The sequence below is a fragment of the Erpetoichthys calabaricus genome, chromosome 3 (assembly GCF_900747795.2).
Source record: "Erpetoichthys calabaricus chromosome 3, fErpCal1.3, whole genome shotgun sequence".
In the NCBI taxonomy this organism is placed as follows: Eukaryota; Metazoa; Chordata; class Cladistia; order Polypteriformes; family Polypteridae; genus Erpetoichthys; species Erpetoichthys calabaricus.
Genome location: NC_041396.2, coordinates 19469546 through 19522311, shown reverse-complemented (window position 1 = coordinate 19522311; position 52766 = coordinate 19469546). Strand labels below are relative to the sequence as shown.

At 39.4% G+C, this 52766-nt stretch overlaps 1 protein-coding gene across 2 annotated transcripts; it reads left to right on the top strand.

The window, feature by feature from the left end:
• The first annotated feature begins 3087 nt into the window (after positions 1 to 3087).
• LOC114647785 (kelch-like protein 12) lies at positions 3088 to 44912 on the top strand. 2 transcript variants are annotated; one of them, XM_028796419.2, is made up of 12 exons: positions 3088 to 3264; positions 11901 to 12168; positions 21889 to 22042; positions 22682 to 22899; positions 28678 to 28827; positions 29243 to 29357; positions 32749 to 32855; positions 33873 to 34068; positions 34145 to 34306; positions 39761 to 39859; positions 43353 to 43539; positions 44361 to 44912. In XM_028796419.2, the coding sequence occupies exons 2-12, from the start codon at positions 11986 to 11988 to the stop codon at positions 44485 to 44487; spliced, it is 1698 nt and encodes a 565-aa protein (XP_028652252.1). In that variant the 5' UTR covers positions 3088 to 3264; positions 11901 to 11985; the 3' UTR covers positions 44488 to 44912. The 2 variants fall into 2 exon arrangements, with proteins under 2 accessions (XP_028652252.1, XP_028652254.1); XM_028796421.2 differs by having other exon boundaries at positions 3091 to 3264; positions 34148 to 34306.
• The last annotated feature ends 7854 nt before the right edge of the window (positions 44913 to 52766 follow it).

The following is a 52766-nucleotide window of genomic DNA, read 5'->3' as shown; positions in this document are numbered from 1 at the left end:
GACCTCTGTCATTGCCAACAAAGGGTATATAACAAAGTATTGAGATGAACTTCTGTTATTGACCAAATACTTTTTTTCCACCATAATTTGCAAATAAATTCTTCAAAAATCAGGCAATGTGATTTTATGGATTTTTTTTCTCATTTTGTCTGTCATAGTTGAGGTATACCTATGATGAAAATTACAGGCCTCTCTCATCTTTTTACGTGGGAGAACTTGCACAATTGGTGGCTGACTGAACACTTTTTTGCCCCACTGTAGGTAGGGTAAACCCCTCCTCACTATTTCTGCAACTTCCAATATATGTAGGAAGCCCAAACTTAAAATGCTCATCCTTTACACTGTACTTACAAATGTTAAGTATGTTTCATTTCGCGCCATGCCCCGTAATGAACTTTCGAAAATAATGTCTTCTTTTTGATGGTTCTCAGCATTATGCCGTAAGGAACTTTCCGAACTGACCTCTTCTTTTGGTGGTTTCATTCCTTATTTCCGTTAACAGAGGATTTATTTCATGGCAGAGATGCACCAGGGCTGCCCCCGGCCCTCCTTCCTTTTTCCACATGGCCGCTGTCCACGCACCTACCACGTGGTTGGCTCCCTCCCTATATACATGAACGGCATCCCGCGCTCGTGTGCCTCCTCACTCGCTTCCTTACTTTCCTCAGCTGTTTGTCGTGCTCACTACTCCACCGCTTCAAGCCTGTTATTGTTGGCCTTGCTTCACATCTTCCTACTGGTGACTCCTGCCTTTTTCGTCTACTCCACCGCTTTACCACAAAACTTACAACCGCCAAAACTTTGTAATGGCACCAGGCTTCAGATTAAATCTCTACACAAGAACCTCACTGAGGCAACTGTCTTCACTGGAACTGGCTCAGGGGAGACTGGATTTATTCCTCGCATACCCTCTGACATCCCATTCCAATTCAAACGCCTCCAGTTTCCAGTAAGAGTCTGCTTCGCCATGACAAGAAATAAGTCACAGGGCCAGACTCTAAAAAAGGTCACCATTGACTTCACACAAGATTGCTTCTCACACGGCCAACTGTACGTTGCTTGCTCAAGAGTAAGCTCAGCAGACAGCTCGGTCATTTTACAGCCCGAAGGCAGAACTGCAGACGTCGTTTACAAAGAGATCCTTACATCCTAAAAATGTGCATTTCTCATACACATTTACAATCATAAATTAATCTCTTTACAATCTTGATGAGCCACAGCATGAAGTTATGGGAAAGAGTAGTGGAAGCTAGGTTAAGAAGTGAGGTGATGATTAGTGAGCAGCAGTATGGTTTCATGCCAAGAAAGAGCACCACAGATGCAATTTTTGCTCTGAGGATGTTGATTGAGAAGTTTAGAGAAGGCCAGGAGTTGCATTGCGTCTTTGTGGACCTGGAGAAAGCATATGACAGGGTGCCACAAGAGGAGCTGTGGTATTGTATGAGGAAGTCGGGAGTGGCAGAGAAGTACGTAAGAGTTGTACAGGATATGTATGAGGGAAGTGTGACTGTGGTGAGGTCTGCGGTGGGAGTGACGGAGGTGGGATTACATCAGGGATCGGCTCTGAGCCCTTTCTTGTTTGCAATGGTGATGGACAGGTTGACAGACAAGATTAGACAAGAGTCCCCGTGGACTATGATGTTTGCGGAGGACATTGTGATCTGCAGCGATAGTAGGGAGCAGGTTGAGGAGACCCTGGAGAGGTGGAGATTGCGTTGGTTTGGACATGTGCAGAGGAGAGATGCTGGGTATATTGGGAGAAGGGTTAGGTTAGGTTAGGTTTCTTTATTTAGTCATGTTTACACAGGAAAACATGAAATTTGCCTTCTCAGTTGCATCTAATAACAAGTAACAGACAGAATGAAATAAAACAGACAAATAGAAATAAGAAAGGTTAAGGTAAGGCAGTTAGATAAAACATCTATACCAAAAAAAAAAAAAGGTAACAGGATATATATCAAAACCTTAAACATTATCTCCGATATTTCTTATTGAAAAGTCGTATGGCACTAGGAAGAAAGGAGTTTCTGGAGCGATTTGTGTGGGTTTTCAAAGCAACTATCCTTCCTGATTTACTGAAGTTTAGTTCTACATGTAATGGATGTCTGTCATCAGTTGAGATGATTTCCAGTTTCTTTATCTAAGGATATAGCTGCCAGGGAAGAGGAAAAGAGTAAGGCCTACAAGAAGGTTTATGGATGTGGTGAGAGAGGACATGCAGGTGATGGGTGTAACAGAACAAGATGAGGAGGACAGAAAGATATGGAAGAAGATGATCCGCTGTGGCAACCCCTAATAGGAGCAGCCGAAAGAAGAAGACAATCATCAAATTCACTGTCAATACTAAAATAAGCCTACAACAATTACATTGACAATCATGTTACGGTATTTTTAAAATGCTTCCTTTTCTTTTTCATAACTTCTTTAACGCACTACTTTTCCGCTGTGAAGCGTGGGTATTTTGCTAGTTTTTAATTAATCTGCAAAAATGTACACACTTTTTGATTTGACATTCTGGGGCATTGAGTGTTGCTTGTTGTAGGTGAAGAACAAATGTAAATGATTTTATCAACATAACAAAATGTGAGTAAAGTGAAGGCGTCCGAATGTAGTGGTGGCTCTGAGGCTAAGGATCTGCGCAGGTATAAGGAAGGTTGCCAGTTCGAATTCCCGTTAATGCCTAAAAGATGTCCTACTCTGCTGGGCCCTTAACCTGTAATTGCTCCAGGGGCGCTGTACAATGGCTGATCCTGCGCTCTGACCCCAAGGGGTATGCGAAAACTAACAAATTCCTAATACAAGAAATTGTATATGGCGAACAACAATAATCCACTGCATGTAAAATATATTTTTAAGGTATCTCACATACTCGGGGCTCCGTTTTTGATTTGTTTTTTTTTTTTTAATTTAAAGTTTGTTGACCTCGAACAGCCGGAATGCTTTAAGCACCACGGTAATATAATCAGTATGTTACGTTCCCTGTTTCCCCCTCCTTAAACATCCAATCTTGCAGAACAGACCTCGTTCTCCTCAAGTAATCCAGATCAGTGCGCTGTACGCGCGCACGCCTGTTATCGCCACGTGACTCCCGAGCACGCGCTCTCGCGCTGCCGGCAGAAAAGAAACAAACAAAAAAAAAGCTGCAAACGTCGAGGAAGAGTGCGACCCGGAGCGCATGAGGCGGCGGCGGTGGTGGCCCGCCGGGGCTTAGAACACCATGAGAACTGGAGCGACGCCGGCTCTCGGGGGATGAAGAGCTTTAAGGTGAACCGAAGAGAAAAATAGGTTAAAGAAAGTACTTCCCTTTACCGATAGAGAACGGAAGCCAAAGCGGCTTTCTCCGCCTTCTCCTCCCACTCTTGTTTTTTTTTCCTCTTCCCTCCATTTTCGGCGGAATCCGGTGAGGCCTCGGCCATCTCCGCCGGTGGGCTCCTGAGCTGCCAGAAGAGCGAAATGTCTTACCCGAGTGTTCACTGTTGAAGGGCGGTTGTGTACTATTTATAACTCTTGGTGCCCCCGGGTGGCTTGCGTTTCTTCAGGTTGGCTTAGAAGTTGTAAATAACGTTTATTTCATTTGCACCCTCGCAGTTCGGTCTTCACTCATGGCTATAGAAAAGAGAGGATTACCTTCCCAATTAGACCCACATGTCACTATATTATTATTATTTGTAGTAGTTTAGTACAATAATATCTGACTCTGTGGATAGCGTACTGTTGTCGTGGAATCCCACTTAGGACGGATAGAAGCGCAAGTACCGTATTGCAAGGAAAAGCGGTTTAGTTAAGATTTTGGTGACCAAACCGGGAGACTTGTGTATAAACTGCCCAGATTGTTATGGTTCGAAAACGGGACAGAACTCGGTCATCCAACGTACCCCACGTCGGAGCAAAGCCAGGCATTACTCAATTTCGGGATACAAAAACAAGACGTCTGAATTGACACCCTTACCAGGACTGTACTTAACCGGAGCCATTGAGTCCATTCATGGAATCTGTGTGGAGTCTCCAGGTCGGAGCAGGGCCGGAAATATTTAGGCAGTCGGCCAGAGTGGCAGGCATCATTTTTCCAAACATCGCAGACGCTGATCTAAAAACATTCGGTGCAACACCAGAGGAATCATCCCCCATATACCCATATTCATTTCCTCCTGGGGGACCCTCGGGGCCTGCACTACCATATAGGTGAACTAGGCCGTCATCTAAGATAGTAACTTTTTTGGTGTGGTGGCATTTTGTCAGCCATAGCAGACGTAGCTGTTGATATCTGTATATGATTAGCGCGAAAATCCCAGGGCAAGGGGTCCTGACTCCTTCAGCATGACATTCAAGTATGCCTCGCATGAATTTTCAAGGGGGAATGGTTCAATTCTCCCTTCACTCTTAGATCTACTATAATGTGTATTGCCTTCAAGACTTTGTGGTTTGGGTGTGACATTTTCACTTTTGCCCAAGGCAGCAAAAAAGCTAGAGCAGGCACTTTCAATGATTCTCAACCCATTATATGAACACCTGTGTACTTAAAACACAAACGGGTTCTTTTATTTAATATTAATATATTATTGCAGTTGAAACAAGAAGGGGACCAATCAATATTACAATGTAATATATATTTATCCTTCAGCATTTGAAACACCAGGGGATTCCAAGTACAGTGATACCGTGAGATTCGAGTTTAATTCGTTCCGTGACCGAGCTCGTAAGTCAAAATGCTTGTATCTCAAATCAGTTTTCCCCGTTGAAATTAATTGAAATGAGGTTAATTTGTGCCAGCCCCCAAAAAACCACCCCAATTTTTTGTTAAATGTTTTCAACATAAGAAAAATGTATTTATAATGAACAAATATTGTATACAAACAAAATAAAACCTAATACATAAAAGAGAATCTAAAGAAATAAACAGATGTTGGCAAAGCCGATTAGCATATTGTAATGTTTTTTTCTTTCACTTCACTTTTGTTTAACTTAATTTTCTTCTTCACTAGTTTTTTTCTTTTTGCCACGCTTTCGTCACTTTCATTCTCAAGGCGTTTCAGTAGAAACCTGTCCAAGGAGCTTTGTTTAGTCCTCCACTTTATGAGTTAGGCGAGTATCATTAAATAGCGTCGCTGCACGATCAGTTGTAACTTTCTCAGGGTGTTTCTTTTCTTTAAAGTTCGAAACTTTTTCCCACTTTGCCAACACTTAGATAACCTCCTCCACCATACCGATCTCCTGCAGAACCTCCGTGTGTTGCCGCGTCTGTAGTTCCATCAACTCCTCCGTCGTCAGTTCTTCGGAATGCTCTTTGATGGCTCGTATTTCAAATTTTGGCTCGTAACTCAAGGCAAAAAATCGACCTAGTGACGGCTCGTATCTCAAAAAACTCGTACCTTGGGGCACTCGTATCCCAAGGTACCACTGTACTACATATAATATTGCACTCAAACTTCCAAAGTTTGGGCATGACACTGACAGCTTCACCTAGGGCAGCAAAAAAAAGATAGGGCCAGTCCTGGGTCGGTGTTTGCATATTTTCCCAGTGGGTGCATAAATTTTCTATCAAATCCCAAATATGTCCATCCATTTTCAAACCCACATTTCTTGAAGATGTTCTGAAGGAAGCTGGATCCCATTCCAGCAAGCATCAATTATAAGGCAGGAACAATCCCTGCACAAGGTGTCCATCGCAGGGTAAAAACAAACACACACACAAGGGCCAGTTTAACATCTCCAGTCCACCTAACCTGCGTGTCTTTTGACTGTGGGTGGAAACCCTGACACAGGTAGAGCATGCAAACTCCATATCCGGATTGTCCTGGCTGTAAGCCACTTTCTTCATAGTGTGAGGTAGTAGCACTACCACTGTAACACTATGCTGCCCTCCCAAGAATTTTGATAAACTTTAAAATGCCACAGTGAGATTTGGGTCAGATCCTGGTATTATGGTGATATAATAATGGATGGATAAGAACATTGTATCAAACAGGAGCATCACCGAGACAGTATGTAATGTTATTTTATTTTCAGAGACATTGTGTTAAGCATTGCTATGTGCTAAAGCAACCAATTAAATATTGCCATAAAATTCAGTTATTTGTATTGCAGAGTGCACCTAATAGTCATATACCAAAGCTAATGCTGAATAATACTGTAAAATTTAAATATAAAATCAAGTATTGTAAGAGTAATATAAAAACAGTTTACTTTAATTTGAAGACCTGCTGGGTTAGGTTTCAGGGTTTTTAAAAGTAAACATATAACCTGAAACTAATGATTGGTACATGTGATATTATTTATCTTGATTTTCAGAAAGCATTTGATAAGGTCTCACAAATTATAAAAGAAGCAAGATTTCAGTGTGTGGTGTGTAGATGGATGTAGAATTAGCTAAAACACAGGAAGCAGAGGGCAATGGTGAGAGGAACCTTATCATCATTGGATGATATTAAGAATGGTGTCTGTCAGGGGTCAGTGATATTTGTAATATGTATAAATAATTTGGATAGGAATATAAATAACAAGCTGGTTAAGTTTCCAGATGAGACCAAGCTAGGTAGACAGGCAGATAATCTAGAATCCGTTGACTCTATAAATGAGGGCTTGGTCAGCATTCAGATTTGGACTGATGAAATTTAATTGAAATAAATTTAACGTATTACACGTGGGAAGTAAAACTAAGATTTGAACACACAATGGAAGGTCTGAAACTTGAAAGTGTAACTGTTAATAAGGATTTAGGAGTTCTAGTGGACCAGTCACTGTAAACTTCCAGTGTTCTGAAGCCAACTAAGAAGGTTAACAGAATGCTCGATTATATAGCACCTTGATGTGTGGACTATAAGTCAAGGGAGGTCACGCTTAAGGTTTATAATGCACTGGGGTAGCCTCACCTGGAGTACTGCATGTCGTTTTGGTCTTTGGGCTGTAAAAAAGACTAAGCAGTGCTGGGAAAATCCACTGAAGAGCAGCTAGGCTGATTTCAGGACTGCAGGGTATGAGGTATGTAAGGAAAGAGTTCAAACATTTCACTTAGTCAGTCAGAACTTAAGAGGTGACATGATTGTAGTGTTAATTGAAGATTGAGACCGTTACTTTAAAATGACTTCAACAAGAGCACAGTGACAAGGTCAATTTCACATAAATGTTAGGACGTTTGTCTTTACACAGAGAACTATTCTAGACATATGGAATATGTTACAAAGTAGTGTGGTGGACAGTAAGACGCTAGGGACATTCAAAACTTGACTTGATGCTTTTTTGGAGGACTTGGGTGGATAAGATTGGCAAGCTGAGTTGGGCTGAATGGCCCGTTCTCATCAAAAGGTTTTTGGTTTTTTTTTCGATGTTCTTGTGTTATTAACTTTCAACATTATTAGAGACCCAGTCCAGTGCCTTACGCGCTTTGCTGCCTTGATGGGCACCATATCCACCATTGTTAGCCGACCTGGATTAAGTGGGTTTGAGGGTGACTGTCTTAACTTGCAAACATAATTTTATCACATAATGTGTTATTTTCCTACTTTTGGAAAATCATTTCCTTTTTTCAGAATAGGAAGTCAAAATCCATCCTCATTAGTTTTACTGTGCTACATTATTATCAGATGCATCTAAATAATAGTGTTGTATATTAAAATAAACTTAATTTTATTATTATTTTTTTATTATTGGCTTTCTATATTACATATAATAACAGTTATAAAACAGTACTTTAACTTCTAGTACCAGTATAGCAAAGTTGACTTGGTGTATTAAAGTACCTTATTAAGGATGGTATCTATTTGTTTAGAATCTAATTTAATTATATGACTTGCCAAGTTATGTCTCTGGAGTTAGTGAAGGGCAGCATCAGTGGACATCTGCTAAATAAAAAAATTTGTAAAGGTTATTACCATATTGAAGAAACAGTAAGGAATATTAAAGGCAGTGATACACCTGATAAAGGCCGTACAGCTGAAATGTGTTTCTTAACATTTTTTTTAAATAAACAACCTTTACCAATAATATGCAAAATTCTTTGTTACAATAACCATTTGATGATTTTCTATGACCTTTCAAATTACGTGTAAAAGTAGTAAATACTAGAACATAATAATAATAATAATTCATTACATTTATATAGCGCTTTTCTCAGTACTCAAAGCGCTATCCACACGGGGGGGGGGAACCGGGAAGCGAACCCATAATCTTCCACAGTCTCCTTACTACAAAGCAGCAGCACTACGACTGTGCCACCTGTGAGGACATGTTAACATGTAAACCAAAAACAACATTCATTTATATAGCCCAAACATAGTAAAAAAAGCCACGTGCTATCATCACATGCTCCCAGCCTCTATATTATATTTTACACAGGAGAAATATACCTGATGCTTCATAATATTTAAATGTTAACATTCTCAAAGCTCCTTGGTCCAGTTCATGATTGCAGGGGTTGGCAGAGCCTATACCTATAACACAGTGCCAGTTCACTGCAGGGCCCTCTAACATACTGGGTCATTTAAAATTGCAAATTAACTCAACCTGCCCATCTTCAAGGAAGTGGGAGGAAAACCTACTCAGACACAAGGAAAGTGTACAAACTCTACACAGACAACAAATGGGTGCAGAATTTAGTCCCAGGTCACTGGATTCATGAACCAGAGGTGCTGCCAATTGTGCCACCCTTTAAAAGACTGAGTGTGATTTTTATTATACTATGGCCTTTCCTGTAATAAAAGAATGGCCTTATATTTTAAAGCAGTTATGACCTGATTTTTCAAAACTTAATACTTATATTTACCAACTACACTGGTATACAAAAAAATATTTTTTATTTGCTACTGGGAACTTCAGAGCAGCTCTCTATGAAGTTTTTTACACTGATTTCATATTTGAAATTGGAATTAAGCTAGCACATCAGATTTTTGAGATGCATATCATTGCCGTTTTGACACTTTTGAATATCAATATATCAATACAATATCTAGTTTGAACCCTGTCCCACCAAAATTGTTTGAATGTGTTTATTCTGAAAACAAACCGGAAGACAATACCAGAGACACACTAAAGTATATTTATGTCAATGTACCTCAATACAAAAGCGAGGTCAGTGTGCTCAAAATTGTCTGAGGCACTCGCATTTGCACTTGTACTGCACATCTGTCTCTCTTTGCATGAACCAAAAGTAGTTACCCATCATGCTCGGAGTAAATTTTTCCTGATGCCGGTTTTCCATCACCTTTGTATCCTGATGAAATCTTTACCCATGCTCATCTTTGACATCGCTTAGATTTGGTGGAAAAAAGTCGAGATGAGAATGTAAAAAATGCGTCTTCAGTGACATTATGGCTCCCGTAAGCTAATATATACTTTCAGCATATTCTCCACAAGCTAAGCATAATTCTCTGCTCTGTGACTGTCAAGAAAATTCTGGACAACCTGCATGAATAAGGGCGCTGATTCAATTGGCTTCAGTTTCCTTTTGAACTCATCGTCAAGCATCAGTTCACATATTTCAGGGCCAACAAAAACACCTTCCTTAATTTTGGCTTCACTTTTCTTGAGACCAAACTTATTTCTTAAATGCTGAAACACATCGCCTTTACTGTCCAGTCACCCTAGTTGTCCAAGACCTGGAACATCATAACTAAAAAATGGGACGTGCTGTACTATAACGGTTTTCAGATTTGGAGTCAGCAAGTGAAATTTGTTAAAGTACAGATGAAAGAATCCCAGTAGCAAAATGCTTGTTGACCAGTGCTACCTGTATAATAAAAGTGGATTTGTATTTTATGGGGACTTAACAAGATACAAACTGTGGAAAGCACAGTACTATCATACATGATAGTAGTATAGCATATAAATACTTTGGCTCAAGTGATATACTTCTGAGACTGACATTTCTAACTGTGTTCCAGTTTACAGGTTGGTCTTGAAACATTGAATTCTCTACAGTTGTTTGTATCCTCACTATGATGAGAAGCCTGTGGGTTCAGGTTGGATTGCTGTTACAGATCAAATACATTGTATGGAGGGTTTAAATAATTATAATGTGATTGATAAAGTAAACTATATAAAGTAATTATATTTGTTACTGATTTTTTTTTGGATGAGATGGGTTGGTGTAACTGCAGATTTACATGACACATTAATCCAATTTAGGGTTTTGTGCATGGTTTCCAGGACTTGTATATATCGTTGCAGCACTGGGCACAAGGCAAGAATAAAACCCTAGACAGATTGCCAGTCCATCTCAGGGACCCACTAATTCATAAACAATTTGTCAATTTAAGCTAAAGGATTCTGGTAATTACATAAGTAATTACATTTTTGAATCCATATTTTAAAGCAGTCATCACTTTTTGGTAAAGCTTTCCTTCTGAGATTGGCACTATGTATCTTTGATGCAGTTTAATAAAAACATTAGAGGGCTTTGCTCACCAACCTCCCCGGCCTGTGCTACGCGCCACTTTGCGTCTCTGCCGCTCACGTATGTGGATTTTGCTTTCACCAAACAACAAATCTTTTAATTCTCGCAGATATGCCTCTTTATTAGGAAGAAACACTACTTTACCATGATGGCAACATGAATTAAACGATCTAGAAGTCTCCGACTTAAATCTGAACAATATATTCAATCTCTTTTCACTGTTCCATTATTTCACCGAGTAATAATTTCCGTTTTTTTGCACTATTGCGATTTTTACTATCATTTTTTTGAGACTTTCAAATTTTTGTACTTTTATTATCTCTAACCTGCTCTGCATGTGTATCACGCCAATGTTTTTGAATTCTTTACGATGTTCTACTTTGTCATGTGCTCTTTGTCTTTTATTTCTGGCCCCGTGCGTGGTTAAATCTCTTGGCACAAAGTCTTGTCTCGCGGGATGTGAAAGTATCTCTCTGAAAAAGTCACGTCTCGTCCCAGGATTTCTTTATTATAATAGAGAGATATGGGCTACTATAACCAATACTTGCAGCAAATAGTGCATGAGAACAATTCAAACATGCAAAGTGTTAACACCATGTTTTTGGAAGTATAGTGGAATTCATTAGTTTGGAACACAGCACCGTTATTGACAAAACAGATTTACTCACTTTGCATTGTTTCTACAGTAAATACAAAAACAAACAAGAATATTCTTTCTTGTCAGCAGCATAACAACATAATCCTTTAGAATTGTTCATTAGTTGCATAAGTGAAATACTCCTTCCAGACTTTCATCAAAGTATGAATCCTAAAATGCCAATCACTCTGATCTCCTAAAATGCTTAATGATCATGGTGTCTATCTGTAAATGACATGTGTGATAAAAATTAAGTCAAGCTTTGAATCATTATACAACGAAGCCACAGAGTGAGCTGGAGTCCGCTGTAACACACTATGGTATTGCAGTGTTTTTTGGGCATTTATCAGGACCCCTTTTCAGATGCATGTTTCACTTCCAGATAACACACCCACACCTGTTTAGTTTAGAATTACCCACTAAGCCAGCACACTCTTTACTGGTGTGGAAGGAAAAACAGAGTACCTTGAGAAAAGCCCTAAGGAAGAATGTTCAGATTCCTCACACATAATAGCCAGGCACAAGAATCAAATTCTGGGCACTTCATGAATTCCTTCATTTTGGAAGAAAAATATGACTCAACTATTGACAGTTTATGAAAAAGTTAGACAGTGCCAGTAAGGAATACTGCAGCTATGGGAAGCACCTAGATCTATATCTAAAGTATGTGTAGTATGATGAGATTGTAAATTAACTTTTGCTTTTTTTCTGAGTGCTTAAGCTTATTAAAGTTTTATTACTATCCGAGATATCAGTTGTAAGTTAAAAAAAAAAACCAAAAAGGAGCCTGTATGTCAAAAGTGTTGAATTTATTCATTAATATCAGGGAATTTTTTTTTTCTAACCATTTAAAATTTTGTTGAATTTCATTTGCAGGTGTAATCTATTGAAAACCTACATTCTATGCTTGTGTTATTTACAAGTGGTCATCCATTTCTGAGGAACACTCCATCTTGTCACAATGGCTCCCAAGGACATTATGACCAACTCTCATGCCAAGTCCATCTTGAATGCAATGAACGCATTGAGAAAGAGTAACACTCTGTGTGACATTACACTGAAGGTGGAGAACACGGATTTCCCGGCCCACAGAATTGTGTTGGCAGCCTGCAGTGACTACTTCTGTGCCATGTTCACTAGTGAGGTAGGTTGATTTTATGCACTTTATTTATCTGATGCTGAAAGCATAACATCATTTTCAAAACTCTCAATCCAGTTCAGTTACAGGAGACCAGGGGGTAACTTGGCAGCATTCAGGCAAAAAACAGAAGCCAGTACTGGTAAGAGCACCAGACCATTGTAGCTTTCTGGTATATTTCATTCCATATTACTAGGAATAAGTGACACACTTTTTGTTACTTAGTGAGTCAGTAGTAGCTTATTAGAAAATCAGTAATGTTAATCAGTAGTAGATTAAAGAAGTAACATTTTGTTTTAGGAGAATACCACACATTTCGGGCATCTGCTATTGTCGCAGCTTCTGAGCTACCATACAAACCCATTCCACCACAGCGACAATAACAAAAACAGTGTATTCTGGCTTTTGTGATGTCGTGCATTTGACAACATCCAGCTACATACGTTTTGGTGCCAAGGTCAGAGTCAGTATAGATAGAATTTTGTATCTCTTGGTTACAATGATGTATTCCTTGGATACATGAAAAACAGACTGTAAATCCAAAGAGGAGAGTTTCCATTTTGTTCATTCTCAAAGACATCACAATGTGCAGATTTTTAGTTAATGTTGTTTGTAGTCATGTTGTCTACTTTTGGTCTGACATGTGCATGAGAACCTTGAAAACATCACCACTATGAAGAGAAATGCATATATAGCATTTATAAAGAAATACAGTGGGTACGGAAAGTATTCAGACCCCCTTCAATTTTTCACTCTTTGTTATATTGCAGCCATTTCCTAAAATCATTTAAATTATTTTTTTTCCTCATTAATGTACACACAGCACCCCATATTGACAGACAAAAAAAAAGAATTTTTGAAATTGTTGCAGATTTATTAAAAAAGAAAAACTGAAATATCACATGGTCCTAAGTAGTCAGACCCTTTGCTCAGTATTTAGTAGAAGCACCCTTTTGAGCTAATACAGCCATGAGTCTTCTTGGGGAAAGATGCAACAAGTTTTTCACACCTGGATTTGGGGATCCTCTGCCATTCCTCCTTGCAGATCCTCTCCAGTTCTGTCAGGTTGGATGGTAAACGTTGGTGGACAGCCATTTTTAGGTCTCTCCAGAGATGCTCAATTGGGTTTAAGTCAGGGCTCTGGCTGGGCCATTCAAGAACAGTCACAGAGTTGTTGTGAAGCCACTCCTTCATTATTTTAGCTGTGTGCTTAGGGTCATTGTCTTGTTGGAAGGTAAACCTTCGGCCCAGTCTGAGGTCCTTAGCACTCTGGAGAAGGTTTTTGTCCAGGATATCCCTGTACTTGGCCGCATTCATCTTTCCCTCGATTGCAACCAGTCGTAATGTCCCTGCAGCTGAAAAACACCCCCACAGCATGATGCTGCCACCGCCATGCTTCACTGTGGGGACTGTAACCCTAATGAGGAAAAAAATTAATTTAAATGGTTTTAGCAAATGGCTGCAATATGACAGAGTGAAAAATTGAAGGGGGTCTGAATACTTTCCGTACTCACTGTATAGCGGCACGGTGGCGCAGTGGGTAGCGCTGCTGCCTCGCAGTTGGGAGACCTGGGGACCTGGGTTCGCTTCCCGGGTCCTCCCTGCGTGGAGTTTGCATGTTCTTCCTGTGTCTGCGTGGGTTTCCTCCGGGCGCTCCGGTTTCCTCCCACAGTCCAAAGACGTGCAGGTTAGGTGGATTGGCAATTCTAAATTGGCCCTAGTGTGTGCTTGGTGTGTGGGTGTGTTTGTGTGTGTCCTGCGGTGGGTTGGCACCCTGCCCAGGATTGTTTCCTGCCTTGTGCCCTGTGTTGGCTGGGATTGGCTCCAGCAGACCCCCGTGACCCTGTGTTCGGGTTCAGCAGGTTGGAAAATGGATGGATGGATAAAGAAATTTATAAGAAATGATAGAAGTGATAGACACTTTGTATTAATATTTTGTTTTTAACCATTTACTGTGTAGCTTTGGTGTATGCTTGGGCTTGTCTTGCTGGAAAACAAATCTTCTCCCAAAGCACAGGTTTCTTTCAAACTGGATCAGGTTTCCCTCCACTATTTTCTCATATTTTGCTGCATTCATTTTCCCTTGTAAACCTGACAGAATAAACATGATGCTGCCACCACCATGTTTAATGGAGGGGATGATGTGTTGTAGATAATGTGCACTGTTTATATGGCATTTAATCTGATAGTCAAAAATCTTAATTCTGGTCTCAACAGACCATAGAATCTTCTTCTTCTGTCTGACATCATAGTCTCCCATGTGCTGTTAGGCAAACTGTAGCTGACATGGTGGCTCTGAAGTTAGAGATCTGCACTGGCAATCGGAAGGTTGCCGGTTCGAATCCCATAAATGCCAAAGGGGATTCTGCTCTGTTGGACCCTTGAGCAAGGCCCTTAACCTGCAATTGCTGAGCGCTTTGAGTAGTGAGAAAAGTGCTATATAAATGCAAAGAATTATTAATTATTATTATTATGTTGTGTTTTTTTTTTTTTTTTTTTGGAAACAGTAGCTACTCTTTAATGGACCTGTGACTGGTTGAGCTCCCAGGCAACAGTTGTTGTGTGCCCAGTTTCTTTAATCTCAGCCACCGTAGCTTGCAGCTCATTCATAGTTCTCATAGGTATCTTGGTGGCCTCCCTCAGTAGTTGTCTTCTTGCACGATCACTCAGGTTTTGTGGACGTCCTGCGTGAGGCAGATTTACAACTGTGCCATACTCTATTCATTTCTTAATTTTAGATTGAACTGAGAGAAGATTACAATATGCAAGCTTCCTGAGTTGCCTCGAAAGCTTGCATTTTGTAATCTTTTTAGTTAGCCAATATAAGGTGTCATTTTGCTTGGCTTTTCTCTACATTCATAATGGCTAACACGGCACAACACCCTAGTACTACAGATTGAACTGAGATATTCAGTGACTTGGAAATTTCCTTGCATCCATCCTCTGGCTTATGCTTATCAATCACCTTTACTTGGACTTGCTTGGAGTGTTCTTCTGTCTTCAGTGAGTAGGTTATGCCATGATATGGACTCGTCACGAGTTGAGTATTCCAGATAATAGCTGCATTTATGCTACAATTGGAATCCCTTGACAGGTGGTCTCCTTTTAACTAATATGTGTGACTTCTAAAACTAATTTGCTGTGTCAGTGATGACTTAGGTGTGCCATATTAAATGTAGTGAATGCTTATGCAGTTATTTTGTGTCTTATATTTGTAATTAAGACCAATTTGTAGAGACCTGTGTACACTTTGACATTACAGAGTTTTTATTCTGTTGATCAGTGTCAAAAAAGCCAATTTAAATCCACTGTGATTTAATGTTGCATAACAACAATACATGAAAACCTCCAAGGGGGTGAACTTTTTATAGGCAATGTTTATACATCTCCCAACCTGTCCATTTATTATTTATTCAACTTTATCTCTAAAGTTGTATTGTACTCGTAGGTTGTGCAGCGTAAAAGAGGTAATGGAGGATACCTAAAGGAAATGATGATTTTATTTAGATATTACCTAATTCTGTACACTTTAAGGCCAATTAATGTGAATTACAGAGTGCGACTCAGGTGGTTTACAGAAATTTCGCCTCTCACATTTCGCCTCCATGATATTTCTCCCCCATCCCAGTAACTTCTAATACCCACACCCAGATGTTTTGAGTGTTGGAAGTTTCTAGAAAAAATAAAGTGAATAATCGTTCTCAGCGTTCAAAACTGACTTTCCTAATTTAAACATTTTTGTAGCAAAATGATAAAGTTAGCAATAGTGCATCACTTAAATGAAACACTTTGTAAACATACAGTACTGTGCAAAAGTTTTAGGCAGGTGTGAAAAAATGCCGTAAACAAAGAATGCTTTCAGAAATATAAATAATGATTGTTTATTGTTATCAATTTACAAAATGCAAAGTGAGCGAACAAAAGAGAAATCTAAATCAAATCAATATTTGGTGTTACTACCTTTTGCCTTCAAACCAGCATGAATTCTTATAGGTACACTTGCACAAAGTCAGGGATTTTGTAGGATTCTAGTCAGGTGTATGATCAACCAATTCTACCAAACATGTGCTAATGATCATCAATGTCACACGTAGGTTAAAACACAGTCATTAACTGAAACAGAAACAGCTGTGTAGGAGGCTTAAAACTGGGTGAGGAACTGCCAAACTCTGCTACCAAGGTGAGGTTGTGGAAGACAGTTTCATGTCATGGCAAGATTGAGCACAGCAACAAGACACAAGGTAGTTCTACTGCATCAGCAAGGTCTCTCCCAGACAAAGATTTCAAAGCAGACTGGGGTTTCAAGATGTGCTGTTCAAACTCTTTTTAAGAAGCACAAAGAAACGGGCAACGTTGAGGATCGTAGACGCAGTGGTCGGCCAAGGAAACTTAGTGCAGCAGATGAAAGACACATCAAGCTTATTACCCTTCGAAATCGGAAGATGTCCAGCAGTGCCATCAGCTCAGAACTGGCAGAAATCAGTGGGACCCAGGTACACCCATCTACTGTCTGGAGAAGTCTGGCCAGAAGTGGTCTTCATGGAAGAGTTGCAGCCAAAAGGCCATACCTCTGACATGGAAACAAGGCCAAGCGAATCAAGTATGCACGAAAACATAGGAACTGGGGTGCAGAAAAATTGCAGCAGGTGCTCTGGACTGATGAATCAAAATTTGAAATATTTGGCTGTAGCAGAAGGCAGTTTGTTCGTCGAAGAGCTGGAGAGCGGTACAATAATGAGTGTCTGCAGGCAACAGTGAAGCATAGTGGAGGTTCCTTGAACGTTTGGGGCTACATTTCTGCAAATGGAGTTGGAGATTTGGTCAGGATTAATGGTGTTCTCAATGCTGAGAAATACAGGCAGATACTTATCCATCATGCAATACCATCAGGGAGGTGTATGATTGGCCCCAAATTTATTCTGCAGCAGGACAACGACCTCAAACATACAGCCAAAGTCATTAAGAACTATCTTCAGCGTAAAGAAGAACAAGAAGTCCTGGAAGTAATGGTATGGCCCCCACAGAGCCCTGATCTCAACATCGAGTGTGTCTGGGATTACATGAAGAGATAGAAGGATGTGAGGAAGCCTACATCCACAGAAGATCTGTGGTTAGTTCTCCAAGATGTGTGGAACAACCTACCAGCCGAGTTCCTTCAGAAACCGTGTGCAAGTGTACCTAGAAGAGTTGATGCTGTTTTGAAGGCAAAGGGTGGTCACACCAAATATTGATTTGATTTAGATTTCTCTTTTGTTCATTCACTGCATTTTGTTGATTGATGAAAATAAATGATTAAACTTTTGCACAGTACTGGATATGTATTTTTTTTTCTTTTCAGCCTAGCTGGTGTCCAGTAAAGCCTGCACAGTCACCCCAGGTTTGCTTTGTTTTTTGTACAGTTAAGGTTTATTGGAGAGACTCTAAATTGGACTTGTATGGATGAAGGCTGAAAACTGTTTTTTGTCATTTGCAAAGCGTTGCCAAGATAGGCTCTGATCCCATTTAGACCTATATTGGAATTAGAATCAGAAAATGAGGAGTAAATGAATAGTTCTTGCTTTCATGCTGTTAATACAAATAAAAATCAAATATCTTAAAGTAGTGTAAGGTTTGTATAAGCACTGTTAATTAGGAGCCCATGTACAAAGTGGTTCCACCATTTTAAAGTTAAACTCTGTAAGGATGCGTTAATCCTGAAATCACCGTTGGTCATGTAGACTTTTTCCTACTCTAAATTTTATTTTCTTATGTTATGTATTTCTTTTTTTTTTTCTTTTTTTTTCGTTCCACATTGTTTTGTAACAATTATGAAAATTCATTCCACAATAACCCAGGGCCCACTCTTTTATGTTACTATACCATTGTTTTACATTTTTCCAACTTCTTTCCATCAGACTTTACATATTCATGTTCATACTGTGAGGTACAAAAAAAAACTGATTGAGCTTGTTTTAAAGGTTTTCCTCATTCACTTGTTTCTAATTACTTTTTCCCACATGGAGGCTCCCAGATAGTCGTGCCATTATTATATAACTCAAGTGACCATCAGGCCTACAGATGACATCAAGCATGGTTGTGCATGTGGTTAATGTGATGTGATGTAATGTCATGTGTCCTATGGTTTTTCCTATAAAAAGTGGTGAGAGTATAGGAATTCCATCAGCTTTACTGGTTGATATTAGATACCGCCCTTGTAACCCTTTTTTCTGTCATTATTTTATAGCATTCTGCATTTTATTGTTGGAGTTGTAACATTCTCCAAAGGTAGTAAAGAACTAAAGGCTTGCTACACTATACCTGTAGCCTTCCCCAAATGGAATGAGGTCAAGGCCAGCAAGTAAACCCACCTCTGATAACAACCCACCCACCTCCCAACTAATCACACTACAAACACTCAATGAGCTGTAAAAATAGATAGTCATAACATCATACAAGTAATAAAATAACACTGAATGTAACAATTATGTAGCAGTTACACAAATCAGAATATGCTCATACAAATCCCCTATGCACTTCACAAACCATTTTCAGTGTTAAATAAATATCCTTGGTAGAATGTATAGTTCACTGCTATTGAATGACATCTCAACGTGGCAGTAAAAACGGTCATTTATTCTGTAATTCGGACAGTAGGGACTCTACAGTCCTTCAGAGGTTTTTCTTTCACCCTTGAGGCCCCTGTAAATCTCGTGTATAATGTAAGAGAAATCTTGCAGATGTTGCCTTTTGGTCATAAAGTGACAATATCCAGTACTAGGATGCTGTACCGTGTTAGGCCGGGTTTATACTTCACACAATGCGACGCATGCTGCAGTGGATGCTCCTGCTATGCAAGCGTTTTACTGTTTGTTTATACTTGCGCGCATACTTTACGTAAATCTGGAGGAATCTAGCAGGTGGCAGTGTGAGATATTATCACAGCGAGAACAGGTTCAGCTTCGCTGTGTTGTGAATTGCCTGGAACACCCATTAAATTCCGATGACACCTTAACGCAATATCTCTGAAAAGGATGTTTAATGATTAAATCCATCAGTCCAGGGATGTGTCCATTCCAGCAAGCATTGGGCACGAGGCAGAAACAATCCCTGGACGGGGACTCAGCTCATCGCAAGGTGAATATAAGCACACACATACACGGGAGTAAATTTAGCGGGACCAGATCTCCAAATCTGCATATCTTTGGAACGAAACTGGAGCACAGTGTGGAATCCAAGCAGAGAATACCAGCGACGTGACTCCCTGCAAGACAGCAGTGCTACCGCTCCGCCACCTTGTCACCCCCATGTGTGTAATCATTAACAGTATTCATTATTTAAACAAAATTAACGATTTATCTGTAAAATGTAACAAACATACTTTAAGGCATTTCATCATGAAAGTGATATCAAGTATAAATCTAAAGATTCTAAATTTGCAGAGAGTTGGAATATCATACATTTAATGTGTTCTGTGTGGTGATCTATTGCTGCTTGCCATAGCGATAAAGAAACTGGGATGATGTTTACAGTGGTCTGCTTTAATGATGAAGTAAACTATGAGGTTAAAGTGGACATTTCGAGATTAAAGCTGAAATTTCCATTTTAATCACAAAATACACGTTTTCACCATGTCCTTAATTTTTTACTCAGTGGCTCAAATACAGCACTGTACATTATGTTGCTATTGTGAAGTTGCAAAAAAAAAAAAAAAAAAAGACGGGACAAAAGATGGTATGTGGGACTTTTAAAATGTATTGTGTCATTACGATCGGGAATATGCAACGCTTGAATATAAAAGCACCACGAATGCATCTGTTTGTCGGCATTTTGCTTCACCACATCGAACCATTCATCAAACATCGAAACGCGCACATCAATCCTGTAGGATCCGCATAGAGGCTTTTCTGTCACATGTAGATAGTATACAGAGACTCTGACGTCACATTCTGACTTTTAGCATACTGCGCCCCCCGAGTTTTTGCTGGTACTGCAACTCGTGAACGCGAATTTCTGAGGACCAGCTCAGAGGATGCGTCAAATGAACGCTGGGAATGCGTGGCAGCCATGATGCGGGCGCGTACGCATTCTGAGCGTGAAGTATAAACAAGCCCTTAGCCATTATGGATGTAATGAGAAGTCCAAGCTAAATGACACCTTTTATTGGCGAACTAAAAAGATTACAATATTTCAAGCTTACGAGGCAACTCAGGCCCGTTCGTCAGGTGGCTGGAGTTGCCTCGAAAGCTTGCATATTGTTATCATTTTGCTTGACTTCTCACTACACTATTCCTCCTTACTTCTTGCAAACGAATGATGAAATATTCTTGGCGTTGTCCTCTGATCTAGTATATGCAGTGGCACTCTACAGGAAATGAGAATTCCTGAAAAGCCTGTCATGGTCATGTTGTGGGACAGAACTTTTTAAAGGCATAGGCTTCAGTTACCTGCTTATAGAAGACTATACAACCACAAACTAAAAGTGCTACTGCAATAACCAGACAGTACCCAATCAGGAATGCCAGGGTCGTGATGGTGCTGATACAGTGTTTTTTTTGAGCATACATTATATATTTTTATTTTGTAAACTCCTTTTTTTGCTTCTCCTGTAGTTTTCTTTTATTCTTATTTGTTTCTAATGTGGTTTTTTTGTGCTCAGTAGGAGCTATTGTCTTCTAGGAAGGCACCTGCATCCACTGTTGAGGAGTCAAATAAATGAAACAAGAGTGCCATATTACTTATTTCTGTTTAGTTCAAGGATTGATAGAGATTAGATATATGCTAATTTCTTATTGTGTATCTCCATCTGTTTTAGTTAAGAAGCCTCAGCTCCATATCGGGTGCTTAGAATGTTTTGTCCCTGCTGAGGCCTTACATGTCCTACCTACCTTTTTATTTAGTTTTTTTTATGCTGCTTAGTATGATTCTTTTTCCCTTTCACTGTGCCTGTTGCTTCTTTATTGTCTCCAGTTCTTTTACTTCAGTGTCCACTTATACAGTACATATTTTTTGTTTAATTTCTCAAAATGTTGGTTTTATTGTTGTTTATAAGTATACTAGCTGTGTAAGCCCAGGCTCCTAGAAACTATGGATTCTGGCACTTCAATCAATCAATCAGTCAATTGCATCAGTTGTTCATTAGCAGCCAAGCAAGGTTCTCTTTCCTCTGCGGTTTCATTTTGCCAATGTGCTCACCACCATTGTCTATCAGTGGCTAAGCGAGTTTCTCTGTCCTCGGAGTGTTTGTTTTGCTAATGTGCTCGCCTCGCTTGTGTATTAGTGGCTAAGCAAGTTTCTCTTTTGTCGGTGGTTTCACTTTTGCGACCGAGTCACTTTCTTTGAGCGTTATGCTTTCGCCTCACACTGGCTGGTCGGGCAGACAAACCCACACACTTCCACGCATAGACGTTTATATATAATATTAATTTATCCATTAATATCTGTCTATGTTGTTGCATTTGGATCAAGCCTTTCATGTTAAATACATTTTAATCTTTCTAAAGTAACTAAAATTAAACAAAATAAACAAATATGTTTTTAATCCTTAATAAAAAGTGATCTTACTTTATTGGACCAGACCTAAGATATCCACATATCTAAGCTGTTTGAACTATGCCTTCTTTATACTTGCAGGGTAAATTAAAAACAATGAAAAGTAAATGTAGAAACATTTTTGAGGTTATGGTTTTGTTCTCTGTACTTTTCCACAGTGCCTCATCGAACACTTTATTTTGTCTATTTTGTCCCTAGCTGTCTGAAAAGGGTAAGCCATTTGTAGACATCCAGGGCCTCACAGCCTCTACCATGGAAATCTTGCTTGACTTTGTTTATACCGAAACAGTTCATGTGACAGTGGAGAATGTCCAAGAACTGTTACCTGCTGCCTGTCTACTCCAGCTGAAAGGTAAGTTCAGACTTGAAAATGGATCACTCACTTCCACAAGGTTTGTTTTTGTGCAACCACAAAGATAAATAGATTATTAAAACTAATACATTTAAAGACAAATTTGTTGATTCTAAATCCTGAACCAACAGAGCAGACTCCTGATTGTATCTTCATGATGAACACGAGGAATGGTGCAGCTAGGGATCTAATAGAGATTTCAGATTTTCGTGAAACTACATAGTCCATTAAAGAAAGCCTCTGTTGGATGAAATTATGTGCAGATATTCAACATTTAGCTGTAAAAGTGAACAGGCTTAAAGAAAGAGGTTTTTTGTTAGAAGCTTATAGCCTGAGGCATTTAGATATTTGCCATAATAGGTTGTGCTATGCAATTCTCATTGTGCTGGAATGCAGTGTTCTGGAAATTTAAATGGTCTTTTACATACAAGCCCATTATAAGCCCTGGATGTTCCAGTCCTATCACTTATTATCTGTGATTGGAAGAAGTTATTTGTCATTGTCGCATTGCATGTAGGTTGGCATTTAAGCATTAGTCGCTGAAGTTGCAAAGCAATGGTACAAACCACTTGACTACTGTGCCCGCCATATTTGAGATATATTCTATAAATAAATTATAGCCCAAATGTTTTCTTTTAGGGGTAAAGCAAGCTTGCTGTGAATTCTTGGAGAGCCAGCTGGACCCATCAAACTGCCTGGGTATCCGTGACTTTGCCGAAACCCACAATTGTGTTGATCTAATGCAGGCAGCCGAGGTGTTCAGCCAGAAGAACTTTCCAGAGGTTGTGCAACATGAGGAGTTTATGTTGCTAAGCAAAGAGGAAGTGGAGAAGCTCATCAAATGCGATGAAATTCAGGTATTTGTAATAGTGTAGAGTACTGTTTTCCTTTTGGAGATAATGGACTAAGATATTTATTACTATTTGAATGGTAAGCTTTGTTTTTTTTTGGCATTATAATGTGAGTGTATGTCTAGTATTTCAGTGATGTTTTTGTAAAAGATGATTATTAGGATCATATATATTATATAGTAGTTTTTTTGTTTTTTTTTTTTAATAACAAAATCCACCCCTCTTAATAAATGAAATTAATTATTAAAAAAAAACGAAATAGGAAAACCAGTGTAGATAATTCAGTCCATTAAGCTAATTTGGTTAGATAAGTAATTATGTTGTTCAGTATGTCAACTAGATATTCATTAGAAATTTAAACCTAATATCACTCATGGATTTGTTTAATTCCTGAGTGTCTTTTATGATTTTCTTAGAGTGTGTACTGTATGAAGATATTTACAGATCAGCCATTTGTATTTAACCAGTTATTCACTATTAGTGCATCAAAAGCAAGCAGGAATAGAAAAATGAAATTCACACATTTTAGAAGACATTTGTTTTGCAACACACTATCAGTTTGTACACCCTTGTTAATGCTTATTTGTTTCTGCCATCTGTAACTTCATAAAGTACCAGTCAGTGGATTAGTGTAGTAGAAAGCAAGTATACCTTTCAGTGACGGCTGTGCCAGATTCTGTTCCTGGAAGGCCACCTCCACTGACAGTGTGTTTTCAGTGAAGCTTTAATAACAGTCTAATTTTCACCTTCTAATTCAGATCATTAACTAGGATTTTTGTGGATGAGTAGACAACAAAATTTCAATTTACCCACAATGTAGCCAGTCCCTTTAGATCAGTAATGAAGGCAAATATTCCAATATTTTTGTTTAAATAAATCCTGTATCTTGCAGTGTTTGATTTCCAGTATACAAGTTTGTGTCTTGCATGTTAGGGGTGAATATAGGCCCTGCATAGACATGGAAGAGCTGAACTGTTTCTGAATAGTTTAGAATTACCCATATTCCTGCATTCATTTAATTCAAAATTTTAATAATAGCCAAAAGTTATTTCATTAAACACTGGCTTCATTACATTCTCAGATGGTACCTATTTAATTCAGGATTGCAAAGCCCTAAGGATGATGCTGAAGCTGGCACAGAATATTACTATCACACAGCCCTGTTTTGTTCAGGATATATACTGTATAACATGCTGTCTCAGAAAGGCAAATTGTGAAGACATTAGGAGTCCTGCACAGTCACTTTTCTTTCTCCTTCTTTCAGGACCATTAGCACTCATACCTCTAGATTCGGGGAAAGCTTTCAACTTTACATCATAAGACTTTTCAACAGTCATGCTCACCAACAACTGCATGAATATACCTGTTCCTTATATACTGTATACTGTATGATGTTTTATTCATTGTCTTTCTGTATTTGATACGCCATCTTATCTGTTTTGCAGCATGTGGCTGAGTCTGAGCATATTGTGTAGCCCTATACACTTCAGAATTCATTCTTTTGCTTCTGTTAGCTGTCATATTGTCAATAAATGCTAATGATCCAATTCCATTGGCAGACATAGAAGACCATACCATAACAGTGCCTCCACCACGTTTAATAGATGATGCGGTATGCGGTTTTTCCCTTCTCCATGCTCCTTCTTTTTCCATCATTCTGGTACATGTTGATCTTCATTTCATAAGTTCAAAGAACTAGGCAAGCTTTTAGGTGTTTTCTGGCAGTCTAATCTGTCCTTCCTATTCTTGAGGCTTACCAGTGGTTTGCAGCTTGTGGTAAACCCTCTATATTTACCTTTGTGAAGTCTTCTCACGTCTTTACTGTAAACTTCAACAATGAGAGTGTTGTTGACTTGGTTAAATGTAGTGAAGTGTTTCAGCAAAGGGTTTCAGCAAGGAAAGAATTCAGTGATCATCTAGCACTGTTGTCTTCCATGGTCGTCAAGGCCTTTTGGTGTGGCCGAGCTCATTAGTGTATTCCGCACTTAAAATCCGCTCCAGAATTTTTGCCAGCTTAATTGTTAATGACATACTGAAGGAACTACCCACACCTGGCCGTGGAAGAAGTTGTGAACAAATTATCCAATTACTTTTCGCCATTTGATAATGAGGGAGCAACATATAAAAAGTGCTATAATTCCTAAACCTTTTACGCAATTTTGATGTAAATGCCCTCAAGTTAAAGCTGGCAGTCTGCACTTTTAGACTCATTCATATATACACTCCAATATTCATTAAGTAAAAAGCAAAAATAACACCTTTATCAATGTCCAAATACTTACAGACCTCTGTGTGTGTGTGTGTGTGTGTGTGTGTGTGTGTGTGTGTGTGTGTGTGTGTGTGTGTGTGTGTGTGTATCTGGGGTATGCAACTACGTTCCTGGAGGGTTTTTATTCTAACGCTTCTTAATTACTGACCAACTTTTGCAGATAATTAACTTCTTTTGCCTTAATTTTACATGGTATTCTATTTAAGATCTAGATCCCTCCATTGTTTCTTTTTTCCTTTCCAAACAATAATGGATACAAAATGGTACAGCACATGACTAGCTAACTAGTGTCCATTATACAATATTTGAAAATACAGGAAGGTGAAGGTCTCAGTAATGTTGAACTGCTCAAGTCCACAAAATATTTTGACAGTGGTCTTGAAAAAAAATATAATCAGCAGTTCTGGAAATGTCCTGTGTTGCATAACTGGAGCACCAATAAGCCATTGAATTAAATTAACAAGATTTAGCTTCTAATTAAGAAACTAGGAGTGGAATTGTTTGGAGTTCGAGGCCCCAAATTAGCTGGTTACCGGTTGGCTCACTTCTCATCTTGTCTTGGAAAACAAGGCAATTAAAATAAAGGGAAAAGAAGTTTATTAGCTGGTCACTGATTAAGAAAGTTGCAAGAAGGAAAAACTGCAGCCACAGTAGCCCACCAGGATCGGAGCATGTATAATGTATGTATATATACGCATTGCAATTTTCCTTAATTTACTTCTCTATTCTGCAGTTTAAAATTACGAACATATTCCATGGTGATTAAAGTGCACATTTCACACTTTTATATTTGCGTACATTTTGGTCTAACCATGTAGAAATTACAACACTTTTTCTACATGTCCAGGGCACCAAAATGTTTAGGACAAAACAATGTCAGGTCTATTAAAGCTGTCATATTTAGGACTAAAGTTTTGTGTCCCTAGCATGCAATGACTGCTTGAAGTCTGCGATTCATAGACATCACCAGGTGCTGAGGACCTTCTCTGGTGATGCTCTGCCAAGCCTCTAATGCAGCTATCTTCAGCTTCTGTTTGTTCTGGGGGCTTGTCCCTTCAATTTTTTTCTTCAGTGTATGGAAGGCCTGCCCAATTAGGTTTAAATTGGGTGACAGGCCTCGCAATTCAAGAATTTACCTTTTTTTATTTTTGACAAAACTTTTGTGTTGCCTTAGCAGGATATTTGGATCATTATCTTGTTGTGAGACGAAGCTCCGTCCAATGAGTTTGGAGGCATTTACTGGAACTTGAGCAAATAAGTCAGAAAAAATCAGAATTAATTGTGCCAAGACCTGTGGCAGCCATAATTGCCTAATCCATAACGCCTCATCACCATGTTTAACAGATGAGGTGGTCTGCTTTGGTTCTTGGGCAGCTCCTTTTGGACTCCACACTTTGCTCTTGCCATCACTCTGATGCAGGTTCATCTTTGCTCATCTGTCCACCAGACCTTTCTTTTTTTAAGTCCTTTTTCATAAACTGTTATCTGGCCATCCTGTTTTGGTGGCTCACTAGTGCAGTGAGGCCTCTGTATTTCTGCTCATGAAGTCTTATGCAGATTGTCACCTCTGACACATCCACATCTACCCCCTGAAGACTGGGCTTTTTCTTTACCATAGCAAGGATTCTTGTGTCATCAGCAGTGGAGGTCTTCCTTGGCCTACTGGTCCCTTTACAATTACTGAGCTTACTAGTGCATTCTTTCTTCTTCATAAATAATAAATTTTATTTATTTGTAGGCACCTTTCTAAACACTTAAGGACACTGAACAATAGATAAAACACAGATTATAAACAAAGCTAAAATATTTTGGTCATTCTTGGGTATTACCCATGTCTAATGGTTTTGTTCTTGTTTTTCAGCCTCATAATGGCTTGTCTGACTTTCATTGACACAGCTCTTGTCCTCATGTTAAACAATGGCAACTACAGACTCGAAAGGGTAAAAGCTGCTGAGTTATCTTATGAAGCAATTAGACACATCTGAGTAATCACTGACACCTGTGACTCCCAGTTGTCCCAAACATTATCAAACCCTGAAATGGGAGGTGGGGGCGGCGTTTATAAAAAAAAGTGTTTTAATTTTTGCATTCCATTACCAAAATGTGTGCAGATTCCCTTAAATGAAAGTCTGTAATGTGCACTTTAAGCAGATCTGAATTGTTTGATTTATAATTTTAAACCACGGAGCAGTGGGGTAAATCAAAGGAAATATGTATTTTTGTCCCAAACATTATGTGTGTGTCTGTATTTGTGTATTTTATTTATATATAATACTGCTCGCTTCACTCACCAACCCCCATGCGGGCTCTACGCGCTAGTCACTTCGTATATGGGTAAGCGGATGTACAATTTAAACAGATTGGTATTTTCATGGGAATTGTTACATATGCATAATAGAACTAACTATTTTACATTACAGCAAGTTATTAACCATAGTAAAAATAGTAAAACGTAATAAATTGAAAGTAAATTATGTTTCATGTTGCGTTAGAGGTATTTGTTGCATTATACGTTTTCGTTTTGTTTGGCTTTGAAATTAACACACAAATACTTTTTAAACTTACACTTTTACTGTAAAACTTCAGTAAAAACAATATTTGGAACTAACTTTTCATCAATATTGCATTGAAGTTTGATTCCGTGTTTGGAGTTGCATTGTGACAACATAATGTATAACTCCCTGTGAGTGCGTATCGTTTCTTTCTCTCTAATAAATAAACCAACTTTTTCAAATGTTTGGCCCTGTGATTTGTTAATTGTCATAGCAAAAGCTATTCTATAACGGGAAACTGTAAATGTTTTAATATGAATGGCATATCAAGATCTCCTTTGGTGTCTAATGTTATCACCCAAAGATGTACTACGTTACCTCTGTTGGTCGCCTGTTAAAATTTTACATGTCAGAATTGTTCGAAAATTTTGAATACAACTAATCTTATCCTATTGCATAGCCATCACTCAGACATAAATTACGCAGTAACATTACGATACATCCTTCTTTCTACAGTAATTCGGCCGGTGGAAGACTGTACGGTGTTAATGGTTGTAGATATTCTAAGGTATATTGTAAGTTGATGTTTTCATCTTCCGCCCAATCACCACCAGCTGTTTCAGCATAGTCTATCGATACGCATTTAACCAATTTGCCGTGTAGCCAATCGACAATTTTCGCATTAATTTGTTTGACTTCGTTTTTCGGTGCTAGGATTGCCCGTGAACTCATTTCTTCTGTTGATAACCCTTCAGGATGAAATTCTTCATTAAGATTTTGACATAAGAAATCTTCTTTTATTGGGAACTAAAAGTGAGGAAAACATAAAAATGTATAACAGCTGAGAGCGCAGGAACTGTGTCTGACAAAATCATTCACACGAATGAGAGGTGAGAGGAACATGAATGTGGGCCGTTAAATGGAAATGGTTGAGAGGAGGGCAGTCTCTTGGAAACAGTCTTGTTTCAAATTTTTCTTTTATGATATATAATATATATAAAATGTCCATCGGTTTGTTTTTAGGTTGACTCAGAAGAGCCAGTTTTTGAAGCTGTTATAAATTGGGTGAAACACTTCAAGAAAGAAAGGGAATCTTTTCTCCCTGCAATGCTGCAGTATGTTCGTATGCCCCTCTTGACACCCCGATACATCACAGATGTGATTGACACAGAGGTATGTTGCCGAGTCCTTAGCACAATCAGTAATCCTATGTTGTTACCTTTATGTGAACAGTATGTTTGAGCACCTGCTATACCCATGGGTAATTCTAGCTCTAAAGGTTACTCACTGTGAAAAAAGAAAATCCAATAAATGTACACTCAAATCATTGATGTAATGAGTAATGCATGCAGTGGAACATTTAGTGCATATCAAAGACAGATTGCATAATGCTAAGGTTAATTTGTTCTGGAAGTGAGTAATGAATGGGATATGAAAATATTGTTCATGTATGTAACCACACCTTGCAAAAAATTCCTCTGGTGTGTTAGGCTTGATTTGTTTTTGGTTTTTTTTCCCTCTCAGTGTTAAATGTCACTTGCATGTCACTTGCATGTTACTAGTATTGTGCTTTATTATTTCTTTGCAGCCTTTAATCAGATGTAGTCTGCAATGTAGGGATCTGGTGGATGAGGCCAAGAAATTTCACTTGCGTCCTGAACTTAGGAGTCAAATGCAGGGACCAAGAACCAGGCCCCGTCTTGGTAGGTACATACACATGGAGGTAAGGTTTAACTACAAAAAAGAAAAAAATAGTTATTTTGAATCAAATACGAAAATCATATGGACATTTTCCTGTATCAGCCACAATTTAGCTGTTCTGATTTTATCTTAAAAAATGTATTTGCTGTGCATTTTAGATGTAACTAAATTCTTATGAAATAAAATGAGTCAATTACATTTTTGTACAACGATGTAATTACTTTGAATATTACCGAAATGAATGTTTATTAAACACAGCAGACGAAACCAATCAGATGTCCTGTAATTATTATGTTCATTGGCAGAAACAATTCAAGCCCCGTATCAATGCATACAATTCAGGAGATAAGAGATAACCAGACTAGCACCTCCAGTTTAAAAATAAAAAATTACAATGCACATTCAGTCCCTATGTTGACTCATTTTGATAAATAATTTTACAACTTGTGGTTTGCACCCTATGAGTGGTGCACATGCCTTTTTAGTTACATTCACGTAATATGTGAAAAGTATCTAGTGTCATCATGTTGGGCTGTTTGTCTGCATGAAACAATTAGGCTCCCAGTGAATGAATTTTGTTGAAATGTAGTACATACAGTCTGTATTCCTCGAAGTTAGTTTTGAAAACATTTTCATTCATTTGTATGTTAAAGAAATATTAACTATAACTAGTCCTAAGTCCTCCACAGTCAACATCTAATAATAGAACGAAAAAAGTAATTTCGTTTACTTCTGCAACAATATGTGGTGATTTTTTTTTAATTATCACAGTCTAGTAATCTGTGTTCATGTTCATTTTTTGTTTATGTAAAGCCTTTATTTAGGATTATCGTTTAATGTATTAATTAGGAGTTTAGGTTCATACAGCATCTTTGTAATATCTGTCCATCCATTTTCCAACCCGCTGAATCTGAACACAGGGTCACGGGGGTCTGCTGGAGCCAATCCCAGCCAGCACAGGGCACAAGGCAGGAACCAATCCTGGGCAGGGTGTCAACCCACCGCAGGACACACACAAACACACCCACACACCAAGCACACACTAGGGCCAATTTAGAATCGCCAATCCACCTAACCTGCATGTCTTTGGACTGTGGGAGGAAACCGGAGCACCCAGCGGAAACCCATGCAGACACAGGGAGAACATGCAAACTCCACGCAGGGAGGACCCGGGAAGCGAACCCAGGTCCCCAGATCTCCAAACTGCGAGGCAGCAGCGCTACCCACTGCGCCACCGTGCCGCCCTTGTAATATCTAAAATAGTGATATCCAGGAAGCATTCAGACTTTCATGCATCACTGTAGTTCTGCGAAGTTGTCATTTTTATGAGTAGTTTTATTATAGGTGAATTCAGATTATTGGCATTATATCAGAGAATCTGCTGATACGCATTTAATATATTACACATATAAAACATTTTAAGTCACCCAGATCCTTCTGAGAATTTAGGCACCTTGTATCGGTAGAGGGATGACTATCATCCAAATTAGAAATTTGTTATTAGAAGACTGTTTAAACATTCAGTGCAACACAATTCAGTCATAGTATTGTGTGCTAGAACAAAACTGTCGGGTTTTATTTTTGTCACAGGTTCTAGGGACTTGCTTTTAAATGTGCAAGAGGTGTCAACCAATGAGCAGTCGGCCAAAATTAAAATGCATAAAATATCCAGAAACGGAGAAGAGAACAATCCGATCTACAATGAGCGCCATGAAACTTTGGAACCAGTGCAAATGCCTTTTAAATGTTATCATTTTTGTACCATGACAGAGTGAAGGGGAAAAAAAATTCCATGTTGATTGGCAGTCAGGTTGTGTTGACCTTGTGATTTCATGGGTCAATAGAAAATCTGAAACTGCTGAAAATACTTGAGGGACTTGTGTAATCCTTCATCCCCTGCAATTCCTAAATATGTAATACGATTCCCTCCAGACTGTGAGAATCTGCAGCTCCAGCCATTAAGATTGAAATGCCCTTTGACTCAAAGTTGTGTAGTTTGATTCTGGGTGGGGATTTAAACTGTAAAATACAAAGCTGAAGGTTTAGCCCCTAGCACTGACTTGCAGTGTGACCCTAAGCAATTTGCTTACTTATTCTGTACATGTGTAAACAGTTTGTTTTACAGTATATGCTAAGTCACTGCTGTTTGAGCTGACTATGAAAAGCACCCTGTAAAAGAACATATGGGCTTGCAATCTATTATTTGTGAAGAAAAATCCTGAGATCATGGTTGCTGTAACAGGAATGAAATTACTAGTAAGACATTTTAAATTCCTTGCTGCAAATTACATTTAACAGTTTAACTCTGGAACTTTTAATGTTTTATGCAGTAAAAATTAAATTTATTTTTAACGTGTACAAAATGTTAACAGTATTTCATGTATATAGTACAGTAATCCCTCCTCCATCGCGGGGGTTGCGTTCCAGAGCCACCCGCGAAATAAGAAAATCCGCAAAGTAGAAACCATATGTTTATATGGTTATTTTTATATTGTCATGCTTGGGTCACAGATTTGCGCAGAAACACAGGAGGTTGTAGAGAGACAGGAACGTTATTCAAACACTGCAAACAAACATTTGTCTCTTTTTCAAAAGTTTAAACTGTGCTCCATGACAAGACAGAGATGACAGTTCTGTCTCACAATTAAAAGAATGCAAACATATCTTCCTCTTCAAAGGAGTGCGTGTCAGGAGCACAGAATGTCACATAGATAGAGAAAACAATCTCTAGCAAACAAATCAATAGGGCTGTTTGGCTTTTAAGTATGCGAAGCACCGAGGCACAAAGCTGTTGAAGGCGGCAGCTCACACCCCCTCCGTCAGGAGCAGGGAGAGAGAGAGAGAGACAGAGTTTGTTTTTCAGTCAAAAATCAATACATGCCCTTCGAGCTTTTAAGTATGCGAAGCACCGTGCAGCATGTCGTTTCAGGAAGCAGCTGCACAAAAGATAGCAACGTGAAGATAATCTTTCAGCATTTTTAGACGAGCGTCCGTATCGTCTAGGTGTGCGAACAGATGTTTTCCTAATGAGTTATGTTTTAATTTATTTAACAATCTGCCATTCCTACTGAGTTGTGGGGCTGTGGCAAAACAGACAGGGAATAATCAGTGTATAAAAATATATTCATTCTAAAAATGCATCAAAGTTATTTATTTTGTCAAATGATCTTTATAATTTGCATTTCGTCTGTTCTTCAAATTACAATCTTCTTGATCAAGGCAAATATCGTTGCTTAAAATGTATTTTTTCTGCATCTGTTTGAATTAAGTTGTTTTACAAATTTGTTTTTTTTTTTTTAATTTTGAAGAGTTTGAGAATGAGGTAGAAAATGCCTATTTAAAAGAAACAGTGAAAAGGAAGTTTTTGTTAAAGTCGTGTGTGTATATTTTCAGGTGCTAATGAGGTCCTTCTAGTGATTGGTGGATTTGGCAGCCAACAGTCCCCTATTGATGTTGTAGAAAAATATGATCCCAAGACCCAGGAATGGAGCTTCCTTCCAGTAAGTATTGATTTCAGTAAATCCCCCAATTTCAGGATGCACTATAAACCATAAGTTTGATGCAAATGTAGGAGCCTATGTAACATTTTGCTTTGCTTAATTCTGGCAGATCTATCTTCATATGACCAGAAGAATTTCATGGACAATCCACCTTTCTTGTCTAACAAACCAATTTAATTTATCATAATAAAGTACAGTTCAGTTTATGGAGGTGGAATTGTGCCACACAGCACTATAGTCTTAGATTCATATTCTGAGCTCAGGTAATGGCTGCTTGGCATTTGCTATCCCCATTGTCTGATTTTCTTCCAGATTCTCTACTTTTCCTCCCAGGACCTGAGGACATTTACAGTATGTCCAGTTAACTGGAAACTCTGCATTGACCTATGGTGTGTGTGTATGAATGTGCTCTTGTGCCTTATACTGCCAGGATAGACACTGTCTTGTAATTACCCTAAACTGGCATAAGCAGGCTTGAAAATGGATGGATGGTGAACTTCCACTTCAAAGGCCAGCACACAATACACTAATTTTAAGTATACGTTTATTGTCATGTCAGAGTACAGCAAAATTCCTGTTATATAATATATCATATAACACAATATGTATGTGGTATGTATGTTTTTTTCTATACCTATAAGTACACTGTACACTCTGTAGACTGCTATATGTAAAAAAAAAAAAAAAAATCCCACAGGCACAGCTAAAAGCATCATTTCTTGCACCATGGTCAAAGTCCTTTCAACCACACCTCATTTTGATGCTCGATTGGACAGCAGTTAAACCACCTGATCACATCTGCATCTTACATACAGTGTACTTAATCACAACTATGTTATTATCTGTTTAAAGGAGAAGCTGATTTGTGATAATTAGTGGCTGGACCTAATAAAGTGGCCAAAAAACCTTTATCCTCCATCTTGGCCTTCTCTTTCTCCAGGATAAAGTTGCTTTCCTAGGCTCAGATTGCAAAGTCTCCTCTAAGTGCAGGGATTTTCTTGTTTTAAACGTTTACAGAGTATCACACGGAAAAGAAGGTATGTGGCTACAGTTTCTTTGAATGACCGAGTCTATGTCATTGGTGGCTATGATGGACGATCCCGCCTCAGTTCAGTAGAGTGCCTTGATTATGCTGCAGATGAAGATGGTGTGTGGTACTCTGTGGCTCCCATGAATGTGCGCAGGGGTTTGGCAGGAGCCACAACACTGGGAGGTATGCATTTTTTCCCCTTTATACCTTTCATTATTTCTTTTTTGCATTTTTGTTTCATTTTTAAATATTTTCCCAGCAGACATGATCTATGTGGCTGGAGGCTTTGATGGAAGCCGACGACACACTAGCATGGAAAGATACGATCCAAACATTGACCAGTGGAGCATGCTGGGAGATATGCAGACTGCTAGAGAGGGAGCAGGCCTTGTGGTGGCAAATGGTCTTATCTACTGCCTTGGTCAGTAATGGTGAATGAATTTTTACTTCTCTGAAATAAGATTGGCCATTATAGTTTTGTTTGCTTTTAAGCACAACACTTTAATAGTACTTTAATGTGCCTTGTTTCTGTGCTAGGGAAGTTCAACAGGTCATCTGCTGGACGTATTATAGGAGTGTAAGGTATGACGTGAGGAAAGATTGAAGGTGTAGAATTTCATTTCTTTTTTTTACCTCTCATAACAGCACCCTTTTGCTAGCTGTTAGAGCTTAACACATACAAGCTTTTCAATTCTGATAGATTTCTGTAGTCTGTTTTTGGAGTAGCTAAAAGTTCTTTAACTGGGAGAAGAGGTACTTGCTATACAGTGGATGACAAAGCCCTGCACATCCTTAATGAAATTTCAACCTTTATATTGAAGCCAAGCACTTTTTTTTAATGTTTGCGTCCCATGGCCCACATCCCCAACTTTGACCCCCACACGCAAACAAACCCAACAGTTAAACTTCCATCCATTATCCAACTCACTATATCCTAACGCAGGGTCACGGGGGGGTCTGCTGGAGCCAATCCCAGCCATCACAGGGCGCAAGGCAGGAACAAATCCTGGGCAGGGCGCAAGCCCACCGTAGCAGTTAAACTTTCTTAAGGTAATATATGTTATACAGTGAGGCAGAAAACAAATTCAGAATAATATTTACAAAGCTCCTTACTGCAGCATACTTTCCCAACATACCCCACCCCTAACCTATGTAATAATATGCAGCACTATTAAGCTAATAGAAAATTATAGCGGATAATATGAATAGCAAAGAGAGTCCCAGTGGAAGTTTGAACTGTCCCAAGTGAAATAATTGAAGGCACAAAAGAGTAGAGGAGGACAACGACTAAATAATACAAAAACCTGTAAATGTCTTGAATTCCGTGCCTCCATTTTCTTCATCAAGGCTTCCTTGTCTTTTAATGAAAATGATACATTTTAAGACCTGGATGAAGCTGTGACAAAGATGGAAAGTGACCGGAACACAAAATTGAAGAATCTTTTGTCAAACCACTGCCGCTGAAAACTTGCCTTTCTAAGTTGAAAAAAAACCAGACTACACCAAATGTCTCTCCTCTACTAATGTCCCGATTTGTCAGTAACCCAGTCCAAGAAACTCTTTATAGAAGTAGATCTTTAAAACACAAACTGCCAACAAAGAGTGAAGGTAAACAAGGAAAGCTGTACGGACGTGTAGTTGTTACAGCGTAACGGCTAAAATCAAGAGAAATCATGTAAAATCTTTTTTCGTCTTTAAGAAGTAAATGGATCTTTTCTGGTAGAAAAAGTAAAAAAAAAAAAAAAATTTAAAAAAAAGTTCAATATTTGGTTTCACAAAAGTAGTCTTTTATTCATATAATTTTCACAATGCCTGCATCTCGCTGTTATAGTAAACATAAAAAAAAATCTGTTAAGTAAAGGTGCGAAAACAATCTAAACATAGGAGGATTTTTAACTTAACTATAAATCAATGAAGACATTTAAGATCAGACATTATAAGGTTGTACTTCTTCGTACTTGTATTTTTAATTAATTTCAGCTTGGATATATAATGGTTTATACAGCCTTTGAAAGAAACATTGCAGAAGTAATTTAGCTTCAAATAAATGCATAAATAAAATTCTTTGCATGTCTAGTTTCTGTATTCATTATTTCTTTCTTTAATTGGGGTGGCATGCTGGCGCAGTGCTTATCATTGCTGGGTTTAGATCCCATGCCCAGTCGTGGGTGTATTTTGCACATTCTCCCCCATGTCTCCACAGGCTTTCTTCCTACATCCTGTAGCTGTGCATTTTAATATGAGTGGTGGTTCTAAATTGGATTGGCGTGGGTCTGAATGAGTGGTCCCTATGATCCAATGCTGGTGTCAGACTCAATATTGTTAGGATAGGCTCCCACCCCATTGTGACCATGATTCGAATAAGTTTGAGAATGTTGTATTAGTTAGGCTTTGGATGGGTAAATCATATGAGTTGTGTCAAATGACATCATATAAAACCCCAATTCCAAAAAATTTGGGACGCTCTGAGGATAAAGACCTGCGCCGGTATCCCGAAGGTTGCTGGTTCGAATCCCCGTCACTGCCAAAAGAGATCCTACTCTGCTGGGCCCTTGAGCTAGGCCCTTAACCTGTAATTGCTCCAGGGGCGCTGTACAATGGCTGACCCTGCGCTCTGACCCCAAGGCATATGCGAAAACTAACAAATTCCTAATACAAGAAATTGTATAAGGTGAAATAAAGAACAAAAAAAAATGTAAATAAAAACAGAATGCAATTATTTGCCAATCTCATAAACCCATATTTTATTCACAATAGTACATAAAAAACATATCAGATGTTGAAAGTGAGAAATGTTACTATTTCATGAAAAATATAAGTTAATTTTGAATTTAATGGCAACAACAAAAGGCTGGAAAACTAAGTGGTGATTAAAAAAAGGGTCAGTTGGAGGAACATTTTGCAACCAGTTAGGTTAATTGGCAACAGGCTAGTAATATGATTTGTTATAAAAACAGTATCTTAAAGAGGCAGGGTCTCTCAGATGTAAAGATGAGCAGAGGTTCACCAGTATGCAAAATATTGTGTCTACAAATTGTGGAACAACTTCAGAATAATGTTCCTCAACATAAAATTGCAAAGACTTTGAATATCTCACCATCTACAGTACATAATATCATCAAAAGATTCAGAGAATCTTGAGAAATCTCTGTGTGCAAGGGACAAGGCCGAAAATCAATATTGGATCCCCGTGATCCTCGGGCCCTGCTGTATGGGCTCAGGAACACTTCTAGAAATTATCTGTGAACAGAGTCCACCACGGCATCCACAAATACAGGTTAAAGCTCTTATCAAGCAAAGAAGAAGCCATATGTGAACATGATCCAGAAACAACACCTTCCTCTCTGGGCCAAAGCTCATTTAAAATTGACTGAGGCAAAGTGGTTCTATTCTGTGGTCAGACAAATTGAAATTTGAAATTATTTTTGGAAAACATGGACATTGTGTCTTCCGGAATAAACAGAAGAGGAATCATCCGGCTTGTTATTAGCACTCAATTGAAAAGCCTGCGTCTCAGAAGGTATGGGGGTGCATTAGTGCCTATGGAATTGGCAGTTTTCACATATGGGAAGGCACCTTCGATGCTGAAAGATATATACAGGTCTTAGAGCAACATATGCTATCATCCAGTCAACATTATATATCAGGAAGACAATGCTAAATGTGAATTTCCCCTTGGGATTAATAAAGAAAGTATCTATTATATAGTGCCTTTCACATCTATCTATCTATTTATCTAAATCGCATGCTGCATGTATTACAACGGTATGGCATTGTAGTAGAGGAGTCTGGGTGCTGAACTGGCCTGCTTGGAATGCACTCCTTTCACCAACTAAAAACATCATGAAACGAAAAATGCAACAAAGAAGACCCAGGACTGCTGAGCAGCTATAATCATATATCAGACAAGAATGGGACAACATTCTTCTCCAGAAGTCCAGCAACAGGTTCCCTCAGTTCCCATACATTTACAGACTGTTGTTAAAAGAAGTGGGGATGTTCCTCAATGGTAAACATGGCCCTGTCCTAACTTTTTTGAGACATGTTGCCGCCATCAAATTAAAATAGTACATTTTGTCAGTTTAAACATTTGATATGTTTTCGGTGTTCTATTGTGAATAGAAAATGGGTTAATGAGATTTACAAATCAATGCATTATATTTTTATTTACATTTTACACAACGTCCCAACTTTTTTGGAATTGGGGTTGTACAAGTTCAGCAAAACAAAAATTAATAAACATAGTATTCATTTTTTCCATGAGTAAGGACAAGTAGTTTTCAGTTATCCAAAATTTTAAATCATTGAATCAGTTTGTTAAAGGCACATTTGAAGACACTTCAGTATATGTTACTAATGACTCTGGCTATCATCCATATACAAGGTGCAGAATAGTAAGTTCTAAGACTAGCCACTGAGTGGTACTGGTGCGGTTGCAAGCCACTGGCATAGGCTAGTTCCATGTCTTTGCTATATTGTAAGTGTTTGGTTGCACATGTGCACTGAAGTTGGAAGAAAAATGTTCATAGCACATCGTGTCCAATTCTGAACAATGGGACAATGTCATATTTCCCAACTTGTTAGTAAATAAGTCATTGGAGCACTACAAATGTTACAGCAAGCACTTAACATGGAGAGTGCTTGTATGGGAATTTCATAGCAACTTCCATGAGAAAGGCTGAGTTGCACAACTCAACAATTTATTGTAGCTCCCTGTGGTTCTCTTTAATCATCTATATCATTACCACTTTGAATATCATCTTCAAGAGATTTTCTCGATGATACCGCAGAAGTGCAGCACTGTGGCTAAATGCTTTGTGACCATGCGCCTGCTGTAATACCTGCAGTCATTCAATTACTGATTTGCCACGACACTAGCAAAATTACATTGACTTGTTGCTCAAAAGTGGATATTTTATGCTTGGCTCATGTGCTAAGCACATCTTTCTTTTAAACTCAGAATTTGTTTAGCAAACAAACACTGGGCACAATAGGCAGGATGTTTTACATGTGCCAATGTCTTGCAAACACAGCAGCATTGCATGGTAGCCAGTCTTAGAATTTGTTGAACATATCCTGCATTATGCCAGTCTTAGAATTTGTTGAACATATCCTGCATTATGTTTTCTTACTATATCTTCTGATTAGATCATATAGATAGGAAGCAGTAGCAAACCCAATAGTTAGCCATGAAGTGTGCCATATCTAACTATAGATAAGAATGGAGTAATGAAATCACCAAAACTAAACCATAATAAAATGAACAGGGAAACACTATCCAATTTATAGTGAAGCACAAATATCCGTAGGCCTTGTGCAGTTTCAGTATTCCCAAAAATAAACCCAAATGATCCAATATTGGGATGACAGGGAAGTCACAGTCTGTTCTGTCGTCATTGGGCACAAGTCAGGGTCTAGCACTGCACCAATTGTTTGAACCTAGGCTCAATCTGTTACTTTGTATTTTAACATTTCATAACCTAGAGCTGATACCATAGCAGATGATTCATTTCATAGTATGAAATCAGTGAAAGGAATTAGCAAATTAAGGGGCCGAATATAATATGATGAGTGAATCAAAAAGGGAAATTCTAAGTATCAGGAAAAGAAACTAAGTGGCCTACACCCACCATCCTGAGCTGAAAATGATAGAGTTCAGCAATGATGCTTTGAGACTGAAAAAGGGAGCCTTCAGGTAGATTTGTAAACTTGGTAGATGGGTTGGGTTGGATTTTCATCGAAGGAAGTACATCGTTTGCTTTAGCAAGCATCATGCTCAGTGCTGTGACATACTTTTTATGTCTTACCTTTTTTTTTTTTTTTTTTTTGGAATAACATTTTAATTTTTCCCGTTTTTATGTTTTCTTTCTTGCAGGAGGCTATGACGGTCTTAACATACTAAGCTCTGTAGAACGCTATGATCCTCAGACTGGACACTGGACAAATATCACTCCAATGGCCACAAAGCGCTCAGGTCAGTTTGGCGACACACAAACTTGTATTAGTACAGACCAACTATCTGTCTACATAACCCAGTTTTATGTTTCTGTACTTTGAAAAACAAAAGTACGTTTTACTAGAACTTTTTTACTTTGGTTTTGTATAGCACACCAGTGTGATTTTATGAGGATGGATTTTTGTTTACTTATAGACTGGTGAGGCTATGCACATAGTGGCTCTGAGGTTAAAAATCTGTGCTGGTATCCAGAAGGTTGCTGGTTCAAAACCCTGTTACTGCCAAAAGAGATCCTACTCTGCTGGGCCTTGGGGCGCTGTACAATAGCTAACCCTACGCTCTGACCCCCAGGGGTATGCGAAAACTAACAAATGTGTAATACAAGAAATTGTATAAGGTGAAATAAAGAACAAATAGTTAACATTCCCACCCCTTCACCTACACTGTGGTTTCCTTCTACATGCATTCTACATTCAGACCCTAGTGCAATGTGTCCTTGGGGTGTCTGCTAGTTTTCCATGAGCCTCTTCAGAGCACGTTGGCTGGAAATTCTTCCAAAGATCCTATCATTTGAAAAGCACAACTGCAATTTCTCTTTAGAATGCACCAAATGTTTCTTGTCAGTATGTTATTGCACTTAAGCCTGTAAGAGATCAGTATAGATTTTTGCTTATTATAGAGTGAAATGTAATTGTGATCAGTTGTTCAATTCCGTAATATATTCTCGAGCTAATCACTTAAATAGTAATGGTGAATATTTACTCAGGTAAATACAAACTTGCTAGTTTACAAATGTGATGTGAGCCTAAATAAAATAATTCTGCTAAGAAAATGGCAGTTTGGATTCCACTGACGTAGCCGCAAAGCTGCACTCCTTGGCTGCCAATAATTCTCACTCACCTTATCCACATGAGATGAGATGAGACCAGCCTTGGAATTAAAATACATTCATGATACCTTCCTGTCTCAGAACTACTTATAGCCACTCTGGGCAGGTGAAAGAAAGCAAATAAAAATATAGTAGCTGCTAAATGCAGCAGAGTGTTAGCCAGGAAGACACCAATTCAGGTCCAACCATTGATTCACCATGTGACCCTCAGTGTGTCTCATAACCTACCAGTGTTCTGTTTTGTAAATCACTTTGAGTAAAAGTGCAAAGCCCACCTATGAATCCACGCTAATTAATGCTAATATTAATTAATGCTAATATTTGAATATTGAGAACTTGAAAATGATAATTCAGTGAGCAGCAGGTGGCGCCAGTGCTTATTTGCATTTTGCTTTTCATTTTTTCAACTTCATTGCTGTTCAGGCAGAAAATTAAATTGCAGCATCCTTGTACATAAATGTTGAAAAATAAGTGGCAAACGAGAGATTGCATTTTCATTTTATAATTTTAATCTTCATTTCTTTTTTTGCCAAAAATATCACCCCATAGTTCAAAAGCTTGCCACGTGAAGTTACAATAATCATTCCAGGGCTTTTTGCAGTTAGTCAACCAGACAATATTATTATTATGAATAATAATATATATAACCTCTTTCCCATGCTAAAGGTGCTTCACAGAGTCTTAGAACAGCAGGTATATGTAACATTGGATACAAATATTTCCTAAACACTAAAACAGATAGGTAAAGGATACACAAAGCATTAGTAGAATAAAAGACAATAAACCAGAATAAAATACTAAAAGAAAAGCCTAGCAAATAACATAATTTGTGATATAACACACACAAATTAAACTGAGCATTTGGGCGGAGAAGAAGACTGAAAGAATGAGCAGATTACCAGGTTAAGTTAGATGCCTTCCTGAACAGATGAGTTTGAAGTTGTTTTTTTAAAAGAATGAATTGAGTCGGCTGATCTTGTTAATTTCAGGATGTCATTCCAAAGTCTGTGTGCTGTACAGCTGAAGGCCCCTGCTGTCACCCATAGAGTGCAGGTTAGTGTGGGGCACAGCAAGATGGCCAGAATCATCAGAGGACCTTAGTGGGAGTAACGGAGAAGGTCACTGTTGTAGTCCAGTGAGAGGCCATTTAAAGCTTTGTAGGTTATTGACAGAATTTTATATTCAATCTTGTAAGACACAGGGAGACAGAGGAGGCGAAGCAGGGATGGGTGTGGTGTGTTCACGGTTGCTGGCTCGTGTAAGGAGTCTTGCATCAGAGTTTTGAATCAGCTGGAGCTGTGCTATAAGATCTGAAGGAGCACCTGCCAGTAGGGAGTTACAATAATCGATGCAGGATGTGATAAAAGCATGGACAAGTTTCTCAGCATTATAAAAGGAGAGGAATGAGCGAACACAGGATATGTTATGGAGGTAAAAGTAAGAAAGTTTCTTAATGTGGTTTTTGTGGGCGGAATAAGAAAGGGAGGAATCAAAAATGACAACAAGATTCCTTTCATCATTAGGTCTGATGAAATCACCATCAAGAGTGATACAGAACCCAACTTTAATTAGTTCAGAAAATGAAGGTTGCCAGTGCTAGCTAGATGGGTGTTTTCCCAAATCTAAGTCAAAATCTAATCAGTAGTTAAGCATCACTGATTTAGAAAAAGGGAGACAGCAGAAAAGCAATACAAAGGGGAATGAAACATTCAGTAACTCCAAGGTTTGGTTTAAAGTCACACTAGCAAGTAATGCTTTAATGGAAATTAATTCTTAACTTAGAAATTTTGTTCTTCACATAATCTATCTAGGTATTAGCAATCAAAGCTCATACTCATCCAAGTAATCATTACAGTTATTACAATCAGGAAGCACTCAGCATATCGGTGTTTTTTTTTTCCTCTTACTATAGGAAAGGTCTACAGGACGGTAGTGAGACCAGCTAGCTATGTTCTATGGGCTGGAGACAGTGGCACTGACCAGAAAGCAGGAGACAGAACTGGAGGTGGCAGAGTTAAAGATGCTAAGATTTGCATTGGGTGTGACGAGGATGGACAGGATTAGAAATGAGGACATTAGAGGGTCAGCTCAGGTGGGACAGTTGGGAGACAAAGTCAGAGAGGCGAGATTGCGTTGGTTTGGTCATGTGCAGAGGAGAGATGCTGGGTATATTGGGAGAAGGATGCTAAGGATAGAGCTGCCAGGTAAGAGGAAGGCCTAAGAGAAGGTTTATGGATATGGTGAGAGAAGACATGCAGTTGATAGGTGTGACAGAACAAGATGATCCACTGTGGTAACCCCTAACAGGAGCAGCCAAAAGAAGAAAACGACTAGTCAACCATACATTTTAATCCACTTCTTGCAAGTTTATTCTTTTCCAATTTCTTTTGTACCTGTCTTTCTTGCAGTGCTTCCTCATTTGTGTTTGTTGATCTTCAGTGCCTTGTTTATATGTGATTGACCTTCATGATATTGTTCTGGGTGTGTGGACGGTTCCTGGGATAGCTCTTACCAGGCAGACTGGGAGGGTTTAGTCTTCACCAACTTAGCTGCTAGGATGTAGTTATCTTTCTCTTATTTCTGTATTATTTATCTGATTAATGTGTCTTGTGAACCAAACAGGGGCTGGCGTGGCCTTACTGAATGACCATATCTATGTGGTGGGGGGCTTTGATGGAACAGCCCATCTTTCCTCAGTGGAAGCCTACAATATCCGCACTGATTCCTGGACTACTGTTACCAGCATGACTACACCAAGGTGCTATGTGGGCGCCACAGTCCTGCGTGGGAGGCTGTATGCGATAGCTGGGTATGTTCTTTGTTCACATATGTTAAAGGTCGGAGAGAATAAAACAATTAAGTGCACGCATGGAGTTCATCAAATTCTTGTGGAGAAAAATGTTATGTCTGCCTGTCGTAAGCTCCACGACCTGCCTGGATTGTTGATGTAAGGCAGTTTGGGTGCATGAATTCATGCTGTTGGCACCATATTCTTACCCTACCATCTGATTTAATCAGACCAGGCTACATTTTTCAGCCATCCACTTTTGGTGAGCCTGTACCCTCTTCAGCCTCAGTTTTCTGTTTTTGGCTAACAGGAGTGGAATCTAACATGGTCCTCTGTTGCTGCATAAGGGTTTGACATGTTGTGTATTCTGAGATGCTTTTCTGCTCACCAGCGTTGTAACTTAGTAGTTATCTGAGTTAGTGTAAGATTTTTATCTGCTCTAACCAGTTTGGTCATTCTCTTCTAACATCATCAACAAAATGTTGCTTTCCACAAAATGGCCACTCGCTGGATGTTTTTTTGCTATTCGCAGATTTCTGAGTAAATTTTAGAGACTGTTGTACATGAAAATTCCCAAGTTCTCAGCAGTCACTGAAATCCTCAAACCAGCCATGGTAGAAATCACACAGATGTCATGTTATTGACATTCTGTTGTTTGATGTGAACATTTAGGCGTGACTGTCGCCTGATTGGCTGATTAGATACTTGTATGCATATACAGGTGTTCCTAATAATTTGCTCCATGAGTGTATATAATTGTAGTGGTAGAAAACTTGAGCATGTCAGATCTGCTACTGCACAATCTCTGCTCTCCCATCTCTGAGCATTGTTCTTCTCTACAGGTATGACGGTAATTCACTTCTCAGCAGTATAGAGTGCTATGACCCCATCATTGACAGCTGGGAGGTGGTGACATCCATGGGTACCCAGCGCTGTGATGCTGGAGTCTGTGTACTTCGGGAAAAGTAAAGGCAACATGGGCCAGGAAGGACAAAAGGGAAAAAGCAGGCGGAATCTGATGGTGGAGCTTGACGGGAGTTGATTGTAAGGGGCAGAGGAGCGACTTCATCACCCACACCTCCTCTCCCCGTTTCGGCAAAATAGCATTGTGACCCCTAAGCTTGTAACACTCCAGACCTGGTGGCCCTACAGGTGTAACCAGGTGTCAGTGGTGCATGAGTATAACCACTGGATTCTCATCCAGGAAGACCCTGCTTCAGAAGTGCAATATCATGTTTTTGTTTTTTTGTTTTTGGTCTTGTTCACCAGCACATAAACTTGAAAAGATCTTGTCAGAAAAAAAAAAAAAAAAACACTCCCATGGTTAATATTTTGTAGAATCAAAAGACTAAAATGGATGCCTTGGTGCAAGAAGAATAAATCGTTGACTTTAACATTTCTTAGGAGTCCTCCTATTTCATCAAGAGTGGCTTACCGCTGAGCCATTAATGTTGTGGGGCGTGTGCGAGTTAACCTGTGAATAAAATCAGGTTTTTAATTCAGTCCCGTTATTTGATTGTACAGTTTGTTTTAAATAAAAAAAAAAAAATCCCAAGTAAAGGAGAGTAGTTTTATATTCCACCTCAGCGCACTGTATAATTAGTACCCAGTGGAGCTGGTGAAGCGACATGGCCTCATTAACCTTTTTCTGATTAGGTGGCATTGCTCTAGAGATGTGATATGTGCAGCTTGCATGTTCTCCTATGTCTGCTTTGGGTGTTACTCCAATTTTCGTCTGACATTACGAAGACATTCAAGTTAGGTTAATCGTTGACTGGCCCAACTTGAATGACTGTGGGAGTGCACATGCACCCTTTGGGGGGAAAAAAAGGGGTTGCTTTACCTTGAGCTTCATGGTAGCCCAAAAACACCCACATACGCCCCAGCAGAGGACAAAACACATGAAAGGGACATTTAGCTTCGTTTGTAATGTTTAGCATCTTGAAGCAAAACAGTTCTGAAGGCACCACATTGACATCCTGAAACTGAACTCTGTGCTATGGCAGGTGTGTGGATAGTTCTCCTCTCTGGGGCACAGGTTTGTCTCTCCATGTTGGGTCCGGGTGGCTTATTTCGGAAAAATGTCTAAGGGCTTGGTGGTTTGACAATTTCCAAAAGACAGCACTCAGATGTTAAATCATGAGGACAACAACAGTAGGTGGTGGCAACAGGGTGTGGTAAGTGCCCCTTTTCATCATTGTATTCAAATATTTACATTTGACCAGTAGAAAATGCAATTCAATACAGGCAGCCCCCGGGTTAAGAACGACATCCATTTTTTTGTCTGTCCTTTAGTTGAATTTGTATGTAAGTTGGAACACGTTCATACAGTTCATACTAAATGTCACCTAGTCAAATGTTTTGCCTCAGTTTAGCATTTATTTTACCTTACTGTACCACAGATGTGATGTTTGCTCGGAGGGTGTTGATGGAGAAGTATAGAGAAGGCCAGAAGGAGTTGCATTGTGTCTTTGTGGACCTGGAGAAAGCATATGACAGGGTGCCTCAAGAGGAGCTGTGGTATTGTATGAGGAAGTCGGGAGTGGCAGAGAAGTACGTAAGAGTTGTACAGGATATGTACGAGGAAAGTGTGACCATGGTGAGGTCGGAGGTGGGATTACATCAGGGATCGGCTCTCAGCCCTTTCTTATTTGCAATAGTGATGGACAGGTTGACAGTCGAGATTAGACAGGAGTCCCTGTGGACTATGATGTTTGCTGATGACATCGTGATCTGTAGTGATAGTAGGGAACAGGTTGAGGAGACCCTGGAGAGGTGGACATCTGCTCTAGAGAGGAGAGGAATGAAGGTCAGTAGGACCATCAAGACAGAATACATGTGTGTAAATGAGAGGGAGGTCCGTGGAATGGTGAAAGTGGATGAGTTTAAATACTTGGGATCAACAGTACAGAGTGATGGGGATTGTGGAAGAGAAGTGAAGAAGAGAGTGCAGGAAGGGTGGAATGGGTGGAGAAGAGTGTCAGGAGTGATTTGTGACAGACTGGTATCAGCAAGAGTGAAAGCGAAGGTCTACAGGATGGAAGTGAGACCAGCTATGTTATATGGGTTAAGGATGGTGGCACTGACCAGAAAGCAGGAGACAGAGCTGGAGGTGGCAGAGATAAAGATGCTAAGATTTGCACTGGGAGTGACGAGGATGGACAGGATTAGAAATGAGGACATTAGAGGGTCAGCTCAAGTTGGACGGTTGGGAGACAAAGCCAGAGAGGCGAGATTGCGTTGGTTTGGACATGTGCAGAGGGGAGATGCTGGGAAAAGGATGCTAAGGATAGAACTTCCAGGGAAGAGGAAAAGAGGAAGGCCTAAGAGAAGGTTTATGGATGTGGTGAGAGAGGACATGCGGTTGATGGGTGTGACAGAACAAGATGTAGAGCACAGAAAGATATGGAAGAAGATGATCCAGCTGTGGTGACCCCTAACAGGAGCAGCCAAAAGAAGAAGACTGTACATATAAAACAGTTAAGGAACACTTCCAAATAACAAAAAACTTGTAACATATAGAACTGTACATAATACTGTAGTAATAATAAAAGTAATTGTTCATACTGTACTGTAAAAAAATTAAACTACTTAAAACAGTGATTAAAGGTTAATACTCACTTGTGGGTTAACATTATGATAACTACTACTGTAATTGTTTTCTTTTTCTTTGATGCATTGCCAGCACCTGCATTGAATTTACGCTTTGGTGGCATCGTTCAAGGGTAATGAATTGGAAAAAACAGGACTGTGATTGGACTTAATGAGTTGCAATGTCATCGGTGCATTCAAAATCGATTATTCTAAACTGCTTGAATAATTATGTGATACTTTATGCTAGAAACGAAAGAGCGCTAAACTAACCACAACACCAGTCCAAGGGTATTTTACCTGCCTTTCTTGATATTGAACAGAAATGTTCACCATTCTATCCCAACAATGTCCAGTGTTTTCAGCATCTCTCGTCAGATCTCATCCACTCCAGCAGCCTCATCACCATGGAGTTCTTGGACCATCATAGTTAATTTTGGCGACAGTGATGGGATCCAGCCCACCAGATGTGGACTGATAGGAGGACATGTCCTCCAGGCCGAGGAGCCCCTCAAAGTGCTCCTTCCGTCTGCTGGAAATTTTCTCAAAAGAGCTCAGCACCTGTCCATCCTTGATAGTGGAGTCTGGTTAAGCTTATGCCTTCCCGTTTGAGATGTCAATAAGCGATTTGATAGTCTTTCTATATGGCCTTTCACTTTGTCATTATGGGTTATGGAGTGTAGACTGATGGGCAAAAATGGCAAATTTATCCATCTAAAAATAATCGACAACACCGTAAAGTGTACAAGAATGTGAAGAAATCTGAAATACGTCCTGAATCCACAAAAGCAGGTCATATTTGACCAGGAGCTAACGTGTGGGTTAAGTAATGGAAAAACTAAATTTTTTATGTTAGAAATGCTTTGGGTTTGTGCTACCGTGCATATTATCTATCTACCTACAGTGCCCTCCATAATGTTTGGGACAAAGACACATTTTTCCTTTAGTTTCCCCCTCTGCTTCACAGTTTAAAATTACAAATCAAACAGTTCAGACATTGTGATTGAAGTGTACATTGCAGATTTTTGTTTAAGGAAATTTCAATACATTTTGGCCGCACAACACTTTTTCTGCATGGTTCCCCCCCATTTCGGGGCACCATAATGTTTGCGACAATTGGCGTCATAGGTGGCTTTCATTGCTTCATAAGATACCTCAGTTTGCTTCTACCCTTTGCAGTCTGTAGTTGCCATTGTTGAACATGAGGACAAGAGCGGTGCCGATGAAAGCCAAAGAAGCCATTTGGAGGCTGTAAAACATAAAGAAGCTGTGTGTCTTCTGAGAAGAACCCATCAGAAGCACGCCCATCTCATCATCATTTATCATCATGCATTTATGGTTGAGTTAATAAATTGAAGCCACTCTTACCAAACAGCAAGAGATTATGAATAAAACGATTCTCTGGTCTGATCAGACAAAATTTGAATTCTTTTGGCAGAACTCCACAGATTGTGGCTAGTGAAGACCAGGCACTGTGCACCACCTGCCTAATACCCCAATAGCATGGTGCCAGCATCATGCTATGAGGGTGCAGGGACAGTGAGACTGGTCAGAAGTGAGCAAAGGAGGAATGCTGCCAAATACAGAGACAACCTTCAAGAAAACCTGCTCCAGGGGAATGCCACCTTAGAGTGGGGCAGTGACCCAAAACATAACAACCAAGTATTAGGGACAAGTGTCATTGAGTGGCCCAGCCAAAGCCCAGGCTTAAACCTCACAGAACATGTGAGAAGAAACCTGAAGATGACAATTTGTAGATGCTTCCTATCCAGACTAATGGAGATTAAGAAAGATCTGCCAGGAAGACTGGGATAAACTGCCCGAATCCAGGTGTGCAAAGTTTGTAGAAACTTGCCAAGAACACTCAAAACTGGAAATGCTGCCAAGGGGGCTTCAGCAAGTATTGAATTAAGGGTCTGAAAATTCAAGTTTTTGATTATAAATTAATTTGCAAATCTTTTTGAAAACGTGTTTTCACTTGGACATTATAAGTTATTGAGTGTAGTTGAACCAGCAAAAATGGGAAATGTATTCATTTAAAATTAAATCTACAACACAAAGTGTGAAGGGGTCTGAATGCCTTCTGATTGTAGTTTACGTCTTTACTGGGCAGGACTCAATAAAGTTAATCCACATGTATCATACATTCCAATACAGGGTTTATAAATGATACAGTACATTCAGTCTATTATATAGTGCCTGTCACATCTGTCTATATCTATATATCTATGGGAACAACAGGAAAAAGAATACACGAGTAATAGTTTCAGAAAAAGATAAAAAGAAAAGATTAGTATAAACTCAATAATACACAAAATAGACGTTAAATTGTTCACCGCTTCTGTTAGAACCAAATATTCAAATTGTATTGAATTTTGCGATTGCGAAATGAAACGTTCGCTCTTCCTGCACGCTTTCTCTAAATGCTTTCGCAGGTTCAAACTACAAATGGGAGCTCGTTGGTTTGCTTTTATTAACATTAACATACAATAGTAATACAATGTATCAATTAACATAGTAAACAAACGTTATTAAAATAATGAAAATGTATATACAAGGGTCACAACAGACACACCGTTAAGTAAAAGTGGAATTCAGAGATAAACAGTTAAGAAAAGAGGTAAGAATATGTCATTTTGTCTTTGGGTTTTTAATTCGTTTATCTAATGGTGTTTGTAACATTTTAATGTCCTTTCTAACATTCTGAACTTTAGACTTAAGTATCTGATATTTACTAAATAAGCATAAAAATCCCTCAACTGACACCGAGTGACCCTGAGCAAGACCCTTGACCTGTCTGTGCTCTAACTGGGAAGTCAAAAGTAATGTAACCAGTCATAAATGTTGTAAAGTCACCTTGGATAAGGGCGTTAACCAAATAAGAAAAATGTAAATGTCTTCTTCTTTCGGCTGCTCCCGTTAGGGGTTACCACAGTGGATCATTTTCTTCCATCTCTTCCTGTCCTTCTCATCTTGTTCTGTCACACCCATCACCTGCATGTCCTCTCTCACCACATCCATAAACCTTCGCTTAGGCCTTCCTCTTTTCCTCTTCCCTGGCAGCTCTATCCTTAGCGTCCTTCTCCCAACATACCCAGCATCTCTCCTCTGCACATGTCCAAACCAACGCAATCTCGCCTGTCTGACTTTGTCTCCCAACTGTCCAACTTGAGCTGACCCTCTAATGTCCTCATTTCTAATCCTATCCATCCTCATCACACCCAGCGGAAATTTTAGCATCTTTAACTCTGCCACCTCCAGCTCTGTCTCCTGCTTTCTGGTCAGTGCCACCATCTCCAACCCATAGAACATAGCTGGTCTCACTACCGTCCTGTAGACCTTCCCTTTCACTCTTGCTGATACCCGTCTGTCACAAATAACTCCTGACACTCTTCTCCACCTCTCCAGGGTCTCCTCAACCTGCTCCCTACTCTTGCTACAGATCACAATGTCATCAGTAAACATCATAGTCCACGGGGACTCCTGTCTAATCTCGTCTGTCAACCTGTCCATCACCATTGCAAATAAGAAAGGGCTCAGAGCCGATCCCTGATGTAATCCCACCTCTGTCACTCCTACCACAGACCTCACCACAGTCGCACTTCCCTCGTACATATCCTGTACAACTCTTACGTACTTTTGTGGCGCTCCTGACTTCCTCATACAATACCACAACTCCTCTCGAAGCACCCTGTCATATGCTTTTTCCAAGTCCACAAAGATGCAATGCAACTCCTTCTGGCCTTCTCTAAACTTCTCCATCAACATCCTTAGTTCAAACATTGCATTTGTGGTGCTCTATCTTGGCATGAAACTATACTGCTGCTCACTAATCATCACCTCCTCTCTTAACTTAGCTTCCACTACTCTTTCCCATAACTTCATGCTGTGGCTCATCAATTTTATTCCCCTGTAGTTACTGCAGTCCTGCACATCCCCCTTATTCTTAAATATCGGCACCAGTACACTTCTTCTCCACTCCTCAGGCATCCTCTCACTTTCCAAGATTCCATTAAACAATCTGGTTAAAAACTCCACTGCCATTTCTCCTAAACACCTCCATGCTTCCATAGGTATGTCATCTGGACCAACGGCCTTTCCATTTTTCATCCTCTTCATAGCTGTCCTTACTTTCTCCTTACTAATCCGTTGATCTGATTCACTATCTCCACATCATCCAACCTCTTCTCTCTCTCATTCTCTTTATTCATCAGCCTCTCAAAGTACTCTTTCCATCTGCTCAACACACTCTCCTCGCTTGTGAGTACGTTTCCATCTTTATCCTTTATCACCCTAACCTTCTGCACATCTTTCCCAGCTCGGTCCCTCTGTCTAGCCCACCGGTCCTTTTCTCCCTCTTTAGTGTCCAACCTCTCATACAACTCATCATACGCCTTTTCTTTAGCCTTTGCCACCTCTCTCTTCACCTTGCGCCTTATCTCCCTGTACTCTTGTCTACTTTCTGCATCTCTCTGACTATCCCACTTCTTCTTTGCCATCCTCTTCCTCTGTATACTCTCCTGTATTTCTACATTCCACCACCAGGTTTCCTTTTCCTTCTTCCCCTTTCCAGATGCCACGCCAAGCACCCTTCTTGCTGTCACCTTTACTACATCTGGTGTAGTTTCCCAGCTGTCTGGTAACTCTTCACTGCCACCCAGTGCCTGTCTCACCGCCTCCCTAAACTCAACCACACAGTCTTCCTTTTACAACTTCCACCATTTGATCCTTGGCTCTGCCCTCACTCTCATCCTCTTCTTGATCTCCAGCGTCATCCTACAGACCACCATCCTATGCTGCTTAACTACACTTTTCCCCTGCCATCACTTTGCAGTCTTCAATCTCCTTCAGATCAACTCTTCTGCATAGGATGTAATCTACCTGTGTGCATCTTCCTCCACTCTTGTACGTCACCCTATGTTCCTCCCTCTTCTTAAAATTCGTATTCACCACAGCCAAGTCCATCCTTTTGGCAAAATCCATTATCATCTGACCTTCTTCATCCCTCTCCTTGACACCATACCTACCCATCACCTCCTCGTCTCCTCTGTTCCCTTCACCAACATGTCCATTGAAATCTGCGCCAATCACCACTTTCTGTCCCATGGGTACACTGTTAATCACTTCATCCAACTCACTCCAAAAATCTTCTTTCTCACCCATTGCACACCCAACTTGCGGTGCATATGCACTAACAACATTCATCATCACACCTCCAATTCCAGCTTTATAATCATTACTCTGTCCGACACTCTTTTCACCTCCAGAACACTCGCTGTTCCTTCAGAATAACTCCTACTCCATTTCTCCTCCCATCCACACCATGGTAGAACAATTTAAATCCACCTGGCCTTACTCCCCTTCCATTTAGTCTCTTGCACGCACAATATATCAACCTTCCTTCTCTCCATCATATCTGCTAACTCTCTGTTCTTACCAGTCATACTGCCAACATTCAAAGTTCCTACCCTCAGTTCCACTCTCTTTACCTTCCTCTTTCCTCCGGACACGTCTCCGCCCTCTTCTTCTTCTCCTTCTTCTTCTTCTTCGGCCAACAGTAGCCCAGTGTCCGCCAGCACTCTGTTGGCTAACAGTTGTTAACCCGGGGCTCGACCGATCCGGTATGGAAATTTCTATTGTTGTCCGCATATTGATTT

What these genes read in the sequence shown, in the direction of transcription:
- LOC114647785 (XM_028796419.2), top strand. Translation starts at nt 11,986, where the DNA reads ATGGCTCCCAAGGACATTATGACCAACTCTCATGCCAAGTCCATCTTG. An exon ending in AGGAATGGAGCTTCCTTCCA is followed by an intron (nt 32,856 to 33,872) that starts GTAAGTATTGAT and finishes AAACGTTTACAG; the next exon opens with AGTATCACACGGAAAAGAAG. An exon ending in AGGAGCCACAACACTGGGAG is followed by an intron (nt 34,069 to 34,144) that starts GTATGCATTTTT and finishes ATATTTTCCCAG; the next exon opens with CAGACATGATCTATGTGGCT.